Source organism: Pogona vitticeps, chromosome 5 (genome assembly GCF_051106095.1).
Source record: "Pogona vitticeps strain Pit_001003342236 chromosome 5, PviZW2.1, whole genome shotgun sequence".
Lineage (NCBI taxonomy): Eukaryota > Metazoa > Chordata > Lepidosauria > Squamata > Agamidae > Pogona > Pogona vitticeps.
In genome coordinates, this window is record NC_135787.1 from 7,286,413 (window position 1) to 7,358,501 (window position 72,089).

The following is a 72,089-nucleotide window of genomic DNA, read 5'->3' on the forward strand; positions in this document are numbered from 1 at the left end:
ATAATTTTGTTTTGTTTTGCTTTTTTGTTGTTGTTGTTGTTGCTGCTGCTGCTGCTGCCGGTGGTGGTGGTGCTGGTACATTTTGCACTTTTTATGTTAATACAATGAACTCTGCATACACAATGTTCCAGGAACCCATCATTTTGAATTATGCTGTTTGAAATTACAACTAACTATATTCCAGGAACATGGCACAGTGTGAACATAATCCCCCATCTCCTACAAATAAAGTAAAATGTTTGTATGGAACATGTCTTAGAAACTAACCTCTGTATTACTATGAGACCATTTTAAATGCAAAAAAACAGTCAACGTTTTTGTAATTGCAAAATGTGTATTAATTAGAGGTGGCTGTTTTCTGAATTATGACAACTACAGTTTTGTGTCAATTAGTGCAATTAGGCTGAATTAAGTGGTCTGTAATTGCTCCTCTGCATTTTCTTTGAGCGTTAATTTAATGGAAGAATTAGATAACCAATAACTGTTGAACTCAGTGTTAAAAGAGGGGGAGAAAGGGCTTAAACAGAAGTTAGATTGGCTGAAATGACAAATAAACAAGTTTTTGTTCCATAACAATTGGCACAAAGCAGTGTAAAAAAAGCAGAAATTTTACTGTGTACCGTGTTACCAGGGTCTTATATTAATTTTTGCTCCAAAAAATCACATTAGGGCTTATTTTCAGGGGATGTTTTATTTTACAATCATGTCATCTTCTGGTTGCTGCACAATGCTGCACAATGGTGGAGGGCGGGGTTTCACTTAACTAGGGCTTATTTTGGGGATAGGGCTTATATTACGAGCATCCTGAAAAATCATACTAGGGCTTATTTTCAGGTTAGATCTTATTTTGGGGGAAACAGGGTAGTTCTATACAGAGCATGTGCGTAGGACATTAACTTTCTAGTTATTTGAGTTTCAATTTGCAAATGTCCAGATTAATCAGGAAATCTAGGTGTATAAAAACATGCACATAGGTGGATAAAAAATCTTAAATTCATTCAGATCTGCTTTGACCTGGATGCTGCCATTGGTACAGGCTCACTGGATGCAACTTCACCGACTGCATGACCAGTGATAATGGACACTCTCCAATTGGTATAGCCCAAGGATGAGGAGAGGTTCCTTCAAGAGATGGGAATCATTAAAATATTGACCCATACTGGGTGATCTTGAATCATGGAACTCACTGTCAATCAGACTTATTTCACACTGGTGTCTCGGCATGGATTTGACTCTTTTTTTAAAAAAAAATGACTCATATTCAGAACCCACCCACCCCTTCTTTTTTCTGGGGGAGAAAGCTTGTTTTTAAGTCTCGGACTTGAGACTTGGGACTTGGCAACAACTTGGACTTGGCACTTGGACCAAAAGACTTGCCAACACCCCTGACATGATCTGAATGCTCTCATTTTCAGGTAGGTAGCTTCAACTATAACTTTTAAGGTGAAACCACTTTTTCGGCTCTGACACATGTTTAAATATAGTCCTATGGACTTTTTTTTTTTTTTGGAATAGAGATTTTGATTTGTATTTGTTGTATTTTGAAATTACAGGCATCCTTCACTTAACAACCTACCTTTTTAATGACCACTCAGAGTTCCGACGATAGAACAGCTGTTAAAGAAGATATGGGACATAGCAGAACTGGACACTCTATCAGAAGCACTACGGTAACAACCAAGAGAGTATGTAAAACAAAGCTGGGGACTAATATATTCTTGGGCCCAGAAGAAGACAGGAGTGTAGGGTAAAATTTATGATATATGTATGTCCATTTAGTATATACTGGAAATCGATCTAGGGAGCATAGAGGGGCTAACGAGACTGGAGTCTCTGACTCCAAAGAGGGGAGGATGTAGTGTAAATAGAGGGGTTAGTTAGTTTTTTTTCCCCTGTATATGTGGTCTGTTTTTTTTCTTTTTTCTTTCTCTCTCTCTCTTTTTTGTGTTCTTATGGTTTTCTGTATGTTAGGAAATTATTTTAAAATAAAATAAAATTAAATTAAAATTTTTTAAAAAATTTAAAAATGACTGCTCAGAGTTATAACCCTTTATGACTCCCATAAATCTGTGCTTGCTTCGTCGCTACACCCCTTCTCAAAGGTGCGTCATTTATGACTCCTTTGTACACGATTATTGCTTCTTGCTTATCGACCAGTTCACTCAACGACCTACGTGTAAGAACTTGGTCATTAAGAGAGGAATGCCTGTATTAGACCATGGAGAATTATGCCACACCATTTGGAGATATGCAAAATGTCATGGATAATTGAAGTTTGATCTTAACTTTACTCCATGAGTTGGAGATCTGATGTTTCTTCTCTGAATTGATGCAGGAAATTTTCTTGTGTATTCCTACCTACCAGTTGCCCACTTGACAAAGCCCATTCCTTCATGGTCATGTCAATCGTCCGTGGCTGGTTTTCCTGCTGTTACAGAAAAAAAACTGATCTCTCAATTCAACCCTATGTGTGGAGAAGGATTTGGATTTTTCTCTCTCTTTCCTATATTGGCCACTCTCAGAGCTCCATCAAGTGAGTTCACAGAAAGGACATAGTTGATTTCAAAGTGTGTGGGTTGTGTCCACATGGTAAGATTTCTGGAAGGAAGAAAAATGGAATGTTTCACTCTAAAAACTACCATGGTACCAAGGGGAGAAGACTTGTATGGAGTCCACAGCTAGCTAATGTTTTTTGCCTGTTTAATAATGAATATGTGCCATCAAGTTATTTTGTCTGTGCATAGTGTTTATCTTGTAGGTCTGAGAGCAGAGCTTATGTTTGGGATCATGTACTGTATCTTGACTTGTATATGAAATGTAGAGAAGGACATGAACTGCCCGCCAGTGGGGCAGTTCATGGACAGAACAATGGCCAAACAGATGTTTTGTGGTTTGGTGCCCTTCCCTCTCTGATGGGTGCCCATTGGGAAGAAGAGTCCCAGCTTCCCTTCCCCACCTCCTCAGAGTGCTGCCTCTGAGTGGGTGTCCACCAGAGAGAGCAGGACATCGAACTGCAGAACACCTGTGTGGCTGTCATTCAAACCAGCATGCACTGCTGAACCAATTGTACTGAAAGCCCAATTGTACTTGTGTTCTGGTTGTTCCTATGTGGCATTAAGTCATTTCCAACTTATGGTCACCTTAATAGGATGTCCAGAGTACATGATATATTTAAGGAGTAGCTTTTCCAGTACCCCTCCACATGAGCTTCCATTCCCAAGTGAAGATCTGAACCCAGTTCTCAATCATACTCCAACACTCTATCCACTACATCACAGAGCTACGCACCTCACACATCGGTCTTGGTCTGGATCCTAAGGCAGTGGCTAGGAACAGCCCAATTCGATCCAGAGTAATTTGGTGGTTGCCTGATACACCTTAGGTCCAAATCCCAAACCAGACCATGGTTATGGAACCAGAAACTTGGGTTTTGACCATTTGATTGAATATGGTTGAAAATCAACCCATTGCTGTACATTCTTCTCTGTCTGTCAATATTAGAGAGGATTTTCTGTCTATTACCACCTTATGGGAGGAAATCTGTCATTTAAAACAAATCTGATGGAGATACCTATATGCTGCATGCCTTTTCCCTTCCTTCTTAAAGGGAACAGCAAATATCTTGTAGTATTCTGAATTGCACTGGAATAGGTCCATTAGCTCAACAGAGATTTGGTGGGTCAGCTCCTCCATAGGTGCCATTGGTTCATACCAGCCAACTCTAGTTGCAACCTATTTTAGCAGAGCCTATTGCAGTTACAGTAGGCATATCTGGATCAATGGACCTTAAGGAGATGCTGACCCACCAAATCCCCATTGCTTCAATGGTCCTACAATAGTGCAATTGATTACTCTGAGCAACAGGATTTGGGCAATGGGCAGTTATGCTTAAAAGATCTCTCCCAAGATTTTGATGAAAATTTGGAAGAGTAGCAGCTCCTTCAGTGACATTGAAGCCTGCCATGTTTCAGGAGAACAGGTGCTGCAAGTGTTGTTGTTGATTTGTGTTAATCAGACCCTACATTTATGGTACAAGGGTACTGTGGGCATATGGACTGAACTGGCCTGCAGATATAGTACCCATGGACCGGACTACTGACACGTGGAATGGCCTGCCTACAGAACAACATTGAGGAAATCTTTGGTTTGCTTTATACATAGAACAATGGACTGTTTCCTGTTGGCAGAAAGAGCTGAGGATTTTTCCCAGCCTGGACTTTTGAATAATGAAATGAGCAAGAAAGGCTGATACATGATTGTTGTGACAACAAAGCTCTGACTGAGCTGGAAGACAATGGAACGGTATGGATAGGCCACAAGGTTGAATACCCAATTTTGTTGTTGTTCAGTTGTTTAATCGTGTCGGACTCTTCATGAGCCCACGGACCAGAGCACGCCGGGCCCTCCTGTCTTTCACGGCCTCCCGGAGTTTGGTCAAAGTCATGTTGGTCGCTTCGATGACCCTGTCCAACCATCTCGTCCTCTGTCATCACCTTCTCCTCCTGCCTTCACACTTTCCCAACATCAGGGTCTTTTCCAGGGAGTCTTCTCTTCTCATGAGATGGCCAAAGTGTTGGAGCCTCAGCTTCAGGATCTGTCCTTCCAGTGAGCACTCGGGGTTAATTTCCTTAACCCTGAATACCTAGTTAAGCACCTGCATCATGTGCCACAGGACAAAGGGGTGATTGACTTCATGGGAATTTAAAACAAAAAAAGGAGTGCAATGCACTTTGTCTCCCAGTTTTGCCATCTGCCAGCACAGAACTAAATTTCAGGACTTTAGGTAAAGAAGCCAGTTAGACTGCAGGAGAATTAGGGGCAGCAGTGGAGCAAGAAACATTCATTCACGCTCATATTCATTCACATGGAGATGCTTCTCCATTCACTTTTCCTTGTGTAATTTTTTACTTTTGCCGATTCTGACTGCTCTGGGGCCTTTCAGCCTTAGCTTTTCTTGATTTTGAGAGAATTTTTGGTTTTTACAATGAAGTAGAGTCATCTGTCTGAGAGATTCTACATCTCCCTTGTCATTTCCTTTTTTACCCAGGAACCTGTTCCTTGGGATAGGTAGCGATACATATTTCTTTCTCCTTCTTTAGGCCAAACCACTGGAATGTAGTGAACTTCAACTAGAATACTGGTGGAAGATTAGGGGCAAATACTGTGTTTTATAAAGGGTTAACTTTGGTCGATTTTATATAACTGTAATTTCATCTGATACTTTAATACAGGTTGTTCTGCTTTCCACTTGTTGTTTCATTATTGCATTGTATTGTGTTAGAAATTCATTGATTTTCCTTTGATTCCTTTTATGTTGTCCCTTCATTTCTCAAAGCTTATTTCCTGTTGATCTGCTGTGATTTAAACAAATCTTTCCATTAATTATACTTGCAACCAGCCTAGTGTCATTTCTGGTTTTGCCCTCTTACCCACTGGGGTAACAAGAACCTTATTTTTAATTTGTTCCTGGCTGTTTGAAGGAAGGTCTATCATAAAATATTCATTTAAAAAGTAATGGAGATTTTGACTCAACAGAGCACAAAAAGTTGTGATACATTTTTCTAAAATGAAGTGAACTCAGGAAACGAATTCCACATTAAAGGGTGGAGATTAATATATGTTCTTCCAGACCTCTCTGTCCATTTTTTTAAAAAATTAATTTTTAATGAGTGCACAGATGCAAGATCTTCCTGTTTTTTCTTCCACAGTTTCTCATGATACCACCTTACATCCACAACCTGGTGTTTTCTCCTGATTCAGCAGGATTGTGTTGAGGACAGGGGAAGGACATTCACACAGAGAGAGAGAAAAAAAGGGGGAAGAAATCTCACAACCATGTGTTAAAGTGAATTAATATCATATTTGTGTACATAGTGGATTTTAATATACATCATTGTCTAGGGGAATATATCAGAAACCTTTCAGTGAACATTTTCAGAATCAGTAGTTTTTAATATTTGCACATGCAAATACATAACTTGGTTGAACTTTATATTATTAATTTAAAGATGCTCTCCATCCCAACAGGACCAGAGTGGAGGTTTTCTTCTCTTCTTTTTTTCTAGATGGCCATTGACATATTTAGAGAGCCTTCATGGAATGGTGGAGAGTATTCAACTAAGACCCGAGTGTGATGTATGGTTAAAATCTTGTAAGGAATATGGGTTTTGCAATTAAGAAATAAGCAAGAGAGGTTCCATCTTGTTTCTTTGTATAAAGTATCTATGCTATGCTAACAGGTTGTTTGCTAGTGCAGGCAGAGAGAATGTTATTCTGAGAGCCTGAGAAAGAACTCGGAGTGATTAGATAGATGGGAATTGATGTGACTCTTTGCTAAACCACAGTAACCCAAATAACATCTGGTGTGTATGGGAAAGAAGTCATGTGGTGCAACAGGACTGTTTGCCTAGTAACGAACTCTGATTGGATGACATCGTGGGAAGGTACGATAAGTCCTTGCCAGTTACTCTTGAAAAAGGAACTTTTTGCCTATGGACATTGTCATTCGTGACTCATCCTAAGGTCATTCGTGACTCACCCTAATGTCTTCTGAGGCTTACTTGTGGCCTACGCACATGAACTATACATGGACTGATTCTTATGCTATAATGGATTACCCTTAGACCTATGGACTATTTCCTAATGACTATTTCTTTAAGGACTATTTCCTAAGGATTATTTCCCATGGATTATTTCTCTATGGACTTTTACTTTTGGAATACTTCATATGGACTATGCTCTTGTACTTTTCTAAAGACAATGGGACATTTACTGGATTTTTCTTTTTGGTACAGGATTTTTATTCTACAGGATCACTGAGGACTATAGCCTTTTTATAACATGTTTGGATTATTTTGTTTTTCCTGATGAATTACTGGACTGGAACTGTTGTTATTCTTTTTAATGGCTTTTTGTATTCTTGTAAGGTTTTTGAACACTTTTCTATTTTTTTTTAATTTTTTCTTTGCCTCACTACAGAGTTGTAAATAACTAACACAATGCTTATTTACTTGCCTTGGCTTAGTTTGGATTTAATACCTAGAAACATGCTTATTTTTTAATAAAATAATGATTATAAAAATCAATTGGTTTCCTGAACAGTACACTTGTCTTAGGGTCATCTGAGAGTGCTGCCTCGACCTAGCATACTTAAGGAGTCCTGCCTGTGGTGCAAGAGAAGTCTAAGGACTACAAAGCCCACATGTTTTTCTTTCAGTAAAATCTGAGAGTACAAGGGTGTTCTTATGTGGGCAGACTTGTAGGAAGGAGGCTTGTAGCTCGGCTAGCTGAGTTCCAGGACTCACTCAGCCCATTTTAGTGTGTGCAAACTCCTGATTACTCTCTGTCCAGGCATTCACGTGTGCTCCCGAGCACTGTGTTTGCTCGAGAGCCCGGGGTTCAAATCCCTACTTGGTCAAGGAAATACATGGGTTTATGTGTGTGTGTTTTAGCAATGGTAAACTAGGCTTTGAACATCTCCTATACCTTGACACCCCATCTAGGGTTATCATAAGTTAGAAGTGACTTGAGGGTACAGTGGCTGGGTTATAATACCAATGCCAGATGTGCAATTCCTTTCAGTTCCAGCAGAAGAGAATACAAACAGAGGAATGCTGTTGAAAACATAGCTTGCTCATAGAATTCTCCTAAGCAACTAGTTGGCTGCGATGGGAACAAAATGGCAGACTCAAGAGTTGTTCGGTCTGCTTTAGCAGGCCCCTTCTCATATTGTCAAAATGACAGTAGAAAGAATATTTCATTTGCTCTGGAAATCATACTTTTGTTTTCTAATGAACTAATTCAGATTAGAGTTGCTGCTGAATACAATATGTTGGCTTACTGTTTGGCAAAACATTTGAAGAAGACCCTGAAAGGGAAGCATTATTTATCTGAAATGTGAGATTGTGCTCAAGATCATAGAATCATAGAAAAGGGAAGTTGGAAGGGGCCTACAAGGCCATCAAGTCCAACCCCCTTCTCAATGCAGGAATACAATCAAAGGATATCTGCCAGGTGATTATTTAAGTTTTTCTTGAATGCCTTCAAAGTTGGAGCACTTGCCACCTGATCTCATTGGTCCCATTGTCATATTGCTCTAACAGTTAGGATGTTTTTCCTGATATTCAACTGAAATCTGGCTTTCTTTAACTTGAACCCATTGTTGTGTCTCTTGCACTCTGGGATGATCGAGAACAGATCTCATCCCTCCTCTGTATGACAGCCTTTCAAATATTTGCAAAGTCCTATAATATCACCCTTCAGCCTTCTTTTCTCAAGGCTAAACATGCCCAATTCTTTCAGTCTTTCCTTGTAAGGCTTGGTTTCCAGACCCCTGATCCTCCTTGTCACACTCCTCTGAACTTCTTCGAGTTTGTTAGCATCCTTCTTGAAGTGTGGTGTCCAGAACTGGACACAGTACTCAAGGTGAGGCCTAACCAGTGGTGAATAGAGGGGGACTAGCACCTTGCAAGATTTGAAAACTATATTTATATTCATGCAGCCTAAAGATTTTTTACGGCATGTGTTGGTGCTGTCAATGGTATCTCCTCTTGACCAACTCAAGGTCATAGTTCCAAAATCAGATGAGTTATTTGAGAATCTGAGCCAGAAAATTCCACAGGGATGCTTCCACTTCTTTCTCCTCAGGTGTAACAACATACCACTTTGCTCTATGACCTTTCTGATCATCTACCTGAGGTAGCTCATTCTTTCTACATAAGAGTTCAGCTTCTCCTGTGACTGTGCATAAAGAAACACTACTCGCAGTAAAACACTATGTTTTATATTCCTGGAAGACTGAAGCCTCTTGCTGTCCATTCCGCTTGGTTTGTAGAATTCTTGAAGCCTACATAACTACTAATTCAAATCCTTTTCATTGATAGCCCCAATGTCTCCCAGAAGAAATATCACATGAAAGAGAGGTATGGTTCCCATTCGACTGTATGAATGTAAACATTATTTTTCAGTGATGGTACCTAGATCAACTTTCTTATTAAGTTTACTGTTTGAAATGGCACTGGACTCGTATCTGACCAAAAAAAAAAAAAAATACACTCTGTGTCCAAATAAATTACAATGATGTTATTTCATTAAAAAAGAAAACCTGCACATTTTTATTATTGATCTGTTTCTTAGAGAGGTTGTGGAAGGAATAATACTAAATATTAGATTTAGCTCTCTTGCTGCATAACATAAAATGTTACAAGTACTCTGCTTCATTTCTTCTGCCTCCCCCCAAGCTCACTGGATCTATGGTTTAAATCTACTTCACGCAGCAAGGGCAAAGCTGTTCCTGCATTTCGGTCTGCTGATTAGAGGATCGGGGTGCCCCAGAAGCCAACCCATGCCCCCAGAGAGCACACGTAAAGTGCCCAATCCATGCCGTGTCCTTTGGGTGATAGTCCAAACTGATCTTTGGCTGGACACCTAATAGTATTTGTACCTTTCCAAATCTGCATGGAAACTCCTATTCCTGTGAATGGGGAGAGAACTGCTATGCAGTGCACAGGGAGGCTTCACAGCACCACCGGTTTGGGGTAGATAAGGGGATTCCACAGGTCCTCTTCTAACCACTGTGCAAAGGTCAGCAGGCAGAGAAATCTCCACCACACCATAGAAGAAAAAAAAGGCATTGATGAAAGAAGAAAGGGACCCAAACACAGCAACTGTGATGTAGTCAATCAAAGCTATACGAGATGAATGAAAGATCTGTTCAGAGCCACACATGTGCTCAATCCCAATAGTAAACTCTTGATTGTAAATATGTAGCAAACAACAATGATACTCCGTCATGCAGTGGTTAAACTGCTGTACCGTTACGCCTCTGCTCACAACCTCAACCTCAGTCGTGATGGAGTCAGGTAGCTGGCTCAACGTTGACTCAGCCTCCCATCCTTCCAAGGTCAGTAAAGTGAGTGCCTAGATTGCTGTGGGCAAGGTGTTACTTGCTGAGTTATGTCATAAGCAACCCAGAGAGTGTACTAGAATTATGGGGTGATGCATAGGTTGAAACAACATTAATAAGTTTTTATGTGTTTATTTAAAATTTAACAAGACACAATATACAAATCCATAAAATAGTTATAAACCTTCAAAGCCCACATAATAAGTATATCAAATGACACTCACCAGCCCTGGAAGGCAGCCCATCTAGGAGAAGGAAAACTCTGATCCCAAACCTCCACTGCCTTGTGGCTATATCCGCTAATGGAAAAAGCTTCAGGAGTTAACCTCGAGGAAAAATCCAGAGCCAGAGTCCCGGAGGCAGTTCATGTCATTCTGTCAACTCCTGCGACATCACTGGAACCAGTTGTATTGGCTGTTGCTTTTCCATTGGACTATTTCAGTGATGTGGAGAGAGGGGTTAGCTGGTTGGGTAACAGCCTATCCTCCATATTATTTTACCCAGGCTTTGTGCCCTGGAGAGGACACTCCAGCTTTGCACACACACTGGACGCTGTCCCAAGTCCTCCATACAGAGCACGTTACCATGGTCTCTCGAGACTGAAGGATGCCTATAGAAAGTTCTAAAATGCTGATGATCTGGAGACCCCACATTGAATGGTATGGACAGGAACGATCCACTGAAGGATTGAACTATTTCCATGGGTGGCTAGCAACTTTTTGCTCCATCCTGTAGTCCAGTGTTCCCCAGTCTTGGGCCTCCAGATGTTCTTGGACTACAACTACCAGAAGCCTTCACCACCACCTCTGCTGGCCAGGATTTCTGGGAGTCGAAGTCCAAGAACATCTGGAGGCCCAAGGTTGGGGACCCCTGCTATAGTCATCCTGGAATAGCATAGATATCCCTAATCTGGTAATTTGTTCAAAGGTGGTATCCATGCTTAGAAAATAAAATGTCAGGAAATGGCAGCCCTGTGCCCTCCATTTGACAATCCTCCATTTGAAGGACTGGAGACAGCCAGCTCTTTTGAAGATGTTCTGTGTCTGAAAAAGGCTTTCGAACGTAACTCCAATTTAAAGGGAAAGAACCATGGGACAGTTAAGCCTTGAAGTTGCCCATCAAAACTAAGCCTTGACAGCAGGCTGACAAGCGTGCAGGATACCTGGTCATGGTTTTCACTTCAGCTGTGAAATGTGCTATATTTCTATTTCAAATAAAGCAATTTCTTCAAAATTTGCATAGACAGACAGACAGACAGACACACAGACACACAGACACACACACACACACACACACATGCGCACAGACACACACACTTCACTGGTATAGCTCAGTGGGTAGGAGCATCTACTATAGGCACAATTATATTATACCTAGAAAAAGCTGAGAAGGCCACTCTATTGCAGACTTGGCTCAATGGCATGCAATTATATACTTCTACACATCCTTATACAATGGATGTCATTCACAACCAACGCTTCAAAATTTAAAACAGCTTTTTTACAGTTCTAAAAATGTGAATGAAAGTGATCTAGTCAATGGGTGGATGGGAAAAAAAACCACAATCTTTTAAAGGAAAACCTATGACAAAGGGTGCACATGAAAAATGGCCAGCCAATATATATAACCAATATATATATTGGTGGTTTTGTTAGTTCTTATACAAATGAAAGAGTGTATGGCTCAATAAGAAGCTGACAGCATACACCAAGATCCAGGTCTATAGAGCCTGTGTCCTGAGCACACTCCTGTCCTGCAGTGAGTCCTGGACCCTTTGTGCATGGCAGGAGAGGAAGCTGAACATGTTGCATATGCGTTGCCTCTGACACATTTTTGGTATCACCTAGCAGGACAAAGTTCCAAATAGAGTAGTCCTAGATCAAGCTGGAATTTTACCATGTATGCATTACTGAAACAGCAACGTCCACATTGGCTTGGGTGTGTTGTGAGAATGGCTAATGGTTGGATTCCAAAAGATCTCCTGTATAAGAAATAGTGCAGGGAAATCGCCCCAGAGGTAGAACACAGCTGCAATACAAGGAGATCTGCAAGCGGGATCTGAAGGCCTTAGGAATGGACCTCAACAGATGGGAAACCTTGACCTCTGAGCATTCAGCCTGGAGGCAGGCGGTGCATCATGGCCTCTCCCAATTGGAAGAGACCCTTGTCCAGCAGGCCGAGGTGAAGAGGCAGTCCTGAAACCAGCAAAATCAAGGAGCTGGACAGGGGTCAGACTGTATTTGTCTTCATTGTGGAAGGGATTTTCACTCTTGAATTGGCCTTCTCAGCCACACTAGATGCTGTTCCAAGTCCTCCATGCAGAGCATGTTAACATAGTCTCTCGAGACTGAAGGATGCCTAATCTCAGTGGTTTTGTCCAGATGGTTCTGGGTGAACACATTGCTTTTCAATGCATGAGGGACAAAAACAAAATCCAGTAACATCTTTGTGCATGGTGAGATTTTAATGAGCATCAGAGGCAATGTGGTTCAGCTTCATACAAGTCACCTTGAAATGAAGAAAAGAGTTTGTCTCCTTAATGAATGAAATGCACACACTAAGCCTGGTCCCTTCTGAACTCCCTATCAGTTCTCCCTCACACACAAATACTGAACATCACCATTTATGTATTCTGAAGTCCTTCATATACTATTCAGCAAATCACCCCGGGAACATATACACAAATAGCATTTATGAGATTCCACCAAGCTTCTGCCTCAGGATTCTCCCTCGTTATGTCACTCCACAGCTTACCTAAATGAGGGCCTAGATACAACTCTCTACAGTTGCCCCGGTTCAGAAAAAAAGCTAATATTTAAGTACTAGAACTTGGAACTTTACTTCCCAAAAAAACTATCCATTCTGTTGCTCATTGTGAGTCCCTCTGATGCAACCGTTGCCAGCATGTTCTACTGCCTGTTGGCATGTACCGTGTTACCCATTATTGTTCAGGTGCTGCTTATTTACATAGAATGAGATGCCTGTGATCATTCCCCCCTTTCTCTTTTAAGCTTAAAAACATAGTTCCTGTGTCATGCCTAGAAGCAGGGAAATGCATGTGACACCAGTTGTGTCATGCAACTGGAAAATATTTGAATGGTGACACTCAAGTGCAATGGTTCCTAAACTTGGGTAACCCAGATGTTCTTGGACTGGAACTCCCAGAAACTCCAGCCAGCACAGCTAGTGGTGAAGGCTTCTGGGAGCTGCCGTCTAAGAACACCTGGGTCATCCAAGATTGCGAAGGTTCCAGCCACCCGATGGCCGTTTTTAATGGCCTGGATGGGGTGTAGCTGGTTTTTGCCTCCCAGCCCGGAAAGGTGCAAAACAGCTTGCCATGTGATCGCGGTGGGTTGGACAGTGTCACCAAAGCAACCAACATGAATTTGACCCAACTCCAGGAGGCAGTGGAAGACAGAAGGGCCTGGCGTGTGCTCTGGTCATGAGGAGTCGGACCCGACTTAATGACTAAACAACAACAAAGTAGAGAATACTCAGAAGCAGTTCACCTTTCCCTTCTTCCAAGGTTCCCTGGGATTGTGCAGTTTGCCCAAGGCCACACAAGCTGGCTCTACTCTCAGGAAGCACTGTGGGGAATCAAATTCCCAACCTCTGGTTCTACAGCCAGATACCTAAACCACTGAGCTATCCAGCCAGCTTTAAGCCCTCTTAGGCTTGCTGTAAGCTGGTTTTGACTTGACAGCACATTACAAAAAGGCTGGTTGAACCCCTTGTGCCAGTGGGGCTTCCAAAGTCAGCTCAACTACATTAGATAGGATAATAGAACTGACAAACCCTACAGCCGATGCAGCAAATTTCTTTGAGTGTCCTTCTGTACTTAAGGCTACCACATTTACTGTGTGGGTCTTCTCACCTTCCATCCTTCTCCCTTCCTCTGCCTCTTTTCTGATTGCATCCCCCCCTTGCTTTTTCAATTTGATCCTTGGCAAATAAATGAAAATCAACGCTGGCAATTTCTACTCCACACGTTGGCCAACGGGTGAACTTCAATTATTCACAATGCAATTTTCGCCTTGCTAGTATTAGCTCCGTTTTATTTTCTTAATGCTATTAATCCTTTGTAATAAAAATGTGGAAACAGGGAGATGTATCAGGTCCGTGCCTTGCCCTCCCCCCCCTCTCTTTTTTTCTCTCCACTCCTTGAGCTCCCTTTCTGGTCGCTTTATTATTTTGGAAAAATAATTGCTTAATTACTTCAGTGGGTTGTGGAGAGCTGAGCGGATGGGCTTCTCCATCTGTTTTTGTTAATTTCTTGAAATGGCGCCATCGATGAAGGAGGAAAAGATGTGTTTTGTGTTTTGTTTTAATGGCCCTAGAGCTCAACTGACACAATGGGTCAATGGCAAGGATAGCACAGGGGGAATGAGCAGCGAGGTAAACCCTGTATGCCAGCATCGTTAATCCCAAGCTCATTGCTTTGCAATGGGAAAGCCTAAATCTGCTTGGTCATTCCAGCTCAAGCAGAGCTATTGAATTTGTTGCTGAACAGGGAACCCAGCCTTAAGTGAATTGCACTGATGAACAAGTCTATTATATTTGGGACAATAAACTGGAGTCCAGCCATGAAATGATGTTGAGGGACTTGAGAACAGAAGGAAAGCCATGCTCGATGAAAGCCAGTGACTATCCAGTCCAGCATTCTGTTCCCACAGCAGTCACGCAGATGCTCACAAGCAGGAGATTAATGCAATATCTCATATGCTTGTATTCCCTAGCAATTGGGATTTTTTAGAGGGCAAAGGTTTTAGATACTTGTTGTTGTTTAGCTGTTAAGTTGTGTCCGACTCTTCATGACCCCATGGTCCAGAGCACACCAGGCCCTCCTGTCTTCCACTGCCTCCCGGAGTTGGGTCAAATTCGTGTTGATAGCTTCGATGACACTGTCCATCCATTTCATCCTCTGTCGTCCCCTTCTCCTCTTGCCTTCACACTTTCCTAACATCAGGGTCTTTTCCAGGAAGTCTTCTCTTCTCATGAAATGGCCAAAGGATTTGAGCCTCAGCATCAAGATCTCTCCTTCCAGTGAGCACTCAGGTTTGATGTCCTTCAGAATGGATAGGTTTGATCTCTTTGCAGTCCAGGGGACTCTCAGGGGGTGGAGTGCCTCTAGCTTTAGATCTCTAGTATCTCTAGTTTTAGATACTAGCGGTAGATATTCACATCATTCCTAGTAGCCACTTGTCACAATACTGGCCACCACAGAGCAGATGCATCGATGACTCAGCCACACTGCCTTTGCTTGCCCTGGCGTGGATACCTGCCAGGAAGGTCCAGGGTGCAGGTGAGTGTGAAAACTTTCCCATGAGACCACTCAACCCCACACTCTTGAGCCTATTTGTTCTTTTCATGCTCCATGAAGGGACAAAAGATTCCAGCTTGCTTCCTGTGACTGCAAACCAACCCTGCCAAGCAGGAATGGCAAAACCCCACAAAGTACTCAAAACAACTGAATGCAAGGTTTTCCCTTGGTTCTACCAACCCCCTGGATCTATCTTAGTGACTTTGTTGTTGTTGTTTAGTCATTTAGTTGTGTCCGACTCTTCGTGACACCATGGACCAGAGCACGCCAGGCCTTCCTGTCTTCCACTGCCTCCTGGAGTTTGGTCAAATTCATGCTGGTTGCTTCGATGACACTGTCCAGGCATGTCGTCCTGTGTCATCCCCTTCTCCTCTTGCCCTCACACTTTCTCAACATCAGGGTCTTTTCCAGGGAGTCTTTGACTCATCTGGGTGACTACATTGCTCTAAATTTTTATTATTTTTATTAAAGGTACTTCAAAAAGGCACACATGTTCAGAAATAAGTTAGAGCTTCTAAAAGAATCAAAATGATGCGAAGCAGTTCCATGGTAAAAAGCAAAACAAAGCTCATTCGGAGAATTGGACAATTAAGAGAAAGACCCACAGAAAATAAGAACCAAACTGTAGCATGGCTCAAGCACTTATGCAGGCGTCAGCAGTGTGTTAGACATAGATCTCTTTTTTTCTGAAAGAGGAAGCCAACCACACAGAAACTACCTAGGCAGAAGCTTAAGCTTGAGTGATCCATTCTTCTGTTTCTGATTATATCCCCTCCTCCTCTCCTGCTCTCCAGATGTTACAACAAACCAATCAAATTGTGTTCTTTCCAAAACCTTCCAACTGGTAGCTTGTGCAAGAGTACCTAATCAAATAGGCCAGGTGGCACTAATTTCAGTAACCATGAGATGCCAAGAAGAGATAACATTCCCCCCCCCCCCCCCCAGTTTTCAAGGTTGTAGATAAGGCTTTTCAGAGCTATGGCCAATTCCTCTAAGTGGGAGATGCTTCCTTCCTCCCATCCAGCCAATTTCAGTTACCAAGCATCACACTTCACAATGAACACTCTCCTTGCTAATTCCATGACATCACTGATAGTCTTATCTTCTCTCTGTCTAATCTCATTAGTGTTGATCTACAGCAGTGGTCCCCAACCTTGGGCCTCCAGATGTTCTTGGACTTCAATTCCCAAAAATCCTGGCTAGCAGATGTGGTGGTGAAGGGGAGTTGTAGTCCAAGAACATCTGGAGTTTGGGGACCACTGATTTACAGGATACTGTCTTGTGCTCACTATCATTCATGTTTCTCAAAAAACAGCTTCTTCTTCTTCTTCTTCTTCTTCTTCTTCTTCTTCTTCTTCTTCTTCTTATTATTATTATTATTATTATTATTATTATTATTATTACTACTACTACTACTACTACTACTACTACTGCTGCTGCTGCTGCTGCTGCTGCTGCTACTACTACTACTACCACTACTACTACCACTACTACTACACCTATCTGGCAGCCAGGGCCATGACAATTGCTTTGTGTTTGATTGAGAAGTGGTTAACTGATGAAAAATGGAATCAGTTTCTGGGATTTCCCCTTGCTTGGTGTCACTTTGTGAATGGTAGTAACCCTCACGCATGCACACAGCCCACTGCCCTGCGAGCATGCCTTGCCCCATGAGTGCACCCTGTGCCATCCACGCATGTGTGAGAGCACCCACCTCCATGAGCATGCCCCGCAACATTTGCACAAGTGACTCTTGAGCCCCACCCTGAGTGCACCCTGCACCATCTGCAGATGCATGTGAGCATGCCCTGCCCCCCGCGAGCACACCCAGTGCCATCTGTGCATGCACACAATCACCCATGCCTCCCATGAGCATGCCATCCGCACATGTGTACCCCCCTCATGTACAGACCTTGCACCCCCAGCCAGTCCACGGGTAGGAAAAGGTTGGGGACCACTGCTGTAGACCATCTTGACTGCTGCCATTGGTATTGTCAACATTTAGGCTGCCCTTTGCTATGTAAAACTTTGCATCCTTTTTCTCCTTGGCAATGCAGGCATGACATTGTGTAGCACTATTGGGCCATTTCCTGACATTTTGAACCATGGGTACAAAAGCACAATATCCCATATTCATAAACCAGAGTTGTCATTTTTAAAGAACTGAATATACTCCATCACGTGGATTCGATCTTACAACTGCAGGTCTTCTGACCTTGTAGGACAGAGGCTTCAGCGGCTTAACCCACAGTGCCACCACGTCCCTCCTTTTTTTACCTTTTTTAATTGCTCTCAGTTTTCGAATTGGTGCATTGTTCTGTGCACACTTATTGCTTTGCTAATGAAATACGTTGCAGACCTCAGAAAAGGCACATATTTCTGAAGAAAGTTGTCCCTTCTTCTCTTGCCAGGAGCTGTGAAACGGATAGTTTGGCATGAAAATAAAAATTTGTTATGGCAATGCACAGCATCCTAGACGGATGAAGCTCCATCCAACCAACATTGAAGCAAAGCACCCTCAAAACATATTTCTGTGCAAGAAGCAAGCGGCAGCATATTAATTATTCATTCCCCTGTACTTCATTATTTTTACCACTCTGAGCCAGGTTTACTTAGGCATTACTAATAAAGGATTGCTGATACTGAATATGGTAAATTTGGGACTATTTCAATTAATCAAGAGTCAACAAACTTAATTAGTTTGCATGTTATCTAAAGCTGAGAAACAGGCTTATATTTATGACTGTGTGGTCCCCCCACCCCACCCCTGTCTGTCTTGGCTCATAACCTGTGATTTATAGCAACTTGTGTGTAGCCACGCTGAAAAGGGGTGGGGGATGATTGCCACAACCATTTCTTTATGTAGCAATTCAGCTGTCTGCACCTGGAGCCATGGGAAGTCCAGCCAGCTAAATGAATCCATGGGATGGAAGAGAAGTAGAAATAGTTGAGCAGAGGAACAGACCAACAACTTGTGTTCTATAATGCAATGCTACGGAATGTCAGGTTAATTCATCTGCTGGACAAAAAGCGTCTTCACATGTGTGTAAATCATGCCTATAGCTAAAAATTCATAAAACTGCAAAATTTGGTGCTTGGTTTGAAACTATTTTGTTTGAACTGTCACCCTTTTTAGAGTTATTTATTAGAATGCAGTTTGCCTCAGCTGCACAAAAATCATGGCTGGGCACCAATCACGTCTGTTTTGCCTGGGAGTTAGAAGCAGGGGATGGGTTTCTGGCATCTTTAAAATGATCAGCCACTTCTCCTAAGCTTGTTGTCTCAGGGCTTTGTTTTTCAAATGAGAGGTGCACTGCGAATATTTGCACAAATTATCAGGCCTTGAGAAACGAGAGGAGCCCTTTCTGGCTGTCAGCTGAGACGAAGCATCTTGAGGACGTCTCAGAATTCCAGACTGAGGAGTCACATCATGTCATGATAGCCTAGATTGACAAGAGCAAGGGATTCAGATGCATGTATGCATGTATTAATGCATATTAGTATTAATAATTTTAATTACTATTAAAATTAATTAATTAATATTTTAAAAAAATAATTTAAAAATCCATCTACAATGTTCCCACACAGATTTCGGAAAAGGAAGTCATTTTCATTATGGATCACCATTAAATAATCTGGTGCATTATTTGTTGTCTTGCTCGTCATTTTTACATTTCCTTTCATTATATTTTGGGTGGAGGTGACTCTTAAGATAGACCAAGGAATGGCATAGCATGTGCAAAAGTCTTACCAAAATCTGTTTCCCCTTGAAAAAGCAACTTTTGAACAGAAAGAGAAGCATTACCAGTTATTCAATGCAGTGAATATATTGTTTCTCCTTATGTTATTTTTTTACCTTCCTTTTGAGTATAACTACTATTGCAAAAGCTATTCGAACAAATTGGTAGGCCAGTTCCAATTACCGACAAGCTGGAAGAAAAAGAGAGCATCCAAAATGAAAGGAGGTATTGTTATTTAATTATTTTTTTCTGCAGAATAAAGAGGACACATGGGTTAATACTTGAACAAGGTATCTTGGAGTGTGCAGATGTGTGTTAACATTTATATACCCTACTAGTCACTTATCACTGGCCTTGTCCACATTCCTCGTCTGGCTATCATAGCTGACTTCTGATACAGCTAGGGGACTTCTCCCCTCAATCTTATACTTATGTTTCTCTTTGCTATCTCCTCTGTAATTAGAGATGGGCTATTCGTATACAAATATGAATATCCCCGCACAGGTGGCATTAACAATGGTCCAGCCCCACGGGGCCAGACACCCCAGTCACCAATCCAGCGTGGACGTGGACCACGTGATTCTACCAATTGATCCACAGTGCGCGATCCATTCGCCACTCCTGGCAGGAGGCGGGAGGACAGACCTTTCTGCAAGGTTGAAGAATGGCGAGTGGATACCCCCATCTCTATCTGTAACAATTCCCAGTTCACCCATTCCAGTTTTCCTTAATTCGTTTAACAGCACATTCAAGTCTATTCCCTTGTGTGTGTTTTTTCCCATTCATTTTATTTTGGAACTCTAAGTTGATTACACTCTTGTTACTCCAAAAAGTAAATAGGTAGAATGTTACTTATAATTCATCACTCCCAGGGTCTGAGGAAAAGTTATTCTTTCGAACGATGGTGCCCAGAAAAGATCAGACAGCATGTAGCATCTGTTAAAATAATTTTAAAAGAATACATTGAATTACAGAACCGGGCTTCTATTTAAATCCTGCAGTGTTCCAATTACCCAAACTGGCATGAAAATATGTCTCCCTGTACAGTGAGTCGGAATATAAATATAAATATGAATATAAGTGGAAGACCCCTATTGAGTTCTTGAGGGGATAGCCTTATAAATGAGGGGAAATTAACATGAAGAAAAGGAGAACCTCTTAGACTTTTAAATCTCATTCATGCATGTATTCTCCAAGGCTTTCACGACCGAGATCCACTCACTCATACATCCTTCTGCTTTTGTACATATCCTTTGGCATTTAAAAGGAAGATTACATTTATCCAGAATAACTCTTCTTTGGAAAGTAAATAAAACACACGGAAAAAATTGTTCCTGAAGAACATAGCCAATGGAGGATTAGGGGGGAAGGGAAGGGTTTGGAATGTCAGACTATGGGTAGTTTGCTGTAATAGTTTTTTTAAAAAAATGCTACAATAAAATACAACTTTAAAAAATTCTACAGTAATTGGAAGAACGGTTCAGAATTACAGATGGCCACTTACCAGAGTTTGGTGAATCAGGTCCACAGGTGGTGTGGGGGCAGCCTGGATTCAGTGCCCCACTTCCTCCAGTAGACGCTCACACAGAGGAGGAGGTGGGACAGGGACATCCACGGCACTGCTTCTGATGGGTTGCCTTCAGGAGGAGGCGGGGCATGGAATCCATGACACCTGCAAAACACCTGTGGGCCCAGTCCATCAAACTTCACCTAAGCGCTGAACCGCAGTATACACATGTGGCATCCACCCAGGACATGAATATTCATGAATATTCATATGTTCTAGACCAATGGGAGTGCTGGAGGGGCAGAGTCACGAGATATAACAGACTCAGCAAGGAGGAGGGGGAGGTTTTAGATTGGGAGAGAGAGCTGAGAGAATGTTTTGGAGTTTGGGTGGGAGAGTAGTGGTAGACAGTGAATGTTGTTAAGAGTTAAGAACAACATTGCTTGAACTATCATCATTGTAACAATAAACACTTTCTATTGGGTTCTTTTAAAAATGATACCTTGCCTGGTATATTAATAACAGAGGTCCAGGCAAGGTATCATTTTTAAAAGAACCCAATAGAAAGTGTATATATATATTTATATTTATATTTATCTATTTTTTTATCTATTTTTTATCTATTTATCTATTTTTTTATTTTTTTATTTATTTATTTATATGCCACCACTCTACCCGAAGGTCTCTGGGCGGCTTACAACATTTAAAATACAATGTGGATATGAAACAATGTTGATGTAATCAACTGAAGGACAGCTGAAGGACACGTAGCATGAGCTCATAGTTTGTTGAAACAAGCAGGGGCCACGTGGGGAACGTGACAGCACCCACCTCGACTCATAATCAGAGATGGTATGTGGCATGTGATGCACAAGTTACAGAGGCAAATAGAATTTGCCAGGCAAGAATGAAAAGGCAAAGGAACAGCAGACAAGTGTTGTCCTCGTTGCTATGGCTGCTGTTCTTCGCCCACCAGAAAAGCTAGCAACACCTTGTCGTGACTGTGGGACTTGTCACCCTTACCAGAAGGTCCAACAACAAGGTAGAAGCATAGAGACTACTGACTAGCCTACACTGTACGGACATCACATAGTCCAACTGAATCTAACGGTTTCCAGGGGTTGAAATGTATTTGTCCCCACCACACAATCGGGGGCGGGGGAGTCACTCAATCCATGGCTCCTCAATCTAAATTTCCATCACCCTCCAGTGATGAATCCTCATAATTTTTCTGACCATTGACCAAAAATAATCAGAGTGCCTGTCTCTTGTGTGGAAAATGTTGCTTTGCACAGAAAATCTTGTATTCTGTTCAAGATTTGAGTTTATTTATGCCGGTAGGGGGGGAGGGGAGGTTACATGAAAAACAGAGGTCAATACCTTGTTCAATATTTCTAAATTCAATTCTTAAAAAAAAAAAAAAACACCCCTGTGTCTTATGAATCCAGAATGTCGTGCTTCTGTATCCATGGTTCAAGATGCCAGGAAATGACCCAATATTTATTTATTTATTTGATTTATTTGATTTATTCCCTGCCCATCTGGCCTAAAAGACCACTCTAGGTAGTGTTGCCAGCAGGAAAAAGGATGCCCAATTTACATCACAAAGGGCAGTCTGATGGGTCGGCTTCAGGTTATGTTGATAACATAATGGCAGTAGTCAAGATGGTCTGCAGGATACCCTCTTGCACTTCCTACTGTTCACAAAGTGACAGCACACAAGGAGAAATCCCAGAAGCTGACTCCTTTTTATAATCATTTAACCATTTCTCATGGAACACAAAGCAATTGTCAAGGTTGTTTTTTGATGATCGTAATAGTTATGGGCACAAGAGGGTTTCCTGTAGACCATCTTGACTGCTGCCATTGGTCTTGTAAGACACAAAGAAACCTAGAGGGAAGAGAGCTTTCCACCCATTTCAAACATAATATAATGTACTGGCGGGGTCTTGCCCTTAAAAAAGGAAAAAAAGTAAGTCATGATTCCATGAAGCATAAGTGACACATTTTGACTGCTAGTTGGTTGATCTCATCTTTCAGGTGGATGGAAAGGAAAGAGATGGAAACTATTCATGGATTCATGAAATACAAGACCTGCTAATCTTAATGGCGCTCTCAATCCTGGTCCGAAAACTGGCCATAACTATTATTTTATCCCTCAGTATATTTGGGTTAGAAAATACCTCAAAAGTCACTCACTTCAAGTTTCTTATTGGGTTTGATGGACCATTCAGCCAGCTCAATTCCTCATATTCATAACAGTCTTTCAAATGACTGAATATGGGTTTTATACAGGGCTTTAAAGATCGTCGTGACCAGTTTTATAAAATTAAATAATTTCAAAATAAAAAGGGCAATGTTTCCTTTCCAGTTTAAAAAGCTATTAAAGAACTGTAAATGAAAAATAGTATTTCAAAGCCTTATGATTATGGTGAATATTACCATTGCTGATATTAGCTATCCTCCACAATGTTTCTTTCTTTTTTTTAAAAAAAAATCTATTTTCTCTGCAGTAGCAAACCACTATAAATGTTATAAAAATCATCATTTCTTCATTTATAGCATTTCATAGTGCAATACGGCAGGGGATGAATGCAAAATCGGGATATGTGGGGAGATTAAGATAATCTTTTTTGTTATTTCCTAATGTAATTTCAGTATTTGTGTGTACATGCGTACATGTTTGTATTTTTCAGGAGCTGCTGGAGAAGATGAGGGGGAATAAAATGGCAAGCCAAAACTTAATCAAACGGATCGTGAAAATACAGAAAGAGAAAACATCCCTGAGGATTATTGAAAGATTTGAAAAGTTTACTCATTGGAAACCAAAGTATCTGGAATGGGGGGAAAACATGCAATGAATGCAGATTGGGAATTTAAAGGGAAGAGGCAGCCTCTCTCCCTCCTTCTCATCAAAAACGCAGCTACACATAAACATATATATCAAACTCCTCCACGAATGCATTGGGAGATCATTATTTTAATGATTTCCTCAAATGCCAAAGCTATAAATATGATCTAGGAAACAGATTTTTGCCTGCCAAACATTCTTTCATCTAAATGCGAATGGGAACGATTGAGAGGGTACGCAATTCTTCATCGCTCGCCCATTCAAAGGCTGGAAGAAAAGATATCCAGCGACTTAAAACAGCTCAAGGGGAGCTTCTGTGTCATTGCTGGAGGTCTTGATGGCCTGTCGGGAGATGAAAGGGTGAACGTCTCTCAGAATATGTACAAAATGGTCTCCTCCCCGTGTGTGTGTGTGTGTGTGTGTGTGTGTGTGTGTGTGTGTGTGTGTGTGTGTGTGTGTGTGTGTGTGTGTGTGTGTGTGTGTGTGTGTGTGTGGTTGTAGGGTCTTGTTTGCCCCAATCCACGAAACGCTATGATTCATTTGTTGCTTCTTCTCCTTCTTCTGGACAATGCAAAGAAACCACAGCCTAAGCAATATTTAGTTGCAGTCTTTGGCTTGGACCTTTACCGTGTTCTTACTGGTTACCAGCGCATACAGCAACTTCATCTTGGTGTCTTTTGCATAGCTGGGTTTTTTTTAATTGCTCCCTTTGAGTGTCATCAGGCCAGAACTAACTTCCAGCAACAACCCTAATAAGGGTTTCAAGGTATGAGAAGCATTTCAGGAGTGGTTTTCCCAGCTCCAGTGCCCCTGTGAGTTGTCTTCGCCAAGTGGGGATTCAAACCCTGGTCTCCAGAGTGGTAACCTGCCACTCTATCCACTACACCACCTTGGATACCTTCGCATAGCCATTGCCAAGGCAAGAAACAAAGCAGTGAAGAGTAACAACTTGAATGGTTATTATGCAGTTAAAACAAAACAAACAAACCAAGTCTAGTTTCCAAATCCTTTCATTAAAGACAATTTTTCTTCAGTCAATAACCCAAGAAACTAGGTCATCTCTTCCTGCTTTGATTCAGGCATTTGCATTTATCCCTGGTTGGTTGTAGATTCAACCTGAGAATCAACTGTCACAGACGGAGAGCAGAACTTTAGAAGAATCCTCCTCGCTCCGTCTCTTGGTCCTGCTGGACCAGGGTTGTCTAAATGCACTATTAAGTTAATCATTTTCTTTACCATTTCGAAAGCAACTCAGACATTAAGCACTGTGCAGAGTCATTACATTTCAGGGGACCAATACTGCCTGCCGATTCTTCGGGATCTAAGCAAAACAAGACAAGGAGGGAAGCTATGCCGAATGAAATGGAGAGGAAGACGTAAGAGTAGAATGACTTGAGATATGAAGGACACGTCACATCTTCCTTCAAAGATGTGAAATGGAGGGAGCGAAAGTGAGGAGAAGGGCAATAGGAATGAGGAAGAACTCAAGGGGATGCATGTTGAAGAACCTCACTTTAGTCAGGAGGATATGTCACAATGGAATGAAGGCAGCTAAGAGAAAAGATAAATGTGAGGGAACCAAAGAATGAAGCCGCTACTGCTGGTCCTCACAGTTGTCACCTTACTTTCCTACTAAGAAATCAGGGAAGAATCACACAATAAAGGGAGAAGAAGAGGGCAGTTTTTACACCTGCTACCAATGATGTAGCATGGTTGTCCAGCACCAGGAGCAAGTACTACACCTCCTGTACTCCAGCTGCCACCATTTTCCTCCCTCCATTCCCAATAGGAGTGCCCCCAAGTCACACTCCTCTTCCTTCTCTATCATCATCCCTCCTTCCCCCATCTTCTCCTGGCTCCTCCTAACCTACCTTGCCTGGAGCTCAACCAGGATGCAGAGGGGGTGTGTGTGCTATGCCTCCAGCTCCCACTACCGCCACTGCCATGCTGCAGTGCCCACATGGCCAAGCTCTGCTCCCGTCACTTGGCCTAGCAGGAAGATGCTGCCAGTCAGGCTCAGCACCACCAGCAATCTGACATCAGTCAGGAAGAAGCACAGCATTGCCCGGATTCACACTGCTGTTCGCCCAGTCAATATGGTTCTGGTTGCCCAGTAGTAGCAGCAGTAACACATACACACACAAGCCCCAGGTGGATGGAGGCTACTAGCACACTCTCTTTGACAAAGCAGTCTACGTCCCATGGTCACTTGGCACCACAGTTGTGCTGAGCTCATCCTACTCACCAGACAGCCTTGGCAGGCAGGGAGCAGCAGTGGGAGGGAGGGAGGGAGAAAGGATGGATGGATGGCACCATATGGGGCAGCTAAGTGGCAAGACGGAGCATGGTGGAATGCAAAAGGCTGGTGGTTGCTCCCTCTAAAAATGTTGCACCCTGGGGCAAACGCCCCTCTGCCCAACCCTGCGCTATGTCACTGCCTGCTACTACTGCTGCTTTTCAATTTCCAACCTGCTGCTCTCCATCGCCATTCCTGCCTGTTGTATTAAGAGGACGTAGAGGGGGGAAAGACGGAAGAAGTGGCTCTAGATAAATGTAGGAAAAGTGGGTAAAGTTCATCATCACAAGGCACTCTCTTTCAGGCTGTGGTTATGGGAGACTAAACAAATGGAGGAAAATGGGCAGATTTTTTTTTTCATGAAAACCCAAACCAATAAGGACAAGGAAGAAGCTGAAATGTTTTCAAACTAGCATCTAGAAGATGTGTTGAAATCGAAACAATCAACTACTGTGAGATCAGAAGCAAGGTCAGCATCTAGATACAAACACATCTCGGATTGTTTGCAGTTGAAGACAACAAACAGCAGTACTTTCCCCCTGGCTGATGAGGATAGCAAAATATTTTGTGTCAGTATCAAAGTAGACAAGAGTGTTTTTTGGTAGTTGTTTTTGGTGCAAATGCTGCAATGGCATAAACCCGCAAGCGTCCAGGCTTTGCTTCATGGACTTTTAATAATTAAAAGCACTGGATGGGTTGTTTCAATCTTTTTTTTAACAATTCACAGTTGTCATTGTCATTAGCTACCATTTCATGATGTCTTCATTCCTTCCCCCAGTTTTCTTCTCTTTTCTTTTAACTAACAACCAAAGGAAGTATATGACGGTCATCAAATATGGAGGGCAGTCATGTTTTTTTTTAACCCTGTGCTGTTTACCTACTGAAAATTACCTGCAAGCTGTTATTTGCCTTTGGATTTGCCAGGAGAAAACAGGAACCTCTTCGATCAGACCAAAAGCTTACCTAAACATAGGATCCTATTTTCCATAGTGGCCAAACAAAAGATTTCAAAGCAACAAACCAAAAAGCCATATTTTGCAGTAAAGTGACTGGCAGGCAAAGTAAATAAAACTACGGTTCGGTCTTTAAATGCTCCTGCAGAAGCTTACAGTATAGGAAACATTATTGGTTAAGGAACTCAAGAATGGTTTCAAAAGCTGCTGGGAAGTTGAAGATATTTCATAGGGTTGCAATTCTCTGCTCTTTTGACATAGTACATCCATCAAAACCAACAAAGGTGAGTTTTCTGCTCTTAAGAGTAAAAAAACTATACTAAAATGGTTATAGACTAAGGACAGGAAAATGTGTCAGGTTTGTTTCTGTCTAGCAGGAAAATGATGACATTGAAAACATTGGAAAGTTTTTCAAAAACAAGCCGGTGCGAAATTTTTCTTCATTTGTACCAATACAACTCAATGGATAGACATTTTTTCCATGAGTGGAGAGAGAAAATTTCATACTACCTGCTTGACATTTAGAAGTTAATGGTGAGGTTGATGGACAAGGGGGCTGGCGAACCAGATTAAACCCTAGCATCGCTGAACACACCAGGATTCAAACCCCAGACCCAAGTTTTCAAGCTTCAGTGCTGCCAGGGTCTGAAAGGATACATCTCTCAATTACACAGCTAGGTTTAATGTCAAGTTATTTCTGTACTGCCTAGGACATCATCTGCGAATTCTTCTAAAGTGGAGTTCTGCAGGACCACTGGTGGACCTTCAGTTTTAGGTGCTGGGGTGTGAAAATGTGTCATTCTTGAGAGATTTTATACAAGACTAGCAGGTTTGGCATGGCAAAGCAACAACTCTAGGATTTTAAAGCAACTTTAAGAGATTGAACTGGCAAATGGAGTACAGGATTTACTGGTCTGTTTTTATTGTGCTGGTTTCTAAAATTTGCAGGAAATACATATTAAACAGAACTTTGGTTGCTGAAGAGAATTCACGCCTTTTTCTTTTTGTGACTCTAAACACACCCACCCTTACAAACACACTAAGGATGAAAGTGTTGCCTGATGGTCACCCAGATGGAAACAAGCCATCCGACACTACTAGTTTTATTAATCCAGGGCACCAAACTGCACTTACCTCGTTTTCCTTTTATATATTTCACAGAAAAAGACAAAAATGAGATTTGAAAAATACATGAACTCCCTCAGAGTGCCGTGTTTTAAAAAATGTGCCAACTTATGGCAAAGCTTTCTCTTTTTTTTCTGGAGTTGGGGAAGGAACAAAAAATAAATTCAAGTCAAGATTGGGATCCCAACACAAGGGTTAAAAAGGCACATGTAGGAGATCCAAGCCATCAACATACTCAAACATCTATGGCTTGTTCTAATCAACTCCCCCCCCCCTCAGGCTTTAGGCTACTTTCACCTCACCTTTGCCCCCAGCTTCAATTGAGAGAGATCTGACAGCTATATTTTTCCATTCCCTTTTGATCAGAAGCCTCTCTATATAATTATTTTTGCATTTAGATGAATACGGCTGTCATATAATAGAACAAATAATCTATGTCCATTCTTTCTGATGCATGGACGTGACTAATGTAATGCCGAAAAACTGATGCCACCCTTGTAATTTAGAAAACATCGACCCATAATTAGCGATGAGCAGTGATTTTTTCCCCCCTTAATTTCAGCTTGAAGAAGATTAGCTGAACCTTGATCTTATGCCTGGCTCCATATATTTCCACCTGGCCTTTATTCAGCCCCCGAAGCCGTGCATTCAAAGGCAAACTATGATGGCTTTCCAGCTGGAAAATGGACTGCAGCTAGAGAGCCCTGCATAGCTGAGCAATGGAGACATTACAGCTGGGTAAGTGGAAATCATTTATTTAAAGCCAACTTTAAAACAGGGTAGACACATAGCCTATATCATCTATTGCACGGCACCGCTGTTCCTATTACTGCATGCTTTAATGGGTTTTAATCAGCAGAATGATCAGAAATCATTTTGATCATAGATTAAAATTGCCTTTGAGCCCCGTGAATAGGCTGGGGTAAGAGGAGAGGCCACACACATGCCTTTGGTCTCCTTCTATGTGTTCCACATGCGGAAAAGGCTTTGAGGAAAGCTCCCCATTTCTATCAATGTCCTTTACCAGGATAAATTTGGCTCACACTTTATGCACGAGCCTCCATTTCATTCTTTGGTAAAAGCTCTCAAGTTGGGTGACGAAGAAAATCTTCCCAAGAAGTAGATAAGGAACGATGAGCAAATGTGTAAGTATCCCTTCCATCCTGATCAGGGATGACTATGAAATGACAACATGTTGTTTAGTCATTAAGTGGTGTCTGACTCTTTGTGACCCCATGGACCAGAGTATGCCATGCCCCTCCTGTCTTCCACGGCCTCCCAAAGTTTGATCAAATTCATGTGGGTTGCATCGATGACACTGTCCAACCCTCTCATCCTCTGTCATCCCCTTCTCCTCTTGCCCTCACACTTTCCCAACATCGAGGTCTTTTCCAAGGATTCTTCTCATGAGATGGCCAAAGTATTGGAGCCTCAGCTTCAGGTTCTGTCCTTCCAGGGAGCACTCAGGGTTGATTTCCTTCAAAATGGATAGGTTTGTTCTCTTTGCAGTCCAGGGGACTCTCAAGAGTCTCCTCCAGCACCACAACATCTAGCAGGGGGAAAACATAAGGGTGCTTACTTCCCAGTACCAAAAAAAAAAAAAAAAAAAAAAAAAAAAAAAAAAAAGCCAATTCTAGGTAGAGGATAGAAAAGTCTTTCTGCCTAAGGTCTTACAAAGCCAATATATAAATGGCAATGAGCTTCATGGAGATACCTGTGTGGTGTAATCTGTAGTAGATAGAGTGTTGGATCAGGACCTAGGAGGCGTGGGTTCAAATCCATGCTGAGACATGGAAACTAACTGGGTGGATGGAACTGGTGAGGCCATTCCTTAAATATCTCACTATGAAAGCTGTTGGGTAGCAATAAGCCAATTCCAATTTGATCACACAAAACAGCAACACTGAGCTAAATGCATCCATGGATTGACTTCATTTAGAGGTGTTTCCTATGTTTTGTGTTCACCTCCAGTTTGCTTATTTCTCTGCCTGCCTGTACAATCTTCTTGCATCCCTTTTTTCTTTGGCTTCTCTTTCACAAGTGGATGATATGGTTTGGGGCAGTCCCTTGATAAATGATGTCACGAGCACACTACCAGACTTCCATGAGCCCAAAGACGGGGTTTCCCTGGGTTGGGTTTGATGCTATGAAGCAGAGCTTGGTGATATCGCCCTAGGCTGCTACTTATTGGGCGCGAAATGAAATGATCGAATTGATGTTGGAGTGTGGCCCAGATGTGAAGAGGCAGAGCCAAACAATGAAATACTGCTGTAGAAATGTGAAAATTGAAGGGGGAAGATCAATTACTAGTCCCTTTCCCCAGAACAAGGACGTAGGTAATTTTTGCCAGATGCCGTTCAGCCTCCATTCAAAGTTAGGAACAAAATCTTGCAAAAAAATAATTCAATTCTGTTTGTACTGTATGGTTTTAAGTAGTAATTTCTTGTTGTAGGTTATTACAGCGCAAGAACAAATAGTAATACTTGCGCACCGTCAAGTCAATTCTGATTAATGGCAAGACTTTTTATGGTTTCCAAGGTAGAAGTAGTTTACCGTTCCCTTTTTTTGGAGGCAACCTGAGACTGGGGCAGCTTGCCCAAGGCCACACAGGTTGGATCTACGCCCAGGAGGCACTGTGATACCATTGAGCTATCCAGCTGGGACTGTTAGAACTAGTCCACCTAACCCACTCTATTACTCATTTGCTATGTCGCAGTCCAAAATACAGTGGTGCCTCGCATAACGAGCACACCGTTTAATGACGAATCCGCATAACAACGCATTTTTTGTGATCGCTAATGCGATCGCATTGCGATGATCGGTAAGCGTATCGCTTACTGATCTTTGCATTGCGATGTTTAGAAAACAGCTGATCGGCGGTTCCAAAATGGCCACCGGATCAGCCAAATGGCCACCCGCAGCATTTTCGCGCCTTGCCCTCGCTTACTGGGCAGCAAAAATGGCGGCCGGATGGGGGAATATTCGCTTACCGGTGAGTTTTTCCCCCATAGGAACACATTAAATGGAGTTTAATGCGTTCTTATGGGCTTTTCCCCCCGCATAGTGACGAATCCAGATAGCAGCATTAATCCTGGAAGGGATTAACGTTGCTATGCGGGGCACCACTGTACCCCAGCAGCCTCTAGGATCCAGTCCACCATGCAAGGTATGAAGTCCAAAGACACACAGTGCACAGTTGGTTATGACCAAGTGGAGGCAGGAGCGCAGGGCTGGGAGCACAAAGCCGGAACGAGGCACCGAGGTGCAGGAGACCAGCAGAGGTAAGCAGGGAGCAAGGCAGGGGCAAGAACAGGAACACTAGAGTCCAGACACAGAGATGCAAGAGACCAGCAGAAGCACAGGCACTCCAAAGCTCAGGAGCAGTAAGCCCAGCCAAAGACCTTTGTTACGGAAGCCCGTTCTGGAAGGGAGAAGCACTCCTTAAATAGGGCTTCCCTCCAGGTTTCCGGGTGAGCCTCAGGAGTGGCCCACCAGCTGCTACCCAGGCCAGGGCCTGAGCCTGCAAACACCTGGCCATTCCTGGGTCAGGCTGGCCCCGATCCTGCAGCTGCCAGGGCGGTGTGGGCCAGATCCTGACACATCACTTTTGCACTGCTTGTTGTCGCTTCTAAAGGAAACCACCTCCATGTTGGCAAAAATGGCATATAACTATATATATGCCATATATATTGCCTCTGGAATAACCTTCCTCCGGAGATTCGTGTGGCCCCTTCGCTGGGCATCTTTAAAGACCAACTGAAAACTTGGATGTTTAGGCAGGACTTCCCTCCAGCTAATGATTGGTTTCTTTTTCTTTTTATATTTTCTCTTTTTCCCTTCTTTCAACTTGAATAACTTGTTGATTGATGTTTAAAATATTTCTTATATTTTATATATGGTTATATATGTTGGTAGCCACCTAGAGTGGTTGTTTGACCAGATAGGTGGGGTATAAATAAATAAATAAATAAATAAATAAATAAATAAATGAATGAATGAATGAATGAATGAATGAATGAATGAATGAATGAATGAATGAATATTAAAAATGTATCTCTTAAAAATTTTCAAATACAGCTACTTCTTATAAGTAATGCTATTGTTTGCAGCTTTTTACATCCCTACTCTGTGTTGTGTATGTTTGTGTGTGTGTGTGTGTGTGTGTGTGAGAGAGAGAGAGAGAGAGAGAGAGAGAGAGAGAGAGATGGTTGTTTTGGGTTTTTCGGGTTCTTTGGCCATGTAGGAAAAACCCACAGCAACCATCATCCTGGCCCTGAAAGCCTTTGAGAATACAGAGAGAGAGAGAGAGAGAGAGCGTTGATATGATTTTCCCCCTAGCCATCTATGGCGGGGGGGGGGAGAATTGTGTCATTATTAAAGCACTGATGTCACAATTTGAGTTGGAATCCAAACAGAGAAATTATTTTGTTGTGCCAGAGGTGAGGAGAGGACCCGAATCAAACATCAAATTTCTCTTGCTGTGTTTTCAGCTTCCACAGGACATGACTTTTACATGAGTTGAGTATTTTCCCAACCATCGCTCAATAGATTGGGCGGGCTGCCTGCACAGGCCTCACCAGAAGCACTCTCCATAACAATAAAACAAAGTCACATCGGGTCCCGGAGCTGCAAAGGGCTTGAAGAATTTTCACTGTGTCTGATGGAAAATACAATTTCAGCTTCCTTCAACATTTGAATTCATTCATGTGGTTTACATTGCCAGAAATATACTGTTGATATAAAGATCGATATTTTATAGCTGTAGTTGTATTCTGAAAAACATAAGAATTTGTAGAGTGTGTTTTCTCTCCCTACGAACTGAACAAACAAGACCTTTCGGAAAAGGAAAACTTTTTATAAGATGCAGCATCTTAAATAATTTACGCTGCTAAAACCCCAGAGAAATCCCAAAGCCATCACAGTTAAAATAAAATGACAGTTTTATGCATTTAGTCATGTAATTGAGATTGCTATTTACAGCAACTAGCCAACCCACATCAAACACCGGTATTTGCTAACTTCACTGATGTAACCCATCCACCTTTGCACATAAGTAGGAAGGGAATGCCTTTTTTCATGTGATTCCTTATACTAAGTTAAGAGTTCCTCGATGGGTTCGGGTATCCATAAGATTGAAGGAACAGCTCCACATGTATAATCTTAAAAAAAAAACTAGACCAAGTTGGCAAAAGCCTTAGCAGTCTAAGTGGTAACAGCAGCTCTGGCCTCTTTAGCTCTCCTGCTCTTTCTGATTCAAACCTCTTACTCAAAGCTCCACTTTTTCTTAGTCCCACCCATTTGGGCTGAACCGATATTTCATAGGGGTTACATTAACATCAGTCTTCAGTTTGCAAGGCCTGAACAGGGCTATTGATGATAGGAAGTCTTTTGGAAGTCAATGAGCCATAATAACAATAATAATGATAACAAAAAGAATAATAACAATTATTATTATTATTATTATTATTATTATTATTATTATTATTATTATTATTATTATTATTATTATTATTATTATTATTATTATTATTATTATTATTATTAGTAGTAGTAGTAGTAGTAGTATTAGTAGTATTAGTAGTATTAGTATTATTAGTATTAGTATTATTATTATTATTATTAGTATTAGTATTATTATTATTATTATTATTATTAGTATTAGTAGTAGTAGTAGTAGTAGTAGTAGTAGTAGTAGTAGTAGTAGTATTACATGCCATCAAATCAATTCAGGCTTATGGTGATCTTTTCCAGGATTTTCTAGCTGTAAAGTGTTTAGAAGAGTTTAGTGTTCCCTTCTTCTGGAAGTGGCTCGGGACTGTGCAACTTGTCCAAGGTTATAGAAGAAATTCTACGTGCAGGAGGCATAGTGGTGGATTGAACTTCCAAGTTCTGGCTCCAGAGCCAGGTGCCCAACTCCCTGAGATACTGAGACAACATCATAACCTAGAAGCAACTTGAGAGCACATAGCATTCCTCACCTTTACATTCATTAGGTGCATGTTGGAACACCACAATGTTACATGCTACTAGTGTGTGAATCTCTGCTTTTTGAGCCTTCAATATAAAATCAACATAGATTTGATCAAAACTTAGTCAAACTGTAGACCCAGTGAAATCAATGGGACTCAAGCTACAAATGACAAATCTTAGGAGTACTGTAGTCTTGCAGCTACAAATTTGATAGGTTCTCATGATGATTTCCTCCCATTTCCTTCGATAGTGTTTACTTTTCAAGCCAGTGCATCAGTTTTTCAAAACTGAAAGTGGTCTTCTAGGCACATCTTCATTCATATGTGTGCATGAGTGTTTGTGTGTTTCTTTAGCATTTTGTGTAGCCCCCCTTTGCAGAGTTCCACGTAAATATTTGACCTCAGACCTACCCAGGTTGGCCATCTTGTCCCTGTCTAGCGAAGCAAAACTATTAATTATTGTATGATTCAGTATCCCCCAGGGAGGCCTCAGCATTTCAATAGTTTGGGGGCTGGCAGAAAGATTGATACAACGGCCAGTGAAAGGCAACAATCTAGTCATAAGCACAGTTATTGTTGCTGTTGTTTCTACTTATATACCGCCACATAGTGCTAGAACACTCTCCAAGTAGTTTACAACATAATTCTGCAAACAACAGCTTGTCCCTCTGCAAGCTGGGAGTTCATGTTACTATTCTTGGAAGGATGGAAAGTGGAGTCAACCTAGAGCAGACTACCTGAATTTGTTGGGATCAAATTCAGGTGATGAGCACAGATTTTACTGAAGTACATGGGGTAAGTCCTAGGGAGTTCAACAGGCTTTACTTCTTAGTAAATATACTTAGAAGCCCAAACTAAGAGAGGTGAACATTGGATTCATGATAAAACACAAAAGCGGGAAAGAAATAGAATTAGAGTGTCATGAAAAAGAAGTGCTTTTCTATGAATAAGAAAACATGTAGCTTAACATTTCCAGCGGGAAGGTCTTTAAAAAGGATTAGACGCTCATACTCACAGGTGGATTAGCTGGCACTGAATAGAAAATGTCATCTGTGTTTCTCATCTATAATACCGAGTGTGCTATGCAATTCATCTTTTCCCTTAATACAGAAGGAAACATGAAAGCATCAATTGTAGCAGCAGCTTTGTAAAAAATAGCAAATAAAAAAGACAAACAAACAGAGATTAGAAAGTAATGAGTTTTCCTTTTTTCCCTTTGCTTTTCTCGCATTGCAAAGGGAATCGTCCAAGTTCTCCGCGCATGGGAGGCAGAAGAATAACAACAGCAGGGTAATATCCCCGGAAAGAGGGTGAAAGACCAACGTGACATTTGTGATACATACATTTGTAATATGAAACTCTTATATTATGGATCCCAGTCTTCTGGTGTGTTTTTTTCCTGCTCCAATTTCAGTGCTTTGATCGGCAAGGCATCAGACAAACAAACTAGGGCAAACGTTAATATAGCTACGACCTGGGAGTGTTGGGCATCTGATGAACACTGGGCAGAACGGAAATATTTCCTAGAGGAATAGAGGTTTTGCCAACCTCCAACTCCTGTTGTTGCTGTTTAGAAGTTTAGTTGTGTCTGACTCTTTGTGATACCATGAACCAGAGCATGGCAGGCCCTCCTGTCTTCCACTGCTTCCTGGAGTTGAGTCAAATTCATCTTGGTCACTTCGATGACCCTGTCCAACCATCTCGTCCTCTGCCGTCCCCTTCTCCTCTTGCCTTCACACTTTCCCAGCATCAGGGTCTTTTCCAGGGAGTCTTCTCTTCTCATCAGATGGCCAAAGTATTGGAGCCTCAGCTTCAGGATCTGTCCTTCCAGTGAGCACTCAGGGTTGATTTCCTTCAAAATGGATGGTGTCTTTTTTTAATGACTTAAATTTGACTTGTGACTCGGAACCTACTCAGCCCTCCCTTTTTTTCTGGGGGAAAAGACCTGTTTTTGATAGGGACTCAGACTTGGGACCTGAGACTCAGGACTTGGTACCAGAGTCTCAAACTTGGAAATTAGTAACACAAGCTTGAAATGGAACTTGATACTCTGACCCAAACATAGCCAACATCCTTTCTTACCACCTGGAACAATGCATTTAGTCGTTTTATAGGTGTAAGAAATATTGGTGGCAACAATAAACATGGAAGTCAGCTCAATTCTTGCTATAGAAACCTGGCAATTTTCATTCCCATTTTAAAAAAAAGTTTGATTCAAACACTTGAGCCAGGAGGAATCTCTTAATCATATTGTAGAGTAGACCTTTGGTCTAGATGGGAGGGATAGAAATCCAATAAATAAATAAATAAATAAATAAATAAATAAATAAATAAATAAATAAATAAATAAATAAATAAATAAATAAATAAATAAATAAATAAATAAATATGGTCCTACTACTGCATGAAGCCACCTCCAGGATCCCCGATTTCCTATCCAGAATGGTGGGAAGGAATATCTCCCAGGTTCAGTGGGTTTTCCTTTCTGCCCATCCACTCAAATCTCATAATTAAGGGGGAAATAAGAGTTTGATAGCCTGCAGATTGAAGGGTACAGGCTACCTGGAGGCATTGCATACAACTGAAATGCAGTTCAAGTGGTGTCAAAGAAGTGTATTGGGCCCCAGAGGACCATACTATTGGTTTTGGCCATGCCCCTCTCTGTGCAGATTGGTGGGTGAATCGGAATCTATCGGTATGTCCAGGTAAGGATTGCCATAGTGCTGTTACAGAGCACTAATGTGTGTAGCAAATAGATTGAATTGGCTGTTGGCTGAGCAGGTTGTTAGCGCAGGTGTTTACTGCTTTCATGTTTTCTAGATTTATTCTTGGGCTGGTAATCTCAGGTTCTCTTCCTTCTCTCACTGAGGCCATTGCCTTCTTCTTGTTGTTCTTCAGTTTTTAGACAGAGCAGCAGGTTATCAAGCATGGAAAAAAATTCTAAGGGCTTCTGGACCAAAGTGGAGATCATTTTTCCTTCTGCATTAAGCAGGAACGGATTCCCCAGTACAATAAACAATATAAGCAAAGGGGTCACCCCACTTCAGTAGGCAGAAGCTCTGCAAGAGGCTTGGGAACTCAATCAGTTGATAGAAGAAACTGTCCTTAAATTATGTTGCCTTATAAACCTTCCTTTACTTTCCCATTTATTAAGTGTAATCCTCATTGCCAGTTTTGTCCTATGGTCTAGCTCTCTTGTAATAAAGGCATGCTACCCATTGACACACACTTTGACGGCTGTGTATAAATCCCTTTATTACATGGTAGGAATGTCTTGGTATTAGGAGAGATAATAAGGTTAATGGAAAGGTGAATGAGGAAACATGTTGCAAAGCGGTCTCTCAAACTTTTGCTGCACTCAAATGTTGCATTTTTATTGACTTTGCCAAGGAGGCCTCTCTCTCTCTCTCTCTCTCTCTCTCTCTCTCTCTGTGTGTATGTGTGTGTGTGTGTGTGTTTGTGTCTGTGTGTGTGTGTGTATGTGTGTGTGTGTGTGTGTGTGTGTGTGTGTGTGTGAGAGAGAGAGAGAGAGAGAGAGAGAGAGAGTGTGAGAGAGAGGGAGGGAGGGAGGGAGGGAGAGAGAGGGGGGGAAGGCTTAGCTAGAGACAAACTTGGTGATAGAGGAAGAGACGAAAGGACCCAGCCAACCAAACTCCAGGCCAACACACTTGGTGGCCAGGATTACAAATGGGGATGACTCACCATTTTGGCGTGTTGTCTGGCTTCATGAGTCGTCAAAAGTTGACAACTCATGAAGCATAAAGTTGCCCCCATGAAGCGATGAATAACAAACGTATTCATTGATTTGTGGGGGGTTATTAAAAAAACACCCCACCCCCTGCTGCCACCGCCCCCACTACCACCCCCACTGCTGTGCCGCCATCCCCCTTCCACCTCCCCACCCCCATTGACCTCAGCAGCGGCGGCAACAATTATGGTAAGGGGGTGTCGGCAGGGGTGGGTGCTAAGGTAGGGAGAGGAAGGGGGTGGGGGTGGTCTGTGGGGGTGGGTGGCTGTCTTTCGGCCCACCAATCAACTGATTGGCGGCTGGTAGCTAGAATGGTTTTGAGTTTTTTTAAATTATGAAGGATGAATAAAATGAGGAAATATTTACCAAGCCGTATTCATCGGGACTTAAAATTTGATGAATACTGATTGATGAATATTTAACGAATCAGCTATTTTCGTCGGAAAAACCAATCTGTTTTTATATTCGTCCCCATCTCTAGTCAGGATCCTAGACTACGAGGTGAAAACGTTCGCAGGAGATATATCTATCTCACATTCCACACCAGAGTCAGATGAACTTTACACAAGGCATGTCAACTGTTTTTAAACAAAGGTACACAACTCAACTTACTCAGAGGCATTTGCATTGATTGACTGATTGATTGATTTTTAAAAATAAGCTGCTGGAGGAACGCTTGCTGATTATCCTGGACTATCAGAAGGATGAACAAGTGAGTCCTAGAACAAATCAAGTCTGAACTATCTCTGGAGGCAAAAATGTTGAAGTTCAGGCTGTCTTAATTTCATCGCATTATGGAAAAGCAAGATTCACTGCAGTAGACATGGGGAAGATTGAATGCTACAGGAGAAAGACCAAATATGAGATGGGTTGACTCCCTAAACGAAGACACAGGCTTGAGTTTTCAAGAGCTGAGCAAGGCAGTTGAGGACAGAACATTTTGAAGATGGCTCATTCATAGAATCACCATAAGTTGGAGGTGACAGGAGGCGACATAACAATAACAACTCCAGATAATATTTCCTGATGTGTTTTATTTTAATTCAGAAAAGACAAGTGGGAGATTGGATTTTCTACTGCATGATAAGAGATACTTGAAAGAGCCATGACAGCACTTTGTAAATGGAGAACGATGTACAAAACTCAAATTCCCAGTGTGCAAGAAGCAAAGGGTGCTGCATTATGATAATTGGTTCTGTGCTGATCCAGGCTGCGTTTCGTTCAGCCCGAGAGCTGTCCTGAAATGTCAGACGTATGGGTGATACCACAAAAAGTGTGACATTCCTGCCACTTAGGTTGGTTTAGCAATCACAACCTTTGTAATTCCCTGCCTGTCTCTATTCAGATTGTTTTCTCATTAAACGTAAGCTGCCGAACGGCAGAACAGTGCATTATTTTTGAAGGGCCAAGTCATGACTATCGGATGAGTCATGGAAGGGGCTTCACCAACTTTTTTTAAAAATACTATTCCTGTCAAACTAGCAGTTTGAAAGCATGTAAATATGTGGTGGGAAGGTAATGGCATTCTGTGTCTAGTTGTGCTGGCCACATGACCATGGAAACTATCTATGGACAAACGCACCGCCCCCTAGAGTCGGACATGATTGGACTAAATGTCAAGGGGAACCTTAACATTTACCTTCACCAACAACCCCATGGAAGGAAGGAAGGAAGGAAGGAAGGAAGGAAGGAAGGAAGGAAGGACGGACGGACGGACGGACGGACGGACGGACGGACGGACGGACGGAAGGACTAGAGTCCGTGGAACGAGCCCCTGAGCATCAGATGTTGAACTGGGTGTTGTGGACTTTGTTGATATGGTTTATCCTCAATGCCTTCATTTGGTGTCCCCATCTCTACTTTATCAATGTATGGCAGCATAACATTGTTGTTGTTATGTGCCATCAAGTTGCCTCCAACTCATGGCAACCCTATAAATAGGTAAAGGTAAGGTTCCCGTTGACATTTAGTCCAATCATGTCCGACTCTAGGGGGTGATGCTCATTCCTGTTTCCAAGCCATAGAGCCAGCGTTTGTCCATAGACTGTTTCCATGGTCACGTGGCCAGCGCGACTAGACACGAAATGCCGTGACTAGGACCAGTGTAACTTTCCAAACATTGAAAATGAATATCTGTGTTTTTTTCTCCTTAAACTTCGAAAATGTCTTGTCAGATGAGTGAGAAATGCATGACCATTTTGTGGCCACAGCTCCCCTACCCCTTTTTGCTGCTGCCACACCTTTAAAAAAACTGGCATACGGAGTATTTTGGGTCTTGCCTTACTCTTCAGAAGGGAAAGAGAACTTGAGAAGCAACAGCATCTCAGTGCTCGGTAGGTCGGACGGGGGACCAAATGCCTTTTCCATCTCTAGAAATCGCTCCATCGATACTCCGGCTTAAGACTGTGGATCAGAAGATAATCGAGTTTGAAGGGGCTTATAAGGTCATTGCGTCTGTGTTCTTATGCTTAAGAAAGGCTCATCAAAGGCATGAGAAAGTGAGCAATTTTGCAGCTTCTTCTGAGCTTTAGAAAAGGTGGCTGTTCCTTTTGCATTCTTGGTGTTCTTTTCATTATTCCATTTATGCTACCAGTCTATTGACAGCTTCCCCAGAGGGCTCTTTCTCTGTTTCTAGCCGATTTCTTTTCTAAGTCTGAGCAAATGTTATTTCTCTTAATGCCTCTTCTAAATAATATAATCAAGTGCTTTCTACTGGGAGGGGAAAAAGATCTTTTGAGATAAATCTCTTATTCTGGATGAAAATGAAATATACCAAAGAACTCACTTGGCTTTGCCTTTCATCTTACAGTGGCTAGAATTGCAAACAAGCAGTGGGGGGAAAAACTGCTCCCCCTAGTGAAATCAAAGGAGCCATGAATATTAAAATATGATTGGAAAGTTCTGAATGTGTCCCAGAACAGAATTGTTTATGTTGCTTTTGAGTAAGCCGGCCAAATAAATCAAGCCACAAAATGCACCATAATTACTCTTTAACGGGCAACTGCAGGGATGACAACTCCAATGATAAACGACTACTTAGACAGGAAATATTTCATGAGTTGTAAGTGAGTGTGAATGTGTGTGTAAATATATGCTCGAATCGGCTTCCTGTGGGGAAAATTAAAACAGCATCCGGACATTTAACTGTAAATTTCGTGTTTCGATAGATCACTTGTCGAGTTCCTTCATTTCCGTTGAAAGCTCTTATTTCGGATTCATAACAGACAAGCCTGGTCTATTACATATAAATAAGAACTTTTTTTTACTGAGTTAGACCAAGGGGCCATCTACCCAATTATTGTCTTCTCTGACTGGCAGCAGACTTCCATCTCTTCAAATCAAGGTCTTTCTATACAGTCATGTGAAAAAGAAAGTACACCTTCTTTGAATTCTTTGGTTTTATGTATGAGGACATAATGAAAATCATCTGGTCCTTAGCAGGCCTGAACATTAGGTAAATACAACCTCAAATGAACAACATGACATAAAGGTGGTTCTACAAGCTATTGAATCATAAGGTGTACTTAGTTTTTCACACATGGCTTTGTGATTTTGGATTGAGGATGGATGGATGAATGGATTGATTTGTCCTTCCTTCCTTCCTTCCTTCCTTCCTTCCTTCCTTCCTTCCTTCCTTCCTTCCTTCCTTCCTTCCTTCCTTCCTTCCTTCCTTCCTTCCTTCCTTCCTTCTTAAATTTGTATACCATTCTTCCTAAGTGCTGAAGCACTACTCTAGGTGGTTTACAACAATAAACAAAACAGACCAAAGTAAAATTAAGATTACTTCAGACCAAAATAACAATGAACTAATAAAATCAAATGGCGCTAAAATTATAGAACAACAATATGGTGGACAAAAGGTGGTCAGCTAGGGTTGGTGTGGAAAGTGTCCCTGATAAGCCAAAATGGAAAAAAATATTTTTGTAAAATAAATCATGACACGGTATAATATGTCATGTGCTTGTTGATCTGAGGTTGTGTTTACCTAATTTTCAGACATCCTAAGGACCAGATTATTTCTATTATCTCCTGATAGGAAGGAAGGAAGGAAGGCAGAGTCTGATGATTAATCCAGTATATTCTCAATTCCATAAATCTTAGCCCATAAGAATCAGGGTACATTCTGGTTCCGCTTTTCCCTCTTAAACCATTTCTGCTCCCTTTAAGTGAGTTCATCCCCATTTTCATTTCACATCTGGTGGATTTCCAGGAGCAAGAGGAAGCGTACAAGGGTTTCCTTCTCCAATCATGGTCATCCGTCTGTTGCTTTTTATAGCAGCATTTTGCCGGAGGATATTAATTTCTCCTGAAAAATATAGTACGTGCTGTAATAATGAGGAAGATAAGATTTGATTTAAGGTGCTTCTTTCCATGGCCGGTATGTGTTATTCAGAAAAGATGCTCTTGCATTCTGATAGAGGCCATTTAAAGTTCTGCTAACCCAGGAGCTAAAGCCCAATTTAGTATTATTATTATTATTTTGCTGCGATCACAAAGCCGCGTGGGATGGGAAAAGCTATTTCCAGCCCAATTTCATCAGTACGGAAAGCGTACCAAAAATTATTAAATTCACAGGGGAAAAAATGTGGTATGTGATGGTTCGTGGTTTGTGGCTAACCATGGAACACTGGAAAAATGAACTGGTTTGGGGTTCGTTTGTTCCAGTTTGTGCTGGGGGGGGCATTCTACCTGCTCCTGCCACGTCCACTGCCACCACTGTAAATTCACGAGGCAGTGGCAGGCTCCTGGCAGGGAAGCCGGGCCACTGCTTCTGAGGATGTCACCCATGGTGACAGTGGCAGGATTTGAAGCAGGTAGACCAGGGAAGAGTGGGCAGGCGGGTGGGCACCCCCTTTTGCCAAAGCAAATGAAATGCCCAAGGGGGAAAAAAAGTTCGGTGTTTCATTTTTGCTTTTCGTCAAAACAGGATCCCTGAACTGGTTTGTGAAGCAAACCACGAACCAGCCCAGTTCAGGTTTTTTTGATTCATGGCTCATTTCATGCCCAGCTCCACTAACCACACCGGGATGTCATGACCTAGTCACTTGAAGGATTATAACGATGTCCAAAAGTTGAAGCCATTTGACACGTGCAGGCTTTTTCATCCATTTTTTTTAAAAAAAAAGTTAGACAAAAACATCAGGGACAAATGTTGTTCAAGTCCTAGAAAATGTATTGGATTTTGCCACTGGGATGATTTTCCATCTTGGCTAATGTAATGTATTGAGGTAAAAACAATTTTGCATGCTACTTTTCAGCTCCCCGTGATGCTGAGAAAAAAGGACTTGCATGTTCTAGTGATCAGAATGTCCCTCTCGTTTAAGGAAAGATGACTTTGAGATTCTCAGTGAGTTCATAAAACACTAGATGTGGTATGTAAATATATCCCTACTTCTGATTTCAACCCTAGCCCTTAGCTTTCTGGTGACCCTCAATACACTACCATTCCCAGAGAGATCAGAAAATATCACAGAAGTCACTTCATGCACATTTCTTTTTAAAAATCTGCCTGGCTGAGAGTGAAGTCGGCTCCCACTCTCATGTTTACAATATTCTTCTCAATCAAAACGGTATCTAAAAACATCAGAGCTTTCATCAAGCAATTAAAGGTTGAAGTAACCGGTTTGGTAAAAGGAAATGATCTTAAAATAAAACACCTTGGTTGTAGAAGCTGGTGGAAACAGCAAAAGAGATGACATTGTGAGTCCATGCATGGCCAACAGGCTACCTGTCGTGCAGGGATGGGCAAGTTGTGGGACCTGCTGTCAAATCGGACTTAAGCTGTACTGGTGACCTGACTCAGACTCAACTCACTTTTTTTTAATGACTCAGACTCAACTCATGATTTGGAATCCACCCACCCTCCCCTTTTTTTAAGGGGGGGGGAAGCTTGTTTTCAATAGGGACTCAGACTTGGGGCTTGGGACTCAAGATTTTGTACCAAAGGCTTGGTACTTGGTACTTGATACCAAAGACTCAGACTTGGACTTCGGACTTGATGGTAAAGACTCAGACTTGATACTAAAGACTCAGACTCAAAGACTTGCCATCATTTTTCACCTAATCGCTCTCAAGTCAGACTTAAGTAGCACTGGTGACTTGAGTCGGACTCAATTCAGGTTGTGTTTTTTTCTCTCTCTCTTAAATGATTCAGACTTGACTCATGACTTGGAACCCACCCACTCCCCCCCCCTTTTTATGTGGGAAAACCTTGTTTTTAATAGGGACTCTGAGTTAGGGCTTGGGACTCCAGACTTGATACCAAAGACTTGGACTTGGGACTTGGATCCAAAGACTTGCCAACATCCCTGCACCGGAGTCAGGGAAGGCATGGTGGACAACTTCATCCTCAGTGAAGGATCAGCTACCATATTCATCCAAGGTCTTGCTATGCCTACTTTCCTGAAAAGAGTCAAAAGGAACAGGACATGACAGGTCATACAAGGGACACGTGAGAATATTTTGATGGGGTTTTTTTAATTATTTGTTTCTTTTTTGCTAAGACTTGACCAATATTCCCAAGTGTCTTCCAACTCAAGGTGGAAAGAATTTGACATTTTACCATATACATTTTGTAGGAACTGATGGATTTGATGATCCAGACTCTTTGATTGTTTAATGGTCCAGATCCGTGTTCAACCATGTCAGTCAAAATTCAAATGAGTGCTGAATTTCTTTTTTCCACTCCCCCACTCTTGAAATGCTCTTCATAGATGTACCTAGAGAACTTGCCTAATGCAGAGGGAGAAGAAATTTATTTCAGTTCATTTTTTAAGAATTTACTAGGATTTTCCAGTTTTTGCCTAAATGGGGAAGAAATAACTGTATGCTTCAGCATTCTGGATGCCAGAGAAAATAAAATTAATAGATTTTCCAATCTCTCATCATATTTGGCTTTTCCTAAAAGGTATTACACCTGGCTGGTTAGCTCAGCGATTTAGTTATCTGGCTGCAAAGCCAAAGGTTGGGAGTCTGTTTCGTTATTGTCCCTCCTGAGAAGAAAAAATAGCCTGTGTGACCTTGGGAAAGCTGCACAGTCCCAAGGCACCCCCAGAAGAAGAGAATAGGAAACCACTTCTGAGTATTCTCTAGCCAGAAAAGCCTGAAAGGGGTCACCATAAGTCAGAATGGACTGAACAGCACATGATGATGATTATTAAAAGGAATTCTATCTCTACTAGAAGAGAAAGTTTGATCGCTCTCCATTTAAATCTGGCTTCTTTGCTAAGGTTTTGCTAAAGTTGTTGGTGTTCTGAAATTAAAGAGCAAAACTGGCTCACACTATTCAGGTGTACAGGCAAAAACATCTAAAATAAAAATATTTAGCAATGGATGGGCGTGACAGCCTAGTTAATTATATTTAGCTTTGTTATTAACTGCTTTGCCATGAATATACATAAGCCTAAATAGTCCATTACAGTTTAATTATACAGCCATTAGAAGGAGAAAATTGCTAACGAAAGCAACTATGACCGAAAAAGCCCCCACGCTATAATGTGCACACGCACACACAAAAAACCCCAACAACCCACGTAAAACAGAGACGACAGATATTTTCAAATATATTAACAAAACGGATGTCTCCCTAAGGATTTTGGCATTCCAATTAATATATTTTGTACCTTATCAGCCTTTTAATTATGCAGAACTCTGAGCCTGCCAGCATTGGGAAGGCATTTATGTATCATTTTAAGTGAAACGGCTTGTTACACAGTGCAAAGTGGGCAGTTTTCTTACACCTGAACTCATTCTCTACCATCTGGGTTTTTTTTAAGCAATAAACTTTAAAATTTTCATTAACCTTCAGTGTAGGAGTTTTAGAACATCGCCTCCCTTCTGCTGCTTTAGTGGGTAATTGCCTGAAATGGCTGCTTTCCTCTTTTTTCCCTATAAGATTCTGAGTGCTGAGATGGGTTGCGCTCAATGAAAACTTGACACTAAATTGATTTACAAAGATTGTGCCATCAATGAAGTTTGTCCATATCTTCTCAGAGAAGCGTAAGCACAACATTGTTGAGGTGATGTATTACATTGGGCCTCTCAAGGAAATAGTATGCTTCCGATGGAGAACAGCCCAACTTCTTAAGATGTGGTAAAGCTATATTTGGCGCACAACCCCTTCAAGCAGGAAGATATGAATTCATACCATTCAATGTGGGGTCTCCAGATCATCAACATCTTAGAACTCTCTATAGGTATCCTTCATTCTTGAGAGACCATGGTAATGTGCTCTGTATGGAAGACTTGGAACAACGTCCAGTGTTTTGATGCTGTGCGCGAAGCTGAAGTGTCCTCTTCAGGGCATGAAACCTGGGTAAAATAATATGGAGGATAGGCTGTTACCCAACAAGCAAATTCCCCCTCTCCACGTCACTGAAATAGTTCAATGGAAAGGCAAGAGTCAATACAACTGGTTCCAGCAACGTCGCAGGAGTTGACAGAATGACACGAACTGTCTCCGGGACTCCGGCTCCGGATTTTGCCTCAAGGTTAACTCCTGAAGCCTTTTCGATCAGTGGATATAGCCATAAAGCAGTGGAGATTTGAAATTGGAGTTTTCCTTCTTCTAGATGGGCTGCCTTCCAGGGCTGATGAGTCCCACCTACCCGGCATCTTAGAACTACAGAGCTGGAAGGGACCCTATGGACCATCAAGTCCAGCCCCTGTCAAAGAGGCACAGTGGGGAATCGAACTCCCAACCTCTGGCTTTGTAGCCAGAGGTCTAAACCACTGAGCTCTCCAGTAGATGTTGTTGGACTGCTGTGCGTTCATGTTCACCAGGATAAATGTTGGACAAGGATGATAGAAACACAAGAAGTTGCCTTATATTGATTCAGATCTTGGTTTATCTCATTTGGCTATGTCAACTCTGACTGGCACCAGCTCCAAGGGGTGGACAGGAAGTTGTGTGTTCTTCTTGGTTGATGTCAGAAGCAATCTATTGGTGCTTCTGGAATGGAAGGATCAGCCAACGGGTTCTGTTGTTGCCCAGGGGATGCCCAAAGATGTCCTCACATCCTTTGGGGAAGTTCCTTTGGTGCCCCACAATTTTGTGATATATATTGCATATCAGAGAGAAAGATGCTGGCTTTCTTTTGAATGTATAGGGCTTAACCAATATGATTTGATTGATTGAGGAGAACTAGTGTTTCATTCAAACTGTATTTGCTCATTCTTATGGCTTGTACTTGTCTTCAGCCCTTCCTCTTTCTAACCCGAGTAGCGATATTTCACCTAGAGTCTTTTGCTGATTTTTATTGCTAGACTTCATCTCTTCATTGATTGAGGTGTTTTTCAGCACTGTTTTGCATGCCTGGGGTACAGTTTAGCTGTGTCCACACATGTGCATCAGCATGAGAATGCCAAGTACAATCAAATCTATCCTGGAGACTGAGAGAAGGCTGTAGAACCTCATTTTGAAATCAGATTCCCCTAAAACGTAGAGACAATGCCACATCAAGAAACCTAAGTCAAAGGCCTTTGTTTGCTTAGCCAAATGGAAAAAGCCGTTATTAACTCACATATTAGAACAAATATGCCATTTCTGCACCAGTAAACAAGACTCTAGTCAGAGAGCATCACTATACATATCTTCTTCTTAGGATCATTTAACACTTCTATGGGAAGTATTTAATGGGAGAAATAGATACTAGCTGCCTATTAATTGACAGCTGAGCTTAGCACATCATACATCTATTCTTTTTAAAGAAGTGGCATCAAAAGAAGGAGAAATTAAATGTGATTGAAGATTCCTTGTCTCCCATTAACGATTTTATTCTAGGGCCCTATGTTGATGGATGCACATATGCATTCAAAAGACAACAGCTGATTCATATCAGATCTATATGTCCCATAACTAGTCTCAGGCTGGGTCAGAATGGAAGGTCCCTGACATGTTCCACCTCTGACTAAGAATCACTGTCTTACTGTACCCTTTGGTTTTCTCCACCATAAAATAACAGATGACAAAGACACCAACTAGAACAACAATATTTTTCAGTGTGAACCTTGACTGCAAATTAGCATGGAGGACAAGGTAGCCTCTGATCACTGTGTTACCAATTTCAGCAAGGAAAAAATAACACAATTAGCTGGCTACTCCCTGTTCGGGCAGAAGATATAATGTCAGGACATCAGGTCTGCTGAGGCTTTTTCTGGCAATGGAAAAATTCAGTTTCTCCTGAAAAACATGTCCACAGAGGTCAAGATCAGAAGGGTTCACACACCTTGCACAGAAAGAGACATTAAAATGCTTTCACTCGGTGACCCGTTCCTGCCCACAGGGGAGGGGGACAGGCCAGGTGGCACGATGAGGAGAGAGCTGCCTTCCTCGAGTTTTTTTTTCTTTATCAATTTAGCAGGAGGTATTGATAAATTCAATGTTGAGCAAGATAAGTGAGTACCAGCAGCTCAGCCCACTCCCCCTGCTTCGCAATCTGAGGTCCATTTTTCATGTCAGGACCCTTGTCCTCATTGCATCATGAGATGTTCTTGCCGGAAAGGGCAGGAGCTGGCAACTCAGTCACTCTTTTAGGGATATACTGCCAGATCTTTTTTCCAAGAGAGTTTGCTTCAATGTTTCTCCAGCTCTCTGGAATGAGTCTTCTCACTCCCAAGATCAGGCAGGCTTTCTTCCCCCAGACAGGCAGGGAGGAGTGAAAGAGAAAGCTCACAGGTCTGCCCTTCCTTCCTGTTGCTGTGGTGTTCCTCTTCTTTGACTAGCTGCCCTCCTTTCCTTCTCCTAAGGTGCACTCTGCTCTGAATCTTCCCCATCTCCTCCATGTCATCCTCTCTTGGCAGTGTGTGAAATTTTTTGTGGCTTAATAAAGCCTCTAGCTACACAGCAGCAGAAGTTCAGGGAGCTATAGAGCAAAATCAGCTTCACATCTCCCGTAGTAGACCAACCCTTTTTGTTTAGTTCTCCTCAACTGGTACTTACTGTCTCAATAGCTCACCCAGAGACATTGGTAAGAGAAAATAATAAAAAAAAGTTCTGTTTACTCACAGGTCTTCGTAGGTCGAAACAAACAGCATATTGTTGAAAATGTGCTTTTCATGGTTACATGAACAGAGCTTAACTGACTAGCTAGCTTCAGGATTGATTCGCTACAAGACTGACAAAACACTTAAGTGCTGACAGTTAAGAGTGGGAAAATAACTCTTGAATAAAGAGGCATGGTTCTCTGCAGAATCTCAAGCAGAGCAAAAACAATTGGTCACTGATGAATTGATTGACAGTTATTCCAGTCCAGAAAGGTTCCTCCCAAACCTACTAAAGGCAGCATACATGGTTGAAATAACTCCAACATCCTCCTTTTCCCCCGGCAGCCATGTCTTCCTTGTGTTTTAGTAGGGCTCTCCTGTCATCATGCAGGTTCACACTGGGTGGAGGTCCTCACAAGATCCTCTTTGGCACCCGGCCCTTGCCCATCCACTGACTTGGCTCTTTCCGTGGCCTCTGCTGCCCTTCTACTAAGTTCTGTCACAAGGTAGAAGGAGTGGACTGGGCAATGGGCTTGCCCTCACCTTAACACATTTCTAAAATGGAAGGTTCTACACCTTCTCTCATTCTAGAAGAGCTTGCCCTAGGAAAACGGCCATTGCTTCCCAGCCTTTGGGAATCTTCATAGTCTATTCAAGAACAATTCACCAGCTGTGGGAAGGTTGCAGAATTCAGTGAATAAATGCTTGGCTCAGCTCTCTTGGGAGCCTGATGTCCCGAGTTTGAAATTTTTACTTCATTGTGAGTCGTCCTGAGTGACTTAGAATCACTGTATCAGCTTGACATTTTAGTTGCTGGAAGTAAATAAGATAAATGGTGACACAGAGGGGCATTTGGGTTGCATCCACGTGTTAATATTAATGTCCCAGCCTCTCCAGAGAGCTGTTGGGAAGCAGATTGGCTTAAACATCCACACATTCATCACCAGTGTCCTTTAAAGGATTCCTGTATTGCTGAAAGTACACAAAAAGTACCCATTGTGTTTGTTACTAGAGATGGACAAACCAGCCAAAATCTGGTCCAGGTGAGCTGTGCATTTGACTACAAACCCTTTCAGCCCACTTTTCACATGCAGGTATGATTTAAAGCAGTGGTCCCCAACCTTGGGCCTCCAGATATTATTGAACTACAACTCCCAGAAGCCTTCATCACCACCTCTGCTGGCCAGGATTTCTGGGAGTTGAAGTCTAACAACATCTGGAGGCCCAAGGTTGGTGTCCATTGGTTTAAAGTACATTCAGATATAGATACACTTTCCCCTCCCCAAGGAGCCCCATGGTGCTAGAAGTGCCACAGCACAGTGGTTGAACTGCAGTACTGCAGCCAAGACTCTGCTCATCACCCAGGTTTGATCCTGAAAGGCTGGAGGTTGACCCAGCTTTCCATCCTTCCAAGGTCAGTAAATTTCAGTGCCCAGCTTGTGGAGCGGGGGCAACGTGTAGCTTGCATAATTAAATTGCAAACCGTCCAGAGAGTGCTTTAAGTGCTATGCAGCAATATAGAAGCAGCACACTTTCCACACACTGGATTCATATATACTCTCTTTCTTTTCTTTCTTTATTAACCCATTGAAACCAGGAGCTACTCTGGTTCAAATGGAGTTCGAATGGTTGCTGTTTTATTTAGCTAAATAAAAGGCGGATGGAAGTCATGCCTCCAAGTGTAGGCAAGAAAAAAAATGTGTCATGCAGCAGAAGAGGACTTTTATGACTTTGGTTACACAAGGGAATGGGAGGAGAAATGGGTGGTTCATGGTACAAGGAGATGGGAGGAGAAATGGAGAAAGGGGTGGTTCATGACCTATTGGCAGAAGGGATGGGATTGCAAAGGAATCTAAACTTTATCAGAACGGGAATCACAGAAGGGATAGGTATAATTTTACAACAGGGTGGGTCAACAAGGTGGATCTATAGACAGCAATTACGAAAATACATGGTTACATTGTTGTATTGTTCTGACAGGAAAGCAATTTATTATCTTGCAAAGAGGTTACAAGGTTGGGTGAAAAGGAGACTTCCAAGGTAATAGGAAAAAGGTATTGTACAGTGAGACTGTCCAGGTTCCAGAGTTCTGGAATTCACCTGGGGGAAGAGAGAGAGAAAGAGAGAGAGAGAGAGAGAGAACCCAGCCATGCTGCCAGAGGAAGGAGCAACCCCTACTGTGTCTGTTTGCTTCTCTAATCTAGATTGGAAAGCGCCCGCCCTGTCGAAGAAAACCTGGCCAGCCTTATGCCTTTACAGAGACTCTTGGAGGGAACAAAAAACATGTACATATATGCGTAGCTGGCTGTGTTTTATCTCTCCAAACTGCATTCTGTGTGATCTGATCAAAAGTGTGTTCTTCCTGCATGTTTCATGTAGTGCTTTTTGTGTACATGGTCCCATCAAACCTATTGGCATACAGTGGTAAATATAGGCCTTCCCATTTGCTTCCCTGAATTTTTATTCTGTGCTATTCAATTTCAGGCCAATCTCCACTGATCTTTTAAAGGATCCCTCCATCTACTTTCTGGTCTTCCTCTGCTCTTTCTTCTCATTCAAAGTCACCAGAGATATATTTCTTTATTGCATTGCCCATCTGCTTTCCTCGTGGGGTGGCTCACCCATTCCCATTTGTTAGGTGGTATTATTATTTATATGTCTTTTCTTAATTAACCTGATTATCTATTGGTGTAATATTTAGCATTTGTCCTGCCATAAATGGCATTTTTATATGCTTTTACATTGTGGTTTTTATTAGAATACAGGGCAGTGGAAATAGGCAACATACATTATTTATTTATGTATATTATTTATTTATTTTGTTATATGCTGCCCATCTTTTGGCAAGCCACTGTTCTAGGCAGTTTGCCTAGAATACTCACAACATAAACCCAAACTTATGCATACGTTTTCTTTTCTTTTGTATAATTATTTTACTGTATTGTCGCTGTTTTTATTCTTGTAAGCCGCCTAGAGTAATCTTAATTGATTAGATAGGCGGGATATTAAATAAATAAATAAATAAATAAATAAATAAATAAATAAATAAATAAATAAATAAATAAATAAATAAATAAATAAATAAATAAATAAATAAATAAGGATAAAAACAAAACCAGACAAAAGCATAATATAACATAACACACTGAGCTTCTTAATTTTAGACAGCTGTTAAATATCAGAGAAACAGATAAAGTAGAAATCAGGTTATTCAACAAAGGATGGGCATGACAAATGTGAAAGGGCAAATAGCATCATTACAATGGAGATGCTCTGGTCACACTATAAGTCAAGTAGAGGAGTGATGGAAGATAGAGAGTTAAATCTGAAAAAAAGAGCTATCTGTACCCAAGGGGGGTTGTGCAGATGATCGGAAGCCCAAACCAACCAACCAAACAACCAAGGCTCCCAATTGTGTGAAGAAACTAGGACAGAAGAAGGCCAGGTTCTGAAAAAAAGCTTTTTTTTAACCCATGAATAGACTTCTGGGGTGACTTCATGCAGAAGAAGTGAAAGAGCATGAAACTCAGCTGAGTTTCAAACCACTTGCTCTCCTTAGGTAAAGGTTCCCCTTGACAATTTTTGTCCAGTCGTGTTCGACTCTAGGGGGAGGTGCTCATCCCCATTTCCAAGCCATAGAGTCAGCGTTTTGTCCAAAGACAATCTTCCGTGGTCACGTGGCCAGTGCGACTTAGACACGGAACACTGTTACCTTCCCACCGAGGTGGTCCCTATTTATCTACTCGCATTTGCATGCTTTCGAACCGCTAGGTTGGCGGGAGCTGGGACAAGCGACAGGCACTCACTCCATGGTGTGGATTCGATCTTACAGCTGAAGATCTACAGACCTTACAGCACAGAGGCTTCTGCTCTCCTTAAGTGACAACTGTTTGAAACAGCAAACCATGTGCAATGCTCAGATGAATGCCCAAGCACACATTCTCTCATCAGATCTCTCATCAGTAATATCTAGAAGCCAATATGGATTTGTCAAGAACAAATCTTGTCATATTAATCTTATCTCATTTTTTGATCAGGTAACCTTCCTGGTAGATGGTAGGAAAGCTGCAGACATAATATATTTTCCCTTTAGCAAAGCCTTTGACAAAGTGCCCCATGATATGCTGAACAGCAAGCTAACTAGGTGAACTGGATACCAAGCCTTATGAGAAACAACTGAAAGAACTGGGCATGTTTAGAGGTCTGAAGTTTGATATGATAGCACTTATAAAATACTTGAAAAGCTATGCAGAGGAGGGGCAGGATGTGTTCTTGATCATCCCAGAGTGCAGAACATGTAATAATGGGCTGAAACTATAGAAAGTTGGGTTCAGGCTGAATATCATGCAAAACTTCTTAAGTGTTAGATCAGTAGGATAGTAGAACTAATGACGTCAGCAGGTGATGAGCAGTCCAGTGTTGGAGACATTCAAGAGAAAATTGAAGAGCCATCTGTCAGATCTGCTTTGACTTGGATTCCTACACTGAGCAGAGGTTTGGACTTGATGGCCTCAAAGGCCCCTTTCCAATTCAATTCTTCTATAATTCTATGATTCTATGACTCCAAGATCTGTATCTTACTTCTGCTCTAGCCATGAAGAATGCCTCTCCTTGGAGAAAGCAGTGAAGATGAAAGCAACTGTCCAGATTATACCTGTGTACTGCATACTTCTGCCGTGTACTTAGATATTGTAGCTCCTCACAGGGCTCAAGGACTGTATCATTGGTTGTCTATCAAAGCCTAGGTCTGGGTAGGCATATCACCAACCAGTTATGAGTGGACTGTGCTTCCCTCACTTTTCTCCTCTTTCTTGGGCCCAATGCTGCAGCGCAAAACACAGTTTGTTTTCACCTGGTTTACAATTTTCTGAAGCATAATGGTAGGCTAGCTATTTGGAGTCTGAATGAATAATCAATGAAGGCACATGGGAAGAGGGGGAAGGGATTACCTCTGAAAATGTGTACTTTTATAGTGAAGACGAGGGAAAAAAATTTCAAATAGCTTTCTGAATTCTCCCCCAGAGCGTTTTGCAATCAGAGAAGCAATTTTTACAGATGTTTTCCCTATCAAAAAGCATTTTGCATCTCAGAATGCAATCTGAGTTGTTTGCTGTTGATGTCAATTGCTAGAGCTTCAAAATAACTTCAGCATCTCTAGAGTGACAGGAACTAGAATGAGATGAAAGACTGGACCTTCAAGACCCACAGGCCATCCAACACTTTTTAAACCCCATGGGTGAACTAGTGACCAACGAAAGTCTGATTAGCAAACTAAGTAAGTGTGGGTTGGGTAGAATAAATATTAGGTGGATACACCATTGGTTACAGAACTCCCTAAAACTCAGAGAATGCTTATCAATGGCTTCTTCTCAAATGGGGAGAAGGTAAGAAATCGGGTACCAGAGGGCTCAGTCCTGGGCCTACTGCTCTTCAACATTTTTATTGGATGAGAAGGTACAGAGAATGCTTATCAAATTTGTGTAGATTCCTTTAAGAAGCAACACACACACATTCAGCAAGCCCGGAACAACAGGTTACGTTTAAAAGACACAAGCAACATCACCATAGTTTTAATTTTTTTAAAAAAATCCATGTAGCAAAGAACCTCTCTTTTTTTAAATTGAAGTGTATGAAAATTGGAAACACTTTAAGGATGGGAAGTAAACCTTTCAGACTTCAAGGTTTTGCCTACTGGGATAATTAATATTTGGGGTTTTTTTAAAAAAAAATAAAATAAAAACCTAGTAGGCTGAAGCGTTTGATGCGCTTTTCATTTCATTTGTGTTCCAGAATCAAACCAACCCCCAGTGCAGACTTTCTCGGGAGGTGAAGAAATGTTTTGAGAATGCATTTTATTTGTACCCAGGGATCACGTAATTATTTTTGTTTGTTCGTTGATGACACTATTTATCTCCCTTGCTTTTTAAGACATTTTAAAAGAAAAAAAATCTCAAGGTACTGACTGGACTGAAACATAAAAAGTACAGAAGAAAAACAATAAAACAACAAAAACATTGATTAATGTATTCTTTGTGAATTTCGCCACAAAATGACCTGAACTGTACCACTCTGAGTAAGGTGAGAAATTAAGTCATTTGCTGTTTTTTTGCAGTTTCAGAATCGTGGGGAAAATATGGTTAGAAATGCACATTATGAGAGAAAATGCATGTAAGCATGCATATTTAATTATGTATTTGAATATGTATTTTTTTTTAAAAAAAATGGATTGGTATGGGGTATTTTCCTCTCTGACTGATTATGCACAGACCATAGAGAGTAGGTATATTGCCACTGTGCCTCCTTGACAGGGGCTGGACGCGATAATCCATAAGGACCCTTCCAGTTCAGCAGTTCTTAGATAAAAAGCTCTTGAAACATGGACTTATTGTAGAATGCTAAGAATTTCATGGATCCAGAGAGTGACCAACAGAATACTAAGATGAAGGAATAAAGGCCAAGAAATCATCAAATTCACAAAATGTGGGAAATAGGAATACTTTGACCACTTAAAGACAGCTTTTTGTAACTAAACGTTCTAAGCAAGATAAAAAGGGAACAAAGTGCAGGATGGACTAGCCTTTCTTGACAAACAGCCTGAGAGAGTGGTTTATAGGCAACAAAGCATCCTTTTAAGAGCTGCTGTATCAAAAATCAAGATAGCAGTGGTGACATAACACCGTCTGATAAGAGGGGGAAAGCAACAATAAGAAGAAAACTTATAGGGATTTCTCGGGATTATGAAACTAGTGTTATAGAGGAAAATACTGTAATCATGCGGCACTTGGAATGCTACTAGATTTATTATATTGTGAACTTTTGTGGACATGCAGAGGAAAGCCTATGATACAATAAATCTGTTAATCTTAAAGATACCCCATAACTCTTCATTATTTTGCAGCAATGGAGTACCATGGCTACTTGATAGCATTATAGATATTTCTGATGCTTACAGAGAAATCACTGCTTCTCTACCCATTTCTGTGAAGCCTCCTCTGAAAATCTGGTAGCCTCAGGGAATAACAGTCCTTGTTTGATTTACATGAGGATCAATGGTTTTTTATTCATCTATCAGACATCGGTTCTAATAGAACCAATTACCTTGAGAGGTGGTGAGTGCTCCGACACTGGAGGCATTCAAGAAAAACTTAGACAACCACCTGGCAGATCTCCTTTGTTTTGTATTCCTGCATCAAGCAGGGGGTTGGACTTGATGGCCTTACAGTCCCCCTCCAACTTCACTGTTCTATGATTCTATGGATAATCCAGCCAGGAAATCAGAAGAAGTCTGAGACTTGGAAGGACAGCTTTGAATGAACTAGGAAAGATCTTCTAGTAAGGATGTGTCACTGGAGAACATACCCAGATCAACTATGATATTTCCAGTGATTATATAGTGGTATGAAAGCTGGACAGTAAAGAAAGCTGATGGGTGGTGGGATTTCATTCAGAATATGGTGTTGGAACAGAGCTTTACAGATACCACTTGACTGCCAGGAAGACACGTATGTGGGTACTAGATCAAATCAAGCCAGAAATCTTTCTATAGGAAAAAATGACTAAACTGAGGTTATCGTATTCTCGAAGGCTTTCACAGACAGAAAACTCCTGTCCTCTGAAGATGGCAGCCACAGAGACTGGCGAAAAGTTAGGGGGAAAACAACAAATCTCCAGACCACGGCCAAAGAGCCCACAAGACCTACAACAACCATGAGGTTATTATTCTTGGGGCACATCATGCGAAGATAACTTTCGCTGGAAAGGACAATAATGCCTGCAAAATGTGAAAGCATCAGGGAAAGAGGAAGGACTTAGTACATGGAGCCATGCCCTTGAGGTTGTAAGACCTGAGCAAGGCTGTTAATACAGCGCATTTTGAAGGTGATTCACTCATAAGGCCACCATAAGTCAGAGGCAAAGCAATGGCACATTACAACATAATCAATGGTTTAGAATGGAAGATCTCAAAGCCATGCATAGCAATAAAACACACACACACATTGCACTATAAACAGTACAGAAATCAACGTACTATATTTTATATGTGGTCCATGAGATACAGGTTACTTTGGATTATAAAGGGAAGTCCGGCACATTTATGTGCTTAGAACTAAAAATTGAAATGTCCTTTTCCAAATAATGACAGTGCAGACCCAACCCATCACAAAAATCATGATGAAAATAATACAAAAATAACAAAGCAAACAACAACAGTTAGTTACACTTCAGAAATCAGACCAGAAGACTTATCAGTAGTGATTATAAAGTACCGAAAAAACATAATCATCATGTACTTTCAAGTCAATTCTGATTAACAGCAACCCTTTTCAAGGTTTTTTGGGTACAGAACACTTAGGAATGGTTTAGCATTCCCTTCTTCTGTGGCGCCCTGGGGCTGTGCAGCTTTCCCAAGGCTTACATAAGCTGGCTCTACTCCTGGGAGGCCCAGTGGGGAATCGAACCCCCAACCTCTGGTTCCACAGCCAGGTACCTAAACCACTGAGAAAGTGACCCAAAATAAGGAATTTGTCTTTCAGTGAAAAGAGGAAAAGGAAATGCTGGTTGTTACAGGATGGAAGTTGTGTTCCCATCACCCCTGTCGTCTGCATTGAACTGTTTTTTAAAAAAAAGTCTGGTTTGCTATAACTTTGTGCTGTAAAATTGCACATCTCCTACTGCACAGAATTCCAAAAATAGCATGGACAAAGGTACTGAGATGTACTGACTGGCGTTACCTGGGGACGGGCACTATCAATCTGTTTCTGAAAGGGCAGGAATGATATGTCATTAATCTGCCTCGGAGCCGTAAATAGCATGAAAAGCAAAGAGGGAACAGGAGCGAACGGGAAGCCATAATGGTTAAATAAAGCTGGGCCAGATCCCCGATAGAAAGCCACATGGTCCTTGGCTAAATTCTTCTTTCCATGGCACTTCTCCGTCCACATACCTATTTGGTTTACGTAATAGTGTGCACCCTTCTTAATTGAAAGAGATGATAGACTGTACTACAAGTCCAGCAGAAAGGTCGCCCCGCAAGGCACGGAGCTGTCGAGGGTGGGGCTCCTTCGCTTGCTCACTCGGAGAGAGAAGACGTGGGGGCCTGTGTCATATCGGGGGAGCAGGCTGGGGGTGCAAAAGCCTATAAGAAGGCTGTGCAGCCCTGCATCGCGACATCGGGGTGGTAGAGAGCCTTTTTCAGGCTCTATCTTGTTAATCAAAAACAAAATAAATAACAATAACAATAATTAATAATAATGAAAATAAAAGAAAAAACGGAAAGGAAAGACAGGAAAAGAAAAAAGGCAGCCCTCCTCTTAAGTGGGGAAGAAGAGGGAGGTCTATCCCTTTAGTAGGGCTCCAGTTTTTAAAAGAGGGGATTTTTGAAGACAAACAAAGGGGAGACATATAAAGATACTAATACTAATACTAATGCTAATGCTAATGCTAATGCTAATGCTAATGCTACTAATACTAATACTAATACTAATACTAATACTAATACTAATACTAATACGAAGAAGAAGAAGAAGAAGAAGATGATGATGATGATGATGATGATGATGATGATGATGATGATGATGATGATGATGATGATGGAGAGAAAGAGAGAGGCACAATGCCATTAGACCTTGACCATAACCTGCTTCCCAGTTAGGATGCTGACTACAGGCTCCCTCGCCCTATTTGAGAATTAAGACCCACAGTGAGCATTTTTTTACTTGAGACTGGATGACAGCCCATTGCCTGAAAAAGATGAGCAATATGCCCCCTAAAGAAGGGCAAGGAGGAAAAAGGGGGAAGCAGCCGGTTGAGCACAAGGCTACCCCACATTCCCCTCCAGTTATTTCTTCATATGATGAAGAGGAATGGCCAGATCATAGGTCCATGTGGGAAAAGCCTAGTATCCTGGAAAGGAAAAGAGTGTGAGTGAGAGGGGCTGAAGGTTCTCCAGCAGTTAAGAGGTTGTGTAAGGAGTCCACAGCACAAAAGTTGGTGGAACTAAAGAGGATGGGTGACATCATGCTGTCTCGTATTGCAGTTTTAGAAGGAGAAAGGGCCAGCTTTTCTGGGGCATCTATTGTGGCAACCACGCCAACGATACAGCAGAGACAATCCCCAGTAGCTACTCAGTGTTTGGGATGGCCTCTGCTGGCATCAACGTGCACACAGACCCAGACAGGCATGGAAGTGGCAGAGACACCTACCACAGAAGAGTCACCAATGGGGCAGCGAAATGTGAGCAAAGGAACAAGCGGTAGCCAGGCAGAGCAGAGGGAGGCTTGCCAGGACAGGCTAACAGAAGCAACGCCAGGTGGGTCAATGCCAGGTGAGGGGATCACCACATTGGGCACTACACAAATTGCAAGTGCTTGTCAGGTGACACACAGCAGCAGTAGCAGGGGCCCTAGCAAACTTAGCTCCAGGCCAAGGGACAGTAGATCATGCCAATGCAAGCAAGGGAGTAGGACTGGTGCCTGTGCAGGCAACAGTTATGGACACTGGGTATAACTCAGTAGCTAGGTGTGCCCTGCCAGAAGGTGATCAATCTCTACCACTGGGGGGACCACGTTTTACCAATCACAGTGGGGAAAAAACTGAAAAGATAATACATTGATGTATTTAAGCTGCTGAACAGAAAAGTGGAAGAGAAAAAGAAAGACAAGGATTTGGGCAGCAACAACTTGGTCCAAACGTTGGGTAAGTCATTGATACCGCAGGTCACTGAAGACCTTGGAGCCTTTGGGGCGTGTTGCCCAAAAACACGCATTATGTGGTCAGATATAATTCCAAGGAGGGTGTGGAGATATGCTCATGACCCTAGGAGGATTGATCAGGCAAGAAAGGGAGTCAACAGAGAAGTTGGCTGGGTCATAATGTTGGACCTGGGGTCACTAGTTAAGCTTCCCCAGTTAAAGGTTACATAGCCTGAGTTATACAGGGCTGATGGGGTGCATTTATTGGACAATCAGTTGGATATTTCCTTACAGGATTTGTAAGGGGGCCTTAGGGCTGAAAGTTTCGGCTTGGTGGGGGGCATGGGACATATTTCATAGTCCCTTTGCTGTGGTGGGTAGTGCAAAGGAACAGAGTTAGTTGAGTTCCAAAGAAGACACATGGGATGCAAAACACATCTTCCCTGCCCACCCGATCGCTTTTCTGTCCTCCCAATCATTCGCCCCCCTGCCCTCTTGTCCTCTTTCCCCTCCCTTTCCATTCTACCCACCACCTTCCTGTCCTGGCCAAGCGACCCCACCTGATCAGAGGTGGCGGAGATGGAACCAGTGGTAGCCATGACAGTGACGGTGCACACACTAGCAGAAAAGTTTTTTGGATTTGAGCTAACGTCCATGCAACTTTAACTTGAATCAAAAAGCAGAGATCCTTCTGGCAATGGGAACAGGCCTGTAGCTGGTAAACTGAAATCCCAGGATATGAAGAGCCCAGAAAAGATATAAGATGTTGGAGTTTTCTAAAACATCAAGAGCTTGCTTTAATTACATGGTGATGTTCAGGGAGTACTTTGAGCTGGAAAATGCATAAAAGTAGAAATGTTGGCTGGGCAGCTCTTTTGCATTCATCAGAATTCACTGCTGAGACCTTTTAGCCCTCATCTTCAGTGTATTATTATCATCACCATTGAGCCTGGGAATATTGGGAGAGATTTAAATTAATTGAATTAATTTATTACACTTCTGCTGGAAAGGGAGAAGAGAATGTTAGGAAGGCCCTAATCACAAAGATAAGCTTTTGGGAAGAGTATGGAAAAAGTACTGAACACGCCGGTGTGTTTTGTTCCCCATTATTTCACTTCCATGATACCCATACACTTCTTGGATGGAAGACTCTTTAATTCCTGGAGCCTGTTTGGTGCAGTGCATTAATAAGAAGGACATTTTGATTCATCATCTCACAGTGCAATCACCCAACATGTAACCAGTGCCTTTCCGCCCATCCAAACTTGCCTCCAGCTTAGGCTGAAATATTGCTGTCCACTGGAGCTCTTTCTAATTAGCAAGGCTGAGCAGCAGATTCAAATAATACTCAGGCTAATACTCAATGGACCAGTAACACGATACAAAGCCTATCATGTTCCTAAAGGTGTTCTGGGAATGTCCATCCCTGTATTCCTCAAAGGGAGTATCAGTTTTTCAGTCTGTAGAGCACAAATGTAGCATAAGAGTGCACAAAGTTGCATACAGAAGACAAGTTTTGTTTACTTCTCTGTCTTGTTTGACTTGCAGAGAAATCTTGTGGTGCAGTGGTTGAATTGCGGTACTGCAGTGAAGACTCTGCTCATGACTTGAGTTCAATCCCTGGCTCAGGGAGCTGACTCAAGGCTCACTCTGCATTCCAACCTTCTAAAGTTGGCAAATTGAGTTCTCAGTTCATTCTCTCTCTCTCGATCTCTCTCTGTTTGTGTGTGCGTGTGTTTGTGTGTTTGTGTGTGTGTGTTTAGCCTGCATAATTAAATTGTAAGCCACCCAAAGAGAGATCTAATCACTATGGGGTGGTACATAAGTAGCACACTTTGGCTTATGACCATGGAAATAGCTTCCAGAGAGGAGGAGTCTACTAGTATGTCTAGTAGCAGCTACAGCAGTAATAGCGAACTAGAACCCAATTCATCAAATTCTGAAGTCATACCTTTTGCTTGACAAGTTTATGATCCTGGTGCATCTGCTTATTGACTCAGGTAGGCATGTGGTAATACAACTGTCTGGGAAGGCCTCAAAGCTGAAAGGGATAACTGTATGCTCAAGGAAGTGCCTAATGAGCTGAGATGCTTAATTAACAGATGGCTTTGTTGGTTTCTGCACAAGAGCTCAGAGCAAAGTTGTCATGGCTAATTGAGGCAGGTCAGTCAAACGACAGCAGCCTTTCACAGCCTGCTGATTCCATCATCCTCAGTGGAATTTGTAGTTCAAAATGGAACCCAAGAGATCAGGTATTACCGGGAGGCTAAGAGCGAGGTTACATTACCGAGATACCTCAGAATATGCAACGGTATCCTTGAAACTGATTGAAGTCACATGACCATCATGTGGCATTTGTATCGGGGCAACTTTTATTCTTGCAGGGAAAGGAGGATTCAAAAGTACATACCAGGTGAAGCTTCTCCTTGTCCTTCCCCACTTCTCGTCTACATCTTTTCCTCTCCCTTCCTCCTTCCCTCCCCAAATCCCATACCAATAACATCCTCTGAGCTGGAGAGATATTCAGTTTCATTCTCAAAAAGAAGGGGGCAGGATCACATCCCCAAAGAGTTTTAAAAAAAATAAAAAAGTGAGCTCTCACTTGTGAATCTGTGACAAAGCGATACATCGATAAAATAGACTTTAAGTGAGTGACTCCAATAAGAGCCCAGCTCCAAAAAAGGGAGGCATGGATGAGTGAACGCAGAATGAAAGGAAGAGGCGGCCAATGTTTGGGTCTTGCTTCCATGAGTCAAGAGCTGCACCTCAGCAGCTCAAGGGAGAAGAGGAGGAGGAGGAGGAGGCAAGGAAACACCTGCCATTGTGGCTGCTATTGATGCTATGGCAGTGGCTTGGGTTGATGCAGAGGTGGCTCTCCCTCTTTCCAGGATGAACCCCTCAGCTAGGCATGTGTCATCTGAACCCAGAGCAGCGCTGACATCAGCTGCCATTACAGTTGTGGTGGCGGCAACGGCAGCTGCCTCTTGTCCTCCTCTTGATCTTCATGGTCCATTCCTTCTTCACGTGCAGGCTGGCCGGTCGGCACTCTTGTAGAATTGGGGGGGGGGGAGAGAAATGTCCGTGCAAAATACAGAGGCATTTGCATATGGCAAATTACTATGGAAAAAATTGATTCAACATCTGACTTCGAATAAATGACCCTCTGGTGGAAGAGTAAAAAACTCACTGCCTCTACAATATAAATCAGAATTCCCGGTCAAAATAATCTGCACTTCCATGTACATTGTGTATTCATCTTTTTTTAAAGATTGATTTGAAACACACTAAAACCAGCTTAAATATGGTTTTGGTTTGTTTTCATTAAAGTAACCAAGAATTAATAAATGCAGTGATTTCTGCTGCTTTTCTGGAACTGGGGACAGGGGGCTGAAAATATGTAACTCGGATATGCGTGGTCTCTCCTGTGCTCCCCATACTCGTATGTGGTAAGCCTAGATATGGCAGAATTGTAATAATCCTAGAACTTTGCTGACTAGAAGTTGAGAGGTATCACTCATTTCCTGAAACTCTATCTCTCAAATGAGAGCTACAGCTGTTACCCACAGGCACAGTGTATACTTGAATTCAGAAGTTGACCGGTTCAGTTCCTGGGATCTCCAGATAGAACAAAAAACATCCTTGTTTGAAACCCAGGAGAAATGCTTTTTTAGATAATATGAATCGAGATAGGCCAGCGGCCTGATTCTGTTTTAGACTCCTGTACCCTTTTTATGCAGAACTTCAAGTACCTGGATGGGGCTAGCAGGGTTAACAAAACACCTTCCATTTGAGAGCCAGTGGTAGGAATTAAAGAACAAGCAAAGAGCTTTGAAACCTTATTACACACAAAGAAACTGAATAAACAGGATTGACATAATCTAGCCGTCGGATCTATGAGAATAGATTGGCTCACTCATTCAGCACCAGCTGCAAACTGTTTACAGCAGCTTCTCTCTTGATGGCCGTTGTGTTGAAGGCAGAATATGCTGAATTCAACTTGGTCATCCGGTCATGTGCATTGAGATGGCCAAGGGACTAGCTGCTTTAGGACAGCTTTAGGACGGCATGAAGCAATCCACGAACCAGAAAAACAGAGGAACTGGGCTGGCTCAGAATGTGAGGATCCCGTTTTGCCAAAGCGAAAGGAACCCCTGAACTTTGTTCCCCTTGGTGCTTCGCTTGCTTTAGCAAACTGGGATGGCCCACCTGCCCCTTTCCTGCTCGCCCAGTCACTGGTCCTGATTCCATGCCATTGCTGTCACTGTGCCACCACTGCTGCTGCCCTATCCTCTTTAGGCGCCCGAGGGATGCCATGCTCCAAGGCAGCAACTGGAAGCTTCTTTCATGGAAGCCACTCCAGCAGTGCCCAGCGTCCCTGCAAGGAACCCAGTTACTGCCTTGCCGCATAGCACCCAGGGAGGATGAGAAGGTGTGATGGTGGAGGTGCAACAGGAGCAGGTAACACCTGCACAACAGGCAATGGCCGAAAACCAAGTCAAGAAAGGTGCACGGGCAACTGGAGGTTTTGAAGCATTTGAAGCATCTCTGCAGCATCGGGGATAATAAAACATGAACCCAATCCTAGTTCACTACAGGGGAATTAGACTTCACAGGACCTCAGTTCGGTTTTCTGATTGGTTTGTGATGGTTGGTGGGTCACTAACCATGAGCCATGAACCATCATAAACCACAACTTTTTCGGTTCATGCCCATCTCTAGTCTTGATGCCTTCTGCTGGACGCTTCACATCATGAGATGAACTGGTGTGGTGGAGAGGAGTGGCAAAGTAAATGCTTAGAGCAGGAGAGGGAAACCCTCTGATCTGCAGGCTGAATCTGGCCCACCTCTACTCTGTCTTTCGAGAGCAATCAGCAACCTCGTACAGGTACTACAGTCCCAATTTCAGAATCATAGAATAATGGCATTGGAAGGGGCACTTAAGGCCATTGAGTCCAAAGCAGGACAGTCTCAGTTTCATCGTTTTTGCTTGCAGAGAAAGTGAGTTAATCTGGGACCTACTTGTTCAACTTTCTGGTGGTTCAGGGCATCCACAAAGCTTCAGCACCATATTTCAGGCGAATCCCCCCCTTTTCCCCTGCCAGCTTACTTTACTACCCAACTTTCACACCTTTACACAGTAATCAAGAATACAAAGTTGAGGATGATCTCAACTTTGGTCTCCAGTGACACATCCTTACACTTGATGATCTCATTAGTGAGTAAAAAACAGTGGGTTCAATCCAATCAAAGTGAAGCACTTTTGTAACAGTCTTATGCATGCTGACCTGGAAGTGGAACCCACAGTACTTAATGGCACTTATTCACTGATACAGGATTTCTTTCTTTCTTTCTTTCTTTCTTTCTTTCTTTCTTTCTTTCTTTCTTTCTTTCTTTCTTTCTTTCTTTCTTTCTTTCTTTCTTTCTTTCTTTCTTTCTTTCTTTCTTTCTTTCTTTCTTTCTTTCTTTCTTTCTTTCTTTTAGGATGACAGCCCTAAAACCCACTCATCTAATGCACTAGCTTAAGCAGGTGCTTAATTCACTCACTGAAATCAGTGGTCTTTAAATCTGCTTAACTTTTGTTCAGTTGTGCTTATAGTATTTAACTCTTTGAGGTTGATTTCTTCAATAACGTATGCATGAGTTTCTAGAAAAATAATCTTTTTAATAGTATTTCACCTTTCCCCCCCCCACCCTTGATATTATTTCAAGTCACTGGACAGTGCAGCATTCCTCATTAAGGCATAAATGTGAAAGGCAAGCTAACGTGGCTAATTAGTAGCAAATCTTGCCTTTATGACCCCCTTGAAAAGAGCTAAGTGACCTTTGAGTTAACAATGTTGAAGAATTCACATCTAATTGGCTCCTTTCTTGTTTCTCAATGTGGTGGGTACAAATTGGCAAATGCCCACTTCTGTCATCTGCTTGCTGGTGTGGCTAATGAGGGTGAACATTTATGGAGCCAAAGGGCTCGTTTTATGAACTTTTGCTATTTGGAGGTTTTGAAGAATTCCAAGTGTGTTCTGTAGGCTTATAAACACCTCCCATGTCCAGTCCCATTGTTTAAAAAGAAGGTCCAAAATGTTTTTGCAACCTAGTAAAATAGATTTCATTGCTTCCATGCTTCTTCTGCACCCCTCCCCAGCTTGATGAAGAATCTTGTAGCACTCCAAACCTTGCCTGATCACAAAAATTTAGTGGCCCAATAAAATTATCACTCATTCTTGTGTTTCAGTCCATTACACTAACATCATCATGCTACTGCAGGGACCTGTATGTGGTTCTTTCATGCCCACCTGCATCTCAGGTGTTGTGAAGTCTAATTCCCCTGTAGTGAACTGGGATTGGGTTCATGTTTTATTATTCCTGGTACTGCAGAGATGATTCACATGCTTCAAAACCTCCAGTTGCCTGTGCATCTTTCTTGGCTAGGTTCTAAGGAGAAGATGTCTGTTAGACATGCGTCAGCTAGATCACATTTCCTCAATTCACAGAAAGTTCTTCGCTGTACTTGATTCAATATGAATTACTCCTTCATAGGAGTTCAGCCTCACATTATTTCCCAGTTGCTTATATTATGTCCCATTGCTTACTTGGAGGTAAGCGTCAAGGACTGTTGTCCTACTGATGTTTGTGTTCCTGAACTTTATTGGATAATTGGAGCCAATTGATGATGGGCTGGGGTGCTTCTTGGTTACACTATAGGGTATGTGACCAGGCACCCAACCAATGCCCCAGCACCCCATAAGTTAGCCTCGTGGGACAGTGGTTAAAATGCAGTATTACATCCAAAACTCTATTCATGGCCTGGGTTCAATGACAGGTAGCTGGTTCACTCAGCCTTCCATCCTTCTAAGGTCAATAAACTGAGGACCCAACTTGCTGGGAGTGGGTGGACAATGTGTAGCCCACTTAATTAAATTGCAAACTACCCAGAGGATGCTTTAAGCACTATGATATATAAGCAGCATGCTTTTAGTCACAAATAGCCGCAGGTTATGCAGACCTTATCTATAACATTCTAACCACTAACACATATAAGCTCAAGGAAGCAAGATTTATGATGAATATCAAGGAAGTCATCTTAACTATCAGAGCAGTACAACAATAGAACCAATGTCCTTGGGTGGTGGGGAGGACTGCAATGTCAGAAGCATTCAAAAGAAAATTGGCTAACCTTCTGTCAGATCTGCTTTGATTTGAATTCCTGCCTTGAGCAGGGGGTTGGACTTGATGGCCTTATAGGCCCCTTCCAACTCAGTGATTCTATGATGCTATGATTCCATGAACTCCATAAACCTTGCTCCCGGGTAAAACATCCTTGGATTTGTTTCTCACAATACAAGCCTCGTGCCATGGTTAAATCAGTGCAGTTTCTTGGATGATGCTATAAATATTTTTCCTTATTTTAATTCACTTGCTTTTCCTATCAATATTTTACATGCATTATAAATATTGTGCCCAGTTGTACCCCTGCTCCTAAATTATGCATCGTTATAGTCTGGCCTGTAAATGCTAAAGAAAAGCTTACCACTTCAAGCGATGCATAATTTAGGAGCAGGGGTACAACTGGGCACGTACAAATGTTTATTAAAATAATATGGTTTGAGTTAGAGATAACTCTCGGTACATTTTCTTCAAAGCTGTTCTCTGACTTGGGTCTACTCCAAAGTAGAGCAGAGCAACTGCACCAAGGTTTGGACAATATGCTTGAGTCTGTGGGTCTATAAATATTTAAAATACTTACCAGGAGTGGGGTGAAAACAAAAATGCAAATGAGGAATATGTTTTCATAATTATTCATTTTCCAAATATAGAAAAATTATATCCTGACTGCAACGCAAGTGATCTCAAGGCAGGAATCAAACCAAAGGCTACACCACTTCAAAATAAAAATGTCAAGATCCAAAGGGGTCTGAAAATGGAAAACTTTTTTAGTGCATTATATTCCATCAAGCTGGAACGGAGTGGTTTAATCAGTTCCTCCCCCAGTGAATTTCTATGGCCAAACAGGGATTTGAATCCAGATCTCCTAAATCCTAGTCCATCCCACTATCCACCACATCACACTGTGTATCTCTTGATGTGCAATCAAGTTAGAACCAATGCATCACAAACCTAATAGGTCTTTCAAGGTTAAATAGTTATGGAATAATTTCACCAGATCTATATACTATGGAAATGATCTTTGAAATTATAGTGGTACAGAAAATTTCCTCAACCCCTCTGCCTTGCTTTCTTGCACAGCTGTAGGAATCATAATGAAGGATTTCACATTATATTTGTCATCTGTACAGAGCATTCACACAATTGAAAAGAATTGGTTTCCAGTCTCCTGTGGATAATTTAGTTTGAAAAATGCTTTTTCAAGTTTGCATTTGGAGCCTCTGACTTCAAGCTGAAGCTTAAGCTGGGATGATTTTCAGTTTTCCTCCTGCCATTCCATGCATAACAGTCCAGTGTAATGAGAGAGAGAGAGAGAGAGAGAGAGAGAATGTTCAATTTAAAATCTTGCAATTTTATCACGTTGGATAGTTAAACTGTTCCTTTGTCGGTTGATTTTAAATGGTTAAGCATGTCAACAGATCAGCAGGGCTTTTCAGTGGGATTGAGCATAATAGGTCATTTATTCCAGATAATGGTATTGTAATGATATATTTCATGAAATAACTTAATGCTGAAACTTACATGTTTGCTCTCCTGCTTTGACTTACACTGCACAATGGATCCTCTTCCTATGGGCTTCATAAAATCTCCGAATTGCCATTTCTAGAAGTTTCATCTCCATCTATTTTTCTCTCTTTGCTGACCTGGCTAGCTGGAGGCTCTGCTTGAATGGGTCGGACTCACCATCGCTGTCCAAAGCCGACTGCCGATGTAGAAGTTACACTATTGACCTAAGCTGCTGGCTACGTTGCAGACCAGTTACAGAACACAAGAGCTCATCAGGGTTGTGTTTTTTGTTTGTTTGTTTGTTTTTGTTGGCAACAGAAGGTGAAAGGAGGGTTTGGGAGCACATCACAAAACTGTAGAGAATTGTGCTGAATGCCCCGGTCATGCTCCGTGCGGAGAAAAGTAGAGAAGGAAAAGAGGTTGCAGCTGGTAAAGCTGCAGAGTTTGCAAAGTTTGAGCTGGCTGACATGGTTATGCTTAAAGCTTGCCCTGTTCATGCTTTCACCAAGCACAGTTATCATTACCTTCTGGGAAACAGAGAGAGTGAGAAAGACTGAATATATGTGGATCACACATTTAACTGCTGCATTAGAAAAAGTCTCGTCTTTCATCTCGCCAGTGCCCGGACCATGCTTTTTAGGGATTTATTCAATTCCCTTTTATTGCTCAATAGAAGCCTGGTTGGTAAAAGTTAGAATTAGCTCCAGATCCCCCAGGAGTCCACCCCTCTTGCGCTAAAACAAGCACTTTGCGAAATAATTACTCTGAGACCTCTTTCAGACAGAATATATATATATATTTCTTTACTCGCACTTATGCAGTCTTCAAGAAATAAATAAATGAAGATAGTAGGGGGAAATTAGCTTCTCTGTTCATACGGTTGGATAGAAAAATCCATCCAGGCAGAGGAACGGCTCTCCCCTCCATCTCTAGGCTTGCTGGAAACAACTGGCTCCCAACAAAGGGTAGAAAGACCTGTTAAGGATGCAGAGGAAGGCAGAGTCCCAAATACATATGCTTCAAAGCCCAACTGAATACAGCTTATGTTATTTCTTCCCTCACCGGCATTCACATAATTTTTTGTTTCACATTTATGAAGACTTTGTACCTAACGGCCAAAATTTGATTGGGCAGAGTCCACCTATGAAAAGAGAATGATGTCCTCATCAGCAGTAGGTTGCCACTGACTGAAGATTTCTTTTTTTCAATTTGGGGGTGCACACAAAGTCTTCTCATTGTGCGCGAGCCTTGTGCCTCCCCAGTCTGAAACAGAAGTCTTTAATGAGGAGCAATTTTCTGTGGATGGTGACATCATTCCCATGGCGCCTGCAATGGAACAGAATTTTGACCATTTTATCCTGGGAGAGGCTGTGCCCAGCATGGTGTAGTGGAGAAAATAATGGGTCAGGACTAGAGATGGGGAGAACTCACCATTTTGGTGTGTCATCCTGCTTTATGAGTCATCAAAAGTTGACAAATCAAGAAGCATGAAGTTGCCCCCATGAACCGATGAATAACGAATTTCTTCATTGATTCATGAACCCCCCCTGCTGCCACTGCCCCCCCCCTGCTACCACCCCCACCCCTGTGCTAAGGGAATCCAGGCTGCCCTTTGCAAAGATGGCGGCTGCAACGTCCCTACCCTAAATGAAGCCGCAGCAGCCATCTTTGCAAAGGGCAGCCAGTTTCCCTTTCTACAGCTGCAGAGGCCTGATGGAGACCTCAGCAGAGGCAGCTATTATTATGGTAAGGGGATATTGGCGGCGGGGGGGGGTTAAAGTAGGGAGAGGAAGAGTGTGGGGGTAGGTGGGGCGGTGGCTGCCTATTGGCCTGTTGATCAGCCAATCGGTGGGCTGGTAGGCAGAATCGAAAAGCCATAAGATGGCTTCCCCCCCCCCCTCGTATGGTGACCAAAAAAAAAATGGGGAAATATTTGCCAAGCCATATTCATCAGGACTTGAAATTTGACAAATATGGATCGATCCAATTCATTTTTATATTTGTCCCCATCGCTAATCAGGACTCAGGAGACCAGAACTCAAATCTCCACTTGTCCATGAAAACTCACCAGGAAGGGGTGAAATAGTTTAAAGTCCTTTAATATCTCAGTTACTTTGAAAGGCCCATTAAATTTGCTATAAGATGATTGCTGCTTGATAGCACATATCACATAGCATCCATTTATTTCGGCTAATTCCCATATCTCCTTTCCTTGGCTGAAGTTTGCTTGTGTGCTTCCACCCACCCACCCTCCCCCAGCTGTACACATTCCAGCTGTTTGCTGATGTCTGCACACAGCTATGTGTGCATTTCATTTCTAGGAATGCCCTATTGGCTTTTAAAGTGCACACCTTTTCAAGTCTTCTCACAAGTATCGAGATGCAGGGGAGAAAAATCGCTACTTTCATCAAACCTGTCAGAACTGAGCAAAAATCTTGTCCATCTCTTCCCGAGCCGCCGTACTTTCAAAGCACCTTCTCTCATTTATCACTCCGAACACATGGAACAGCCACACACCACTGCTGTTAGTTGGCTCAGCCTTAAAAACAATGGCATTCTGCTTCCTCTCTATGTGAAGTTTGATAACATCCTACCGTGTTTCTCCAAAAATAAGACAGGGTCTTATATTAATTTTTGCTCAAAAAAAAATGCATTAGGGCTTATTTTCAGGGGATGTTTTATTTTACAGTCATGTCATCTTCTGGTTGCTGCACAAGGGTGGAGGGCAGGGCTTCACTTAAATAGGGCTTATTTTGGGGTTAGGGCTTATATGACGAGCATCCTGAAAAATCACACTAGGGCTTATTTTCAGGTTAGATCTTATTTTCAGAGAAACAGGGCAGTTTCTTGAAAATCATCCTGTTGACTATGTCTTATTTTCCAGAAAGGGAAAGTGGTGACCTGGAGAAATACAAAGCAACAAACCAATAAGGAAATGTTCCATTTACTATAATTTGTTTGTGTGTTTTACTGTTTTTTTTTAAAGTTATTCATGTATAGGATAATACACTTAATTCATTTCATTGTTGGATTTCAGTGTATATTTTGTTGGATACAAGAGCATACAGTGTTTCAGTCACATCCAACCGAACAAACAAGGCCTTGAATTAAGGAATGAAAAAAAATTGAAAGGAATAATGAAGAAGAACCTCATGGCACAGTGGTTAAACTCTACTGCCGTCAAGATTCTGCTCAAGATCTGAGATCAATCCTGGTGGGTTCAAGTAGCCGTCTTGAGGTTAACACAACCTTCCATCCTTCTGAGGTTGGGAAAGTGAGCACGCAGCTTGCTGGGGTGTATGTGCAATGTGCAGCCTGCGTAAATAAATTGTAAATTGTAGAGAGTGCTTTAAGCCCTATGTGGAAATATATAGGCAGCACACTTTGCTTTGTTTGAAGAAGATAACATCTTTATCAATTTCTTCATCCATTTCTTAATTCAATTGGTTTACAAATTGCTCTCTTGCCAGTCGTCTCAGGGCAACCAGCTTCAGACAAATGAAACATATAGATTTAAATCCCATTAATGTCCACCTTCCTGACAAAGGTCTGCATCATCAAAGCTATGGTTTTTCCAGTAGTGATGGATGGAAGTGAGAGCTGGACCATAAAGAAGGCTGACCGCCGAAGAATTGATGCTTTTGAATTGTGGTGTTGGAGGAAGCTCTTGAGAGTCCCCCTGGACTGCAAGGAGAGCAAACCTGTCTGTTCTGAAGGAAATCAACCCTGAGTGCTCACTGGAAGGACAGATCCTGAAGCTGAGGCTCCAATCCTTTGGCCATCTCATGAGAAGAGGAGACTCCCTGGAAAAGTCCCTGATGTTGGGAAAGTGTGAAGGCAAGAGGAGAAGGGGATGACAGAGGATGAGATGGTTGGACAAGGTCATCGAAGTGACCAAGATGAATCTGACCCAACTCTGGGAGGCAGTGGAAGACAGGAGGGCCTGGCGTGCTGTGGTCCATGGGGTCACAAAGAGTCGGACACAATGACTAAACAACAAATTTCCATGAATCTGCTGGATGGAAGCTACTGACAGCTGTTGCAAGAGGTACAAGGGCTATACAACCACCAATTTCATATAATGTTCTGAACAAGAGGGTGGGATAGATCCCTGCATTGGCTCATTTTAGAAAGATAGTGATCTGCTTTATAGTAAAATGGTTCCAGCAAGTAGGGGGAAAATAAATAGTTTTTCAACTGAAGCGTTCAGGATTCCACAACAACCAGGGAGGATCACAGGATCTGTGTGTGTGTTCTGACTTATAGTGACCCTTGAAGGGCTTTCAAGGTAAGCAAGATATTTAAGGAGTGGCTTTCTACACCCCCAGTGAG